This window comes from Rhinoraja longicauda, chromosome 1, assembly GCF_053455715.1.
Source record: "Rhinoraja longicauda isolate Sanriku21f chromosome 1, sRhiLon1.1, whole genome shotgun sequence".
Lineage (NCBI taxonomy): Eukaryota > Metazoa > Chordata > Chondrichthyes > Rajiformes > Arhynchobatidae > Rhinoraja > Rhinoraja longicauda.
The window spans coordinates 21,505,381-21,567,893 of record NC_135953.1 but is presented as its reverse complement, the minus strand read 5'-3'; the positions used below and the strand labels follow the sequence as shown (position 1 = coordinate 21,567,893).

The 62,513-nt window shown below is 43.5% G+C and overlaps 2 protein-coding genes across 2 annotated transcripts in view; one reads left to right on the top strand and one right to left on the bottom strand.

Annotated features, from left to right (window-relative positions):
* Positions 1–8,236: 8,236 nt before the first annotated feature.
* Positions 8,237–35,242, bottom strand: tspan36 (tetraspanin 36). Its single transcript, XM_078409270.1, has 7 exons — positions 34,997–35,242; positions 23,585–23,776; positions 21,471–21,545; positions 19,871–19,966; positions 12,853–12,999; positions 9,871–9,954; positions 8,237–9,285 (listed from the first exon to the last, which is right to left on the bottom strand). Exons 1-7 carry the CDS (start codon positions 35,054–35,056, stop codon positions 9,199–9,201), a joined length of 741 nt encoding a protein of 246 aa, XP_078265396.1. The 5' UTR covers positions 35,057–35,242; the 3' UTR covers positions 8,237–9,198.
* Positions 35,243–53,406: 18,164 nt separating this feature from the next.
* The window catches only part of atp5fa1 (ATP synthase F1 subunit alpha), a 16,636-nt gene continuing 7,529 nt past the window's right edge, over positions 53,407–62,513 (top strand). Inside the window, exons 1-5 of the mRNA XM_078416542.1 lie at positions 53,407–53,582; positions 55,768–55,846; positions 56,785–56,954; positions 59,463–59,636; positions 60,154–60,320. Coding sequence (XP_078272668.1) covers positions 53,523–53,582; positions 55,768–55,846; positions 56,785–56,954; positions 59,463–59,636; positions 60,154–60,320 — 650 coding nt within the window. The 5' untranslated portion in view covers positions 53,407–53,522. The remainder of the gene's footprint in view (positions 53,583–55,767; positions 55,847–56,784; positions 56,955–59,462; positions 59,637–60,153; positions 60,321–62,513) is intronic.

Below are 62,513 nucleotides of genomic sequence, written 5' to 3'. Positions count from 1 at the left end.
TAACCTACATACCTGTACGTCTTTGGAGTGTGGGAGGAAACCGAAGATCTCGGTGAAAACCCACGCAGGTCACGGGGAGAACGTACAAACTCCTTACAGTGCAGCACCCGTAGTCAGGATCGAACCTGAGTCTCCGGTGCTGCATTCGCTGTAAAGCAGCAACTCTACCGTTGCGCCACCGTGCCGCCCCTTATTCTTAAACTGTGGCCCCTGGTTCTGGACTCCCCCAACATTGGGAACATGTTTCCTGCCTCTAACGTGTCCAACCCCTTAATAATCTTATACGTTTCGATAAGATCCCCTCTCATCCTAAATTCTAGTGTATACAAGCCTAGTCGCTCCAGTCTTTCAACATATGAAAGTCCCGCCATTCCGGGAATTAACCTAGAAACCTATTGCTCAAACACACATTCTGCACAAATTTAACTTACCCATTCCTTCTCTCCTGAGATGCTGCCTGACCTGCTGAGTTACTCCAGCATTTTGTGAAATAAATACCTTCGATTTGTACCAGCATCTGCAGTTATTGTCTTACACTATATATATACGAATGTGTGTGTTTGAAGGTGAGAGTCAAGATAGACATAAATAGATCTCAAAGTTCCTTCTCATGGATCAGAAGCAACTTTGATTCAAAGCAACGCTCTATTTCTCTCTTCATCATATTTTTCACGTGATGTACATAAACCATAAAGGCGAGGCGAGGCGAGGCCGGCTGGCTCACACACACACTATTTCTTATGATTTCCTCTAATTATCTGTCTTTCAATCTCTCTCTCCTATATATATATATATAATCAGTCATGCACACACTTAGCGCATGGTTCTCCCTATCATGATCACTGTTCTCTGTTCTCTAACATACATTTCATTAGGGCCTACCCATATACATTCGCAATCAGTGACATCAAACATTTCCAGAAATCCTAATATTGTGAATAAAATAACTATGAACACATGTCAAGATATTTTTTCATTCTTTTCATTCTATATTAGTGTAATAAAATGTAATACATACCTACACTGATACAGAAGTGCGAGCTTTAGACATGAATAATGTATATTACTACCATAGTTTAGTTTTGAATTTAATATATAATTGAGGGGGTCAGTGCAATATAGTGCTAACTCTCACTTTTGTGAAAAATGAGTTACATGCATTAACACGATCCCTACCCACTACCCTACAACCTGTAAAAAATTCATATTTAAATTCAACCGATAAGTTGGTCAAATAACATAGGCACCTTCTTGTTTTTTTTGTGATTTATGGATTTTTAAAATGTGAATTTCTCACAACGGTACATTTGTGGGTTAGCAGTATATTGCACCAACTCCCTTCAATTTTACATCATTCAAAGATGAACTTCATAAACAAGGATAACACTTTTTATTTCTGTCATTCATGGTAAGATTTATATCATTTTGTGTGCGAGATATATGGGGTTGCACTGTTTCGTATATCAGCTAACCAATGAAAAGATTAGGTCCTGGTTTATACTAGCTTTTCACCTTCTCCTTGTCTGAAGAAGGGTCCCAACCTGAAACATCACCCATCCTTTTTCTCCAGAGATGCTGCCTGGTGATTTACTCCACCACTGTGTCTATTTGAATTGGGTTCATGCTTCTGTACCACGTCAGGCAGCATTGTTCATTTTAGTGGCTGTCAAGGGTTTTTAACTAATCAATTCACCAATTCAAATTTTCTTGGCTCTAAGTATTAAGTTAAATGTCTTTTCAATTATATTGTGGATACGGTAGAGTTCTATTGCTTGCAAATGCCTAATCTCTGCTTCCATGACTTTTTAAAATAAAACTAAAAGAGATACAGCTCGTGGAGGTGAAATTAAAATTAACAGAGAAAGCAAAGAACAGTTCATTAAATATGATCAATTGGCCTGATACAGACAGAGTGGATCTCTAGTGCAAATATTCAATCAGTAACATCCAAAGTTTAAAGATCATGAAGCAGCAACTTTTCAAGAAATAGTTATAAACGTATCCGAGAAGTTGAATAAAAATAATTGTTTGCAAACATTATATGAAGAAATCGCAGAGAGCTGTGAACACTGCCCAGTCTAGCACACTGAATCTGCTTACAAAAATGGCGGTGAAATGTACCCATGTCCTACTACGGTTTTTAGAGTTGAGTGGTCTATCTTGCTCCTCTAGTATCTTTGCCGCCAATGGTCGTTCCGTTGAACGCCTCCGTGATCTTGCGGTTGCCGAACACTTTAACTCCCGCACCCGCTCCCCCACCCTCCCGCACATGCCCCCCCTCCCGCAACCCTCCCTCCTGCCCCGCTCCCGAACCCGCTCCCCCTCTCCCACATCCCCCCCCGCACCCGACCCACCCACACCCGCCCCCCACAACTGTAGGTAACCTGCCTGCCCCCCCCCCCCCCGACTCTCAGTCTGAAGAAGGGTCTCGATCCGAAACGTCACCTATTCCTCTTCTCCAGAGATGCTGCCTGATCCAGTTTAAACCAGCATCTGCAGTTACTCCTATCATTCTTGCAGTTAGGATTATATGTTATTGTGGCAACATGGGAGACAAGACAATGTTAACTGTGTTTATTTGTATGACAATAGATCATTTCAATGCAGCACCAGGGTAAGCTCTACTTTGCACACTTACTGTATTAAAATTGGAGGCTTGCAACACGTTGCAAAAACTTAAATATATAAACTGAGTAAATAGCTAAAACTCCAGCCTTAGCTAATCATATTATTTAGCACAAGCCAAGATTGTATCATGGTTTTAGAACAGAATCAGATTCCTTCGAGCATCAGTGTGTCTGTTCGGGTTGGAAAACAATCCTGCCTGAAGGGCAGGAGCAGATCACTACAAGACTTATTTTGTTCACTACCATGTGAGAACCAGATTACTGTTTGCATGTTCAAAGACTGAGTCAGTCACTACAATTAAATGTGTAATTGTAAAAACCAAACACATGTGAATCATAAGCAGAGTTATTTTAGAACCATACAGATTGAAAATTGGTCCAACTTGCCTATGCCGACTAAGATGTCCTACCTACACTAGTCCCAAGATGTCCTACCTACACTAGTCCCAAGATGTCCTACCGACACTAGTCCCGTCTCCCTGCATTTGGCCCATTTCCATCTAAACCTTTCCTAAACATATTTATTGGATTACTTCTTTATTGTGCAAAACACAAAGTGCTGGAGTAACTCAGAAGGCCATGCAGGATCTCTGGAGAACATGGATAGCCGATGTTTCGGTTCGGGACCCTTATTCGGACTGATTGCAGTGGGGGGGGGGGGGGGGGGGGCAGAAAAGTGGGACAACGCCTGGCATTAATTGATGGATACAAATGATAAGGGTTTTGTTTAGCAGGTAGATGAAAAGATGAAAAGGTGTGAAATGTAAAGTCATTGGAAGGAATACAAGCAGAATACCGAAAGGGAACGTGTTGTCCGGTGGGGGAATCTGGTTGGCGCTGGTGGAAATTATAAAAGGTGGTCCATTAGGAGTTTGGTAGAATGGAAGGTGAAGACTGTTGGAACTCTGTTGTTGGTCTGTTCAGGAGGAGAAGGATTAAAGGGAGAGTCTGGGGAAATAGATGAGATGTGGTTTAGGCACTGACCACGTGGTGGAGGTGAACCACAATTCAGGAGGAAGGAAGACATTTCCCTTGAATAGAATCCTAATCAGTTCCCTTCCACTGACACATTCATCTCCCTGGTTAAACTTGACCATACAGGTGAACTGATAAAGGTATATAAACTTACAAGAGGCCTGGATAGGTTAGCCAGTTAGAATTTTTTTCCCCATGGTATGAGTGTCAAAAATAAGGTGGAAGCAGGGTCTCGACCTGAAACGTCGCCCATTCCTTCTCTCCCGAGATGCTGCCTGACCTGCTGAGTTACTCCAGCATTTTGTGAAAAAATAAGGTGGCTCAGGTTAATACTTTTTTTAATATAGAGAGGCACGTGTCCCAGGCACCTACAACTGTGTACAAAAACGTGCCCTGCATAATTCCTTCCATGGGCGGCACGGTGACACAGTGGTAGAATTGTTACCTTACAGCGCCAAACACCCCAGGTTCGATCCTGACTACGGGTGCTGTCAGTATACGTTCTTCTCATACGTGTTCCGGTTCCCTCCCCCACTCCAAAGGCGTACAGGTTTGGCTTGGTAAAATTGTTCCTAGTGTGTTCAGGGTATTATGTGGTGGTCAGCACGGACTCGGTGGGCCAAAGGGCCTGTTTCCGTGCTGTATCTCTAAACTAAAACTAAACATTTCCCCTCTCGCCTTAAAGCTGTGCCCTCCAATATTTGACATTTTCACCGTGAGAAAATAAATTTACCATCTACCCTGTCCATGACACTCATCATTTTATAACACACGCTACCAGAGGTGGTGATGGAATAAGATGCATTTACTATGTTTAAGAGACATTTAAAGATATGCAGTCTTCATATGGACAAATAAGGAAGATGATTATAAAGGTCCATATCGATGTGTGGGTAAAAAGGGCCAATTTCTGTGGTTTCTATCCATGTACCTGGCTAACTGTTTCTTAAACGATGGGATAGTCCAAGCCTTAACGACCTCCTATGGCAGCTTGTTCCATACACCCACCACCCTCTGTGTGAAAAGGTTACCCCTCGAATTCCTATTAAATCTTTTCCCCTTCAACTTGAACTTTTGTCCACTGGTCCTCGATTCCCCTACCCTGGGCAAACGACTGTGCATCTTCGTGATCTATTCCTCCATGATTTTGTACACCTCTATAAGATCTCCCCTCATCCTCCTGCGCTCCATGGAATAGAGACCCAGTCCTACTCAACCTCTCCCTATAGCTCACACCCTCTAGTCCTGGCAACATCCTCATGATCACAACCCCCCTGCTGGTCCCCTGCAGTTTGCATATCGGGCCAATAGATCAGTAGATGATGCACTTCATCCTCCAGCACCTAGATCGCCAGGGGACCTATGCAAGGATTTTGTTTGTGGATTTTAGCTTTGCATTCAACATCATTGTGCCAGAGCTACTACACTCCAAACTCTCCCAGTTGACTGTGTCTGAACCTCTGTCAGTGGATCACCAACTACCTGACAGAAAGCAGCATGCGAGGCTGGGAAAGCACATCTCGGACCCGCAGACCCTCAGTATAGGAGCACCGCAGGACTGCCTACTCTCCCCTCTTCTTTACTCTCTCTACACCAATGACTGCACCTTCACAGACTCCTCTGTCAAGCTCCTCAAGTTTGCGGACGACACAACCCTGATTGAACTGATCGAGGATGGGGAGGAATCTGCCTACAGACAGGAAGCGACACAGCTGGCGTCCTGGTGCCATTGTAACAACCTGCAGCTCAATGCTCTTAAGACGGTTGAATTGATTGTAGACTTTAGGAGAGCTCCCTCCCCCCCCCTCTCCCCTCCCCCCACTCACCATCAACAACACCACAGTCACATCTGTGGAGCCATTAAGTTCCTTGGAACCATCATCTCCAGGGTCCTTAAATGGGAGGCCACCATCGACTCCACAGTCAAAAAGGCCCAACAGAGGATGTACTTCCTGCGGCAGCTGAGGAAACACAATCTGTCACAGGCAATGACCCTCAGTCTGAAGAAGGGTCTTAACCCAAAACGTCACCCATTCCTTCTCCAGAGATGCTGCCTGACCCACTGAGTTACTCCAGCATTTTGTGTCTGCCACAGGCAATGATGGTCCAGTTTTATACTGCCATCATAGAGTCTGTCCTCACCTTCTCCATCATGGTCTGGTTTAGCTCAGCCACCAAGCATGACATCAGGAGGCTGCAGCGCATCGTTCGATCAGCCGAGAAGATTGTTGGCTGCAACCTTCCCCCCTGCCCCAGAACTACCGTTGTTGTATATGATGCCCTGTAAATATTCTTGGCAGCAGCAGCAACAGCTCGCAGAAGAGCTCAGAGTGCATCCTGTTTATACAGCTTCTTCAGCGTTTTAGTTCACACTTACCACACAACAGAGGACACTACAGAACAGGAACAAACCCTACATACAGCTCATGATGACTCTGCCGACCACAAAACCAAATTAACCCAACACAGCTGCCTGCACATGATCCATATTCCTCCATTTGCTGTTAATGCTACCCGCCAGAGCAATCTCCTTGCCCCTTTTTGCCCTTCTGATTTCTGATGTCTGTCTAATGCTCCTTAAACAATACCATTGTGTCTCCTTCCACACACTTCCCCCACAGGGTAAAAGATTAGAGGACAGCCTTAAAAGGCAAGAAGGGCAACATTTAAAGGCGATGTGTGGTGCATGTTTTTTTTAAAAAAGAGGGTGGGTAATTTTCTAATATTGATGTCAGGAGCTTTTCAAATGATCGGCACATGGATGCAAGGAATGGATCATGTACAGGTCGATGGAGTTAACTTATCTTGGCATCATGCTTGGCTCAAACATTGTGGGCTTAATGGCCTGTTCCTGTGCTATACTCGTGATTATAATGGTGGCAGAGCCTTGGGGAACAACAATTAAAATTACTGGCTGAGTATCTTGGAAAATGTTGGATTACGAAAAACTGCAACCTTCAAGTTAAATGCCAATGACAGCTTGTAGCAATTTACACGTATACAAACATGTCAACTCCCACCCCCTGCTCAGCAAGGTCTAAAACAATTCTACAAACACGCACGTTTCCAGATGCAGACAAAGGTTGCAACTAATCATCCTCAGAAATTTCAAACTTGCCATGATAATGGTACCATGGTAATCCACGGAGTCACCACTTTAGTCTCCGTACAAGTCCACCACATTATCTGAAACAACACCATTTTGGGTTGGGACCTAGCCAGTGATGCACGACTTTACTTTTAGTACTTTAGAGATACAGTGTGAAAACAGGCACTTTGGCCCACTGAGTCCACACTATACACCAACACCATCCTACACACAGGGCACAATTTTACCAAAGCGAATTTACCTACAAACCTGTACATCTTTGGAATGTGGGAGGAAACCCGAGCACCCAAAGAAAACTCACATGGTCACAGGGAAAACGTACAAACGCCAGACAGACAGCACCAGTGGTCAGAATCGACCCCAGGTCTCTGTCAATAGACAATAGGTGCAGGAGGCCGCCATTCGGCCTTCGAGCCAGCACCGCCATTCAATGTGATCATGGCTGATTATTCTCAATCAGTACCCCGTTCCTGCCTTCTCCCCATACCCACTGACTCCGCTATCCTTAAGAGCTCTATCTAGCTCTCTCTTGAATGCATTCAGAGAATTGGCCTCCACTGCCTTCTGAGGCAGAGAATTCCACAGATTCACAACTCTGACTGAAAAGGTTTTTCCTCATCTCAGTTCTAAATGGCCTACCCCTTATTCTTAAACAGTGGCCCCTTGTTCTGGACTTCCCCAACATTGGGAACATGTTTCCTGCCTCTAACGTGTCCAACCCCTTAATAATCTTATACTTTTCAATAAGATCTCCTCTCATCCTTCTAAATTCCAGTGTATACAAGCCTAGTCGCTCCAGTCTTTCAACATACGACAGTCCCGCCATTCCGGGAATTAATCTAGTGAACCTACGCTGCACGCCCTCAATAGCAAGAATATCCTTCCTCAAATTTGGAGACCAAAACTGCACACAGTACTCCAGGTGCGGTCTCACCAGGGCCCTGTACAACTGCAGAAGGACCTCTTTGCTCCTATACTCAACTCCTCTTGTTATGAAGGCCAACATTCCATTCCACTGTCACCTTAAGTTCAACGGAGCTTTATTTGTCATTCGGTACCAAGGTACCGAACGAAACTACATAGCAGTCACACACAAAAAAGAACACGAGACACATGACCCCAAAACAAACGTCCATCACAGTGACTCCAAACACCCCCTCACTGTGATGGAGGCAACAAAACTTCCACTCTCTTAAGGCAGCAACTCTACTGCTGCGCCAGTGTGCTGCCCACAATTGCATGAAATACATGAGAAATTGCATCCTTTCCTTCAAGTTCTGCAAGTAACTCTAAACTAATGCACTGTATAAATTAGCACAGGCTTCAGTTAGAGATTTCCTTAGTCCCATCCATCCAATTTAAGACTCGACACCTTTCAGTTCAAGGATTTTTGCCCCAAAATGTTAACACCAGGGGCTATCACACATCCTGAGCTATCAATGTTTCAAACAAGGCTGGATATTAAAAGAAACAAGTTACTCAATGGAAATGTTCGATCAACAATTAGATTTTAAACTGCTGCAAAGACATGTTTCTTTTAATTTTTATTAACAGTTTGCATTATACACATTGATACGAGCATTAAAAGCCGAGTCTCCAAAGCTGTTGTGGATTACATTTATGGGAAAGACTGAGAAATGAATTATTCCAAAACACCAATTCAAGACAATGCTACTAAAAATGAGACTGGAAAAAGTTCTCAGTAACTATGATCAAGGAGTGAAAAATCATAATATGCCATTTTTGAAGATTAGAAAAAATACAAGCACTTTAAAATCTCAAACTTGAATGTACTTTTCAGCAACAACTACAAAACAGGTCAGATTGAACAACTTAGCTATAACTATTGAAACAATTTAGTCTTAATCATCAAGTGCAATAATTCATCCTCTAGTTAATTGCATTCACAGCCAAGGAAAGAATTAGTGATTTGTGCACAGTTTTTTAAAAAAAATCACAGCAAAAGTGGGTTCATGCTTTTGAGCATTTATGACAAAATTCCAAACTAGTTTAAGGCAAATAAGTGCAGTGGTTACAGCAGCCTGTTAAAGGTAAATTGAAAAAAGGCAAATTGAATCCTTGGATTAGGGTCCCCTGGTGAACCAAACTACACCCCATCAACTGAAAGCAAAATGAAACAAGGTCATCTGACTAAAAGTTATTAAATATTGTGGATCCTTCTTCCCCAGATCCAAGTAGGCAGTTCCTTTCAAATGCAACCCCCTACCATTTATTGCACTGTAGTTACAATACTACCGCTCAAGTGAACAGCCACAAAGGGGAGAAGTGTGCAGTAGTTTATGATCAGCACAATTTAGTCCAGTGGTCCAAGTTAACCACAGATAGCTTCAAAAGTAAAAATGCTTTGTGATGGTTCCCATTTTAGAAATAGTTGGGAATAAATTGGTGGGTCTAAACATTCTTCCACTTGTTAACAGTGCAATAGTTCTTAAAAGTAAGCTCAGGTCTTCAAGGCTTGGGTTTCCTTCACGCGTATGTTCCTGGTAGGATAGGTTGGTAGCTATTGTCCTGTCGTTTGCAGGCGAGCACACAGATGCTGATCATGCCAAAGAGCTGGAAGAGGAAAAAAGTTAAATGAATTGACATACTTGTGCCTGTACAAACCAAATCTTGACTAGCAGTGTACATGGGCCAAGACTAAACCAAATTAACTACCATCAGTATTTACCAGTTGTAAATAGCAACTTGCTGGTGGTGCAACCAAAGGAGCTGCTATCCCATTGCTCAAGTGAATCTAGGAATTCTGTGTGGAGTTTATATCCTCTCCTAGTGACCACATGGAATGCCCCCACTAGGTGCTCTATTTCCTCCAGTTACTAACATGTATGACTTCGTAGGGCACTTGGTCACTAATTGCTCATAGTATGGTAATTATGTGGTAGAATTCAGGAATGCGGAGAGTGAAAGTTAGCAGAGATGTGGGAACTGTTGTGCTGTTAAACTGAATGAGGATAGTGGCCTGCATTGCAAAAAACCCCGAAAAAAACGCAACCCTATCACACGAGCCTTTGAGAAACAACAAAATCTTAACTTCACCAATACTGAGTTCTCAGGCATTACCCATCTGTGCACAATAGCCAGCCTACCACTTCTGGATTTTCCTCAGAGCATCAATGTAGGTCAGTGCTAACAAGTTACCTGAATGATGATAAATCCTAGGGTGGTCAGCATAGCGTAGGTCAGAATAGATTCCAAGCCTTTCTCCAATTTGGACTCACAGCCCTAGGAAAAAGAACATTTTAAATCAATTAAGCTAAAGAAAGGTAGTGTTGTTTCTAAAGTGTACTGTCCAACATAAATTTAATGCTAAAAGAGACAAAGGCCTGGAATAACTCAGTAGGTCAGGCAGCATCGCTGGAGAACATGGATAGGTGATGTTGCCATCCTGATCCGGGTGTCAGAGGTTATGGGGAGAAGACAGGAGAATGGGTTTAGGAGGGAGAGATAGATCAGCCATGATTGAATGGCCTTATTCTGCTCCTATTACATGATGATGTTATGATCTATCCCGTTCTCCGAGATGCTGCTTGACCTTCTGAGTTACGGCGGCACTTTGTGTTTTTGTATGCTAGCAACTGCAGTTCCTGCTTTCTACAAAAATGTAATGCTTTACTCTTGTTCAATCACCTCCAAGTTCAGAAGGCCTCTTCTAGTCCTGGGTAGCCTACTACCTTTTTTTTTTTTTAAGTACTTTTTTGGAAGACAGTGGAAAATGCAGCATCTCAGAATATAGATAGGCGACGTTTCGGTCTCGGTCCGAAATGTTGCCAATCCATGTTCTCCAGAGGTGCTGCTTGGCCCACCGAGTTACTCCAGCACTATCTTTTTTGGTAAACCATCAACTGCAGTTCTTAGGTTCTCCATTTTATGATGTTCACTACCCATTCTTCACCGGCTTGCCATCAGTATCTGGAGGATGAACCACTTGTATTGGCACAATGCCAACAACTACCCGTCAGTCCATCCACTAAAACCTTTCCTTCAAGCCACACAGTTCACCTCCCTGCCTTAGTATTCTAGAAGGTTTAGTTAGTTTTTGTTAACAAAAATACTTTTGGACACTTCAAAAATAGTGACTTCAACAGCTGGTCAGAATTAAAGGACGTTCCTTCAGGAAGGAGATAAGGTGGGTGGTGAATCTGTGGAATTAATTGCCACAGAAGGCTGTGGAGGCCGTCAATGGGTATTTTTAAGGCAGAAATAGATAGATTTTTGATTAGTATGGGGTTATGGGGAGAAGGCAGTCGTAAATGGCCTACCCCTAATTCTTAAACTGTGACCCCTGGTTCTGGACTACCAACATTGGGAACATTTTTTTCTGCATCTAACCCGTCCAATCCTTTAAGAATTGTATATGTTTCTATAAGATCCCCTCGCATCCTTCTAAATTCCAGTGAATACAAGCCCAGTCGACCCATTCTTTCATCATATGTCTGTCCCGCCACCCCGGGAATTAACCAAGTGAACCTAAGCTGCACTCCCTCAATGGCAATAATGTCCTCAAATTAGGAGACCAAAGTTGCACATAATACTCCAGGTGCAGTCTCACCAGGGCCCTGTACAACTGTAGTTGGACCTCCTTGCTCCTAAACTCAAATCCCCTCGCAATAAAGGCCAACATGTCATTAACTTTCTTCGCTGTCTGCTGTACCTGCATGCTTATTTTCAGTGATTGATGTACAAGCACACCCAGGTCTCATTGCACCTCCCCTTTTCCTCATCTGACACCATTCAGACAGACAGACAAAGCAAAGAGGCAAGTGCAGGAAAATATTACTGAAATACAAGATTAGCTGCAATCTTGTCAAATACCGCAGCAGGTACAAGGACATATAGCTTCCTGACTATTTCTCAGATGAATATTCTGAGGATTTATGCCACGCCATGAGGTGTAGGAGTATTAAACCTTCCTACCCTTGGTGAAAAACAAAGATGGCCCATGTTGCAAGGAAACTCTTGGTCCAAAATATGCATAGTTAAGATGGTATTCTAAATACATTCCCTTCACTCTTACATCTTACTAGACGACCCGTGGACCCGTTGGGTCCAAACCTCTCCTGCGTTGCCCACTCCAAAAGCGCACAGCAAGATCCCAGAGTATATCAGAGGCCACGGCGGCCAGGGAGTCTCCAGCTGGGCCGGGCAAGAGGGGAAGAGGAAAGGGGAGAGGGAGCCACTCACCCCGGCCCCAGGCGGCCATCAAGATGAGATTTTAGTTGGGTCCCCGTTGTGGGGCCGGGGGCAGGCGAGGGGGGAGAGGAAAGGGGAGAGGGAGCCACTTACCCCAGCCCTGGGTGGACATCGCAGCGACCAGCAGCAGGAGAGCAGCCGCCGGGCCCGGCAACCCTCTCCTAACTGCACAGGCGCGGCTGCCTGGCCCAGCAAGTGGGAGTGCACTGCGCAGGCGCAGCTGCTGGGCCGTTGCGAGGGGGAGTGGAAAGGGGAGCCACTGACCACGGCACCGGGCGGCCAGCAGCACAGGAAAGCGGACTCAAGGGGCTGCCGCATGTTCGTCCCGCCGGCCACTATCTTCTTTGACCCTCTGCACCACGGGAGGAAGGTCAGGCGCGGGGCACGCCGGGACGGGCACCGGTACTCCCGGCACTGCTGCGCGAGGGGGGGAAGGGGGGAGGAAGCGCATTTATATACATATATATATACATACAAGATGAGAGTTTGAGTTATATATATATATATATATATATATTTAGATATCTATCTGGCAATAAGTGTGGCAAAAATAACTGAGAAAATACTGACAAGAAGTGTTCATCGAAACCAGAAAATACTTGATTTGGACGTCACAGATTGCAAAACTATGGTGTAAGTTGCGTATGATAGACAGCAAGGGAAAACCAGCATTTCATATAATAATGTTTTATCAAATTGAGCTGATTCCTGCCGAATTTAGCGCCTCTTGCAACATCACAGGATGACTCAGGACCAGGGAACCTTAAAATAAACTGTTCCCTACCCAAACCATTTCGTAATCGTAATTAATTTATTAGCCAAGTATATTTTGCAACAAACATAGAAAAGCAGAGCATTAACCACATTGACAGTGTTAGAAGCACAGCTGCCAATTCTGACAGGCGAAGAGCCTGCAAATTTGACACCTACTCCAGTGTTGAGCAGCTGGGGTTGGGTTAGGTTGCCCGTGCAGTTGGTAAATCCAGTCTTGCAGCAGCTGATGGGTAGAGTCTTGTTTGTTTTGAACCACACATTTTTTTCCCAGTAGGTGTAGTTCAGAATTCCACAGCACGTCATCTGCAGGAAAAGATCGAAACGTTAGGACTACTTTGTTCTTCGTGTATTCAGAGCCAGAGTGCAGGTGTTCACAATTAATACTTCACAAATTCTAGAAGCAGAATTAGGCCATTCGGCCCATCAACTCTAATCCACCGTGGCTGATCTCCTACATCTTGGCTGATCCAACTTTCCCTCGCAACCCCATTCTCCTACCTTCTCCCCATAACCTCTGACAACCGTACTAATCACGACTCTTGCTTTACTATTGAATGCCAATATTTTTGTCGAGCCAAATGAATGGCCTGGTGACACCAAGTTGACCAGGTGTCTAAAGTACTAGCATGTTGTGGTGCAATTATTCAAATTTCTGGTGTTGTGGGCATGGAGTACCTGATGGCCTGCTGATTACATGGAGATGCTTCCGACCTTCCGTCCCTCTACTAGAAGCAGATTCTTGTGTTCTTCAACATGCAGTTGAGGGCATAAATACATTGCATGATAGTCAACATTGGGAAACATGTTCCCAATGTTGGGGGAGTCCAGAACAAGGGGCCACAGTTTAAGAATAAGGGGTAGGCCATTTAGAACAGAGATAAGGAAAAACTTTTTCAGTCAGAGAGTTGTGAATCTGTGGAATTCTCTGCCTCAGAAGGCAGTGGAGGCCAATTCTCTGAATGCATTCAAGAGAGAGCTAGATAGAGCTCTTAAGGATAGCGGAGTCAGGGGGTATGGGGAGAAGGCAGGAACGGGGTACTGATTGAGAATGATCAGCCATGATCACATTGAATGGCGGTGCTGACTCGAAGGGCCGAATGCCTACTCCTGCACCCGTTGTCTATTGTCACCCATCCGAATGGAAACACTAGCAAGAACATCTTAAATTTGCACAAATCAAATTGTTTTAAAAAAAAAATGGAATTTAGAGTTGGTTTAGTTGAAGATGATCAGGCATTTAGAAACAGTGGAAAGACGTGAAACTGTGAGAAGGCCAGTAGGGCAGTCGTCAACACGCAAGACCTTGGTTTCCATCTCATGGTTGAACTCGGATCTGTTCACCTTTTGAAATGATTGCCATTGCAAGGGCAGTAGAAACAAAGGCAAGTGTGACTGCATATCCTTTTGGCCTCAATGTATTATCCCCAAATGAGATGCAATGAATAAATAGAACTTCCCTCTGCTACATTTACACAAAGCACTGGATACATGATCAATGCAGGCAGTTGGAAAATCTTACTGCCTGGGCAAGAGGGAGAATTTAGCTAATTTACTTCCACTGGTTATTTTACCAAGTTATGGTAGAGGCATCAGATTACATCCTGGTCAATATTTATCAGACGTCTCCTTCCTGAGGAAATTCATCATGTCTCCTGTGGCTCTTGGAAACTTTTACAGATACATCACAAGTTCATAAGTCATAGGAGCAGAAGTAACCCATTCGCCCCATCAAGTCTACGCTGCCATTCATTCATGGCAGATCTATATTTCCTTCTCAACCACATTCTCCTGCCGTCTCCCCAAAATCCTTGACACCCTGACTAACCAAGAATCTGTCAATCTCCACTTTAAACATACTCAATGACTTGGCCCCCCACAACCATCTGTGGCAATGAATTCTACAGATTCACCACCCTCTGGCTAAAGAAACTCCCCCTCATCTCCATTCTAAAGGTACGTCCTTTTATTCCGAGGCTGTGCCCTCTGATTCTAGACCTCCACTAGTGAAAACATTCACTTTATTCATGTCTTTCACTATTCGTAAGTTTCAGAGGTTCCTCCCTAATCCTACTAAACTCCAGGTAGTACAGGCCCAGTGCCATCAAATGCTCATCATACTTTAACCCGATCATCCCTGTGATCATTCTCGAAAACTTCCTCTGGACCTCTGAAGGGCCAAATGGCCTACTCCTGCACCTATTTTCTATGTTTCTATGACCTTCTCCAATGCAAGCTTATCCTTCCTCAGGAATGGGGCCCAAAACCCAATACTCCAAATGCAGTCTGACCAGTGCATTATAGAGCCGCAGCATTACATCCTTAATTTTATATTCTAGTCCTCTTGAAACATTGCATTTGCCTCCCTTACTACTGATTCAACTTGCAAATTAACTTTTTGGGAATCCTGCACCAGCACTTCCAAGTCCCTTTGCGCCTCAGATTTCTGAATTCTCTCCCCATTTAGAAAATAGTCTATGCCTTTATTCCTACTACCAGTATGCATGATTGCACATTTTCCTAACCTGTATTCCATCTGCCACTCCTTTGCCCATTCTCCCAACCTGTCCAAGTCCTTCCGCAGAGTTCCCGATTCTCTACACTACTTGTCCATCCACCCAACTTCATATCATCTGCAAACTTAGCCACAAAGCATTCAATTCCCTCATCTAAATGATTGATATACAATGCGAAGGGTAGCAGCCCCAGCACAGATCCCTGAAGAACTGATAGTCACTGGCAGACAACCAGAAAAAGCTCCCTTTAATCCCACTCTTTGCCTTCTACCATCCAGCCAACCTTCTATGCATGCTAATATCTTCCCTCCGATACAATGGGCTCTCATCTTCTTCAGCAGCATCACATGCAGCACATTGAAGGCCTTCTGAAAATTCAGGTGAACAACATCCACAAACTTTCCTTTGTCTATCCAGCTATTTACTTCCTCAAAGAATTCCATCAGATTCGCCAGTGGGGTACCGCAAGGTTCGGTGCTGGGACCCCAGCTATTTACGATAAACATTAATGACTTAGACGAAGGGATTAAAAGTACCATTAGCAAATTTGCAGATGATACTAAGTTGGGGGGTAGTGTGAATTGTGAGGAAGATGCAATAAGGCTGCAGGGTGACTTGGACAGGTTGTGTGAGTGGGCGGATACATGGCAGATGCAGTTTAATGTAGATAAGTGTGAGGTTATTCACTTTGGAAGTAAGAATAGAAAGGCAGATTATTATCTGAATGGTGTCAAGTTAGGAGGAGGGGGAGTTCAACGAGATCTGGGTGTCCTAGTGCATCAGTCAATGAAAGGAAGCATGCAGGTACAGCAGGCAGTGAAGAAAGCCAATGGAATGTTGGCCTTCGTAACAAGAGGAGTTGAGTATAGGAGCAAAGAGGTCCTTCTACAGTTGTACCGGGCCCTGGTGAGACCGCACCTGGAGTACTGTGTGCAGTTTTGGTCTCCAAATTTGAGGAAGGATATTCTTGCTATGGAGGGCGTGCAGCGTAGGTTCACTAGGTTAATTCCCGGAATGGCGGGACTGTCGTATGTTGAAAGGCTGGAGCGATTGGGCTTGTATACACTGGAATTTAGAAGGATGAGGGGGGATCTTATTGAAACATATAAGATAATTAGGGGATTGGACACATTAGAGGCAGATAACATGTTCCCAATGTTGGGGGAGTCCAGAACAAGGGGCCACAGTTTAAGAATAAGGGGTAGGCCATTTAGAACGGAGATGAGGAAGAACTTTTTCAGTCAGAGGGTGGTGAAGGTGTGGAATTCTCTGCCTCAGAAGGCAGTGGAGGCCAGTTCGTTGGATGCTTTCAAGAGAGAGCTGGATAGAGCTCTTAAGGATAGCGGAGTGAGGGGGTATGGGGAGAAGGCAGGAACGGGGTACTGATTGAGAGTGATCAGCCATGATCGCATTGAATGGCGGTGCTGGCTCGAAGGGCTGAATGGCCTACTCCTGCACCTATTGTCTATTGTCTATTGCCAGGCAAGATTCCCCTTCACAAAATCATGCTGACTTCAGGCTACGTTATCATGTGCTTCCAAGCACTCGGAAATCTCATCAATCAACTTTAGCCAGCTCCTTCCACATGCTTCTGCAGTCACCTTTACTTAGTAATACTGTCATATGTTGAAAGACTGGAGCGACTAGGCTTGTATACACTGGAATTTAGAAGGATGAGAGGGGATGTTCCCAATGTTGGGGGAGTCCAGAACAAGGGGCCACAGTTTACGAATAAGGGGTAGGCAATTTAGAACTGAGATGAGGAAAACATTTTTAGTCAGAGAGTTGTGAATCTGTGGATGAGAATGATCGGCCATGATCACATTGAATCATGGCTCGAAGGGCCGAATGGCCTCCTCCTGCACCTATTGTCTACTGACACATCTGATTTCACTTCTCCTTCTCAAACTGCAGGTTGTATTTTATCATATTATGGTCACTACCTCCTAGGGGTTCCTTTACCTTAAGCTCAATAAAGAAACCCAATTCATTCCACAATACCACATTCAGAATTGCCTTCCCAGTCGGCTCGACTACAAGCTGCTCCAACAAGCCATCTCGTAGGCACTCCACAAATTCCTTCTCTTGGGATCCAGTACCAGCCTGATTTTCCCCAATCTACCTGCATATTGAAATCTCCCATGGCATGTCATGACGTATGACAGCCTCAGTTGGGAACCGTTCTACCCAAGCAGCATTTTATACTCAAACTTGTCATTTGACCATTTACTAACAATGTAAACTATGTTATTATCTACATCTGGATGACAAACAGTGGATTCTGCACCAACCCTGTGGCACAACATTGGTCACATGCCTCCAAGTCATAAAAATAACTTCACAGCTAACCTTTGACTCCTTCCTCCAAAGGAATTCGATTGGCCATCTCACCTTGGATTTTTTATATGATCCAGCATTCCAGATATCTCGATTGCAGTGTCAAAGTATGTTATCAGTGTGTTTTACGATGCCGACAGATTTATAATTTCTGCAACTCTCAATTAGGTTTACGCCTGCCCAAGGCTCAGGTGAAATCCAGGATTTAGTGGTAGATGCACCTACCTACATCTGCTTGCTAAGAGCTACTGTTAAATTGATCAAGAATTCAGAAAACCCCATATATGAAGTTAGTCTATATTTCGAAGGGTGACCATTTCTAGTTATTCTGGTTGAATAAAAAAGTGCCATGTTGAAATTACGTCAGTGACATACTTGAAGGCAAAGGTCAATGAACAAGACTGGGGCTTGAGAAGTGGCTTCCCCCACATCACCATTACAGCAGGACAAGGTTGTTTGGTTGTACAGTGGTCCAATACCTTAATCTTTGGTATCAGGGCTCCATGGTGTTACCTACATAAAATAAAAGATTTTCTCTTCCCTCCCCTTATCCCATTCCTCCAATGTCAACATTTCTCAGCACTTTTGACTTAGCTTCAACAAGACTTAATGCTGGATAGTAGCTCAATTGTAACCTTTAATTTAGTAGTTCATTCGTGGCAAATGATAACTTTTCAACATTATATGCAAACCTCATGTTTCAAGGAGTAGGGGTTGGTTGAGTCCTTTGCTAGGAGCAAAGAGGTCCTTCTGCAGTTGTTAGGAGCTAAGAGGTCCTTCTGCAGTTGTACAGGGCCCTGGTGAGACTGCACCTGGAGTACTGTGTGCAGTTTTGGTCTCCAACTTTGAGGAAGGATATTCTTGCTATTGAGGGCGTGCAGCGTAGGTTTACTAGGACTGGCGGGACTGTCATATGTTGAAAGACTGGAGCGACTAGGCATGTATACACTGGAATTTAGAAGGATGAGAGGGGATCTTATTGAAATGTAAAAGATTATTAAGGGGTTGGACACGTTAGAGGCAGGAAACATGTTCCCAATATTGGGGGAGTCCAGAACCAAGGGCCACAGTTTAAGAATAAGGGGTAGGCCATTTAGAACGGAGATGAGGAAAAACTTTTTCAGTCAGAGAGTTGTGAATCTGTGGAATTCTCTGCCTCAGAAGGCAGTGGAGGCCAATTCTCTGAATGTATTCAAGAGAGAGCAAGATAGAGCTCTTAAGGATAGCGGAGTCAGGGGGTATGGGGAGAAGGCAGGAACAGGGTACTGATTGAGAATGATCAGCCATGATCACATTGAATGGCGGTGCTGGCTCGAAGGGCCGAATGGCCTAATCCTGCACCTATTGTCTATTGTCTAAAATAGTCCATATCATGATTTGTAATGCAAAGCCATGCCATCTATGACTTTAGGCAGGATGCAGCGCAGAAACAGGCCCTTCAGCCCACCGAGTCCACAGCGATCACCCCGTACACTAGCACTACCCTGCATGCTAGGGAAGATTTAACCGAAGCCAATTAACCTACAAACCTGTACATCATGGAGTGTGGGAAGTAACGCATACCCAGGTCTCGTTGCACCTCCCCTTTTTCTAATCTGACACCATTCAGATAATAATCTGCCTTCTTGTTCTTGCCACCAAAGTGGATAACATCACATTTATCCACAATGTACTGTATCTGCCATGCATCTGCCCACTCACCAAACCTATCCAACTCACCCTGCAGCCTCATAGCATCCTCCTCGCAGCTCACACTGCCACCGAGCTTTGGGTCATCTGCAAACTTGGAGACGTTACATTTAATTCCCTCTTTTAATTTGTTGATATATATTGTAAATAACTGGAGTCCCAGCACTGAGCCTTGCAGCACCCCACCAGTCACTGCCTGCCATTCTGAAAAGGACCCATTAATTCCTACTCTTTGCTTCCTGTCTTCCAACCAGTCTCTATCCATGTCAATACCCTACCCCCAATACCATGTGCTCTAATTTTGCACACCAATCTCTTGTGTGGAATCTTGTCAAAGGCTTTTTGAAAGTTCAGATACACCACATCCACCGGCTCTCACTTATCCATTTTACTTGTTACAACCTCAAAACATTCCAGAAGATTAGTCAAGCATGATTTCCTCTTCATAAATCCATGCTGGCTTGGACCGATTCTGTCACTGCTTTCCAAATGCACTGCTACAACATCTTTCATAATCGGCTCAAGCATCTTCCCCACTACCAATGCAAGGCTAACTGGTCTATAATTCCCCGTTTTCTCCCTCCATCCTTTCTTGAAAAGTGGAGTTACATTAGCTGTTATTAGCTCCATATTACCTGTATCTGCAAGTAGTCCACAGCTCTACTTTCTGCATTTTCCCCATTATATTTATCAAAGACGGCCATCATAGACTTATCCACACCGTCATGGACCTGTGGGAAGAAACAGTCAATTAGTCTGATTTCCAACGAAAGATTGAAGAAATCATTTATTTCCAATAATTGGAAGCACAGAAATCTTATTCTGGTATTGTTCCATGTTGACCTTCTTGCTAATTGGGAAATTAGAATAGAGTCAAGGCAAGGTAGCGCACGATACATTTTAGATCCTTGTTGGCAGATACGATAGTGCATTTAAGAGACTTTTAGATAGGCACATGGAAATGCAGGAAATGCTCTTGGCATCATGTTCAGCATAGACATTGTAGTCCGAAGGATCTGTTCCTGTGCTATATTGTCTGGTGGAATACATTTGTTTTTATTAATTAGTACAATGGTTTAGTTTGTTTAATTTTCCTCTATGCCCATGACTAACTATACAAAAATCCTTTATTACTATTCTAAATCTTTCTTTAAAAAAATAAAAGCAGATTACCATTTGGCATTATCCCCCAATTCACAATATCCTAGAATCATCCAGCTTTGAATAAACTCCCTGAAGCTGCACAGCCCTCCAAAATAGAGGGCTCTAAACATTCCCCATCCCAAGTGCAAGGAAGTTTCTCACCCAAGGCCTAAATGCCTTGCTTCTTATTCTCAGACTTGACCATGGTTTTCAAACTCCTCAGCTATTGAGAATTCTCTGGCACAGCAGGCAGTGGAGGCGGTGCTGGCTCAAAGGGCCGAATGGCCTACTCCTGCACCAATTTTCTATGTTTCTAAAATAAATTCACCTGTTGTCCAGCAAGAGTTTACGATCTCTCATTCTCCCAAACATGGAGAAAATACAGGTCCACTCTATGCAATGAAATGCAGAAATCTTCAATGCCCTTTCTCCAAGGCAAATACTATCTCTTGTATAATGATAAGACTGTACACATCCTCTAGTTGCAGAGTCACCAAGGCCCTAAACAATTGTAATCAGAATGATTCCTCTCAAGGCCAACATATAATGGCCTTGAGGCTGCATGTCAACTTTTGAGTCGCATACAAGAACTTTTCGTATATCTTACCAAGTTTCATTTCTGTTTTGAATTGAATACTTTGTCACATCTGACAAATCACAATGTCAGCACCCTTTTGTATGCAAGCAAAGTTACAAAGTATCCTGCACCAGGTACTCATTTGTTCTTCTCCCACAGAAGGAACAGCAGTTCCCCCACACCGGATCCTCCATTGTTGTGCCCAATGGATAACCTTTTCATTCCTCCCAACTCCTCCCCTCATATCTGTTGTTTCCTCATCTGCTGAGAATACACCCATCCTTTTACCACCTCCTGTTTTTACAATAGCACGTTTGAATCACCAGTTTGACAAGACAAAGATCTTGAAGGTCACAAAAAGTTGCTTTCCAACTATTCCCAAATAAGCAGGGCCCTGCTGGATTTCACAAGTCACAAGATTTCATGCATTTTGCTGCTGTCTCTTCGCCGAATTTTATTTTATGAGAGGAGAAATGAAAGTCCAAAAAATACTGTTATATTCATCTTTTAAGTACCTGTCTTCTGTAGATGAATCCCAGAACAAAGGCAGATACCTCTGCAGCAAAAATGATGAGGAGGATGAACAGAAACTAAAAATAAAAAACACAACCAGTGTTAGTAGCATTCCTTACAGCTTTTGTCCAGCATTTACAGCAAACAAATCCCATGCCTGGGAGAGAGCAAAAGGCACCTCACTGAATTTGCCGTTTGACAAGTTTATCCATTCTCTGTACAAATCCTACTTTCCACTCAGCTACCTCCAAGTTTTCTTATGCAGAGCAGCACAACGCACCAACAGGGTGAGTGGCCTTTGAATGTTTTTCCCAAGTATCCTAATAAATGTGATAACAAACCAACACCAAATTTGGGCTCAAGGTACTGGCAAATAAACTGTATTTACCACTACAAATCAGATCTAGACTTGGTTGTACAGGCAATAGCAAGAGAGGTCCAAACTCCACCCTACTAGTTTTGTGGCCTCAATATTCAGTATGTGGAAACTAAATCTATTGGACCAAGTGATATTTTCTACCATACTAGAATCAGGTGGCCAGTATAGCTCCCATTAGCATTGAAATCAGATGGCAGGAATTGACAGCTTAATTGATCTGCAAACCTTGTCCAAGACTCAGCCATGAAAATAAATCCCTGCTGTTTGCATTGTTGGATGTAATTGGAGGAGGGGGGAACCCACCAAGGTTAAGGTCAAGGTCAGTTTAATGTCACATGTGCCAATGAAGGCACAGTGAAATTTGAGTTACCATACAGCCATACCAAGTGAAAAGCAACAAGAGACACAGCCACATAAAATAAAAGTCAACATAAACATCCACCACAGCAACTCCCCACATTCCTCACTGCGATGGAAGGTAATAAAGGCCAATCTTCTCCCTCTTTATTCTCCCGCGGTCAGAGCTGTCGAACCATCCACAGTCGGGGCGATCGAAGCTCCCGCAGCCAGCGATCTGAAGCCCTCGCAGTGGGGTGATCGAAACTCCCGCTTCGGGACGGTTGAAACTCTCTGTGGCTTGGAGCTCCAAAATCGATCTCTAACCAGGGACTGCGGGCTCGACTATGTTAAAGTCCACAGGCCCGCAGTTGGAGCTCTCCACAGTCGATCCCCAGCAAAGGGATTGCAAGCTCCACGATGGCAAGTCCGCGTCGTGCTGCGTCACGCCCACGGTTGAAGCGCCAGGTCGGTCTCCAGGAAAGGCCGCGCCACTCCACGATGTTAGGCCGCAGTGGAGACGGGAAAGAAAAAGCATCTCCGTCGAGGCAAGATATTGAAAAAAAAATTGCCCAGCCTCCCCCTTATAAAACAAACCAAGAAACACAAAAACATACTCCTTAACACGTACTTAAAATAACAAAACAGAAGAAAGGACAGACAGACTGTTGGCAGAGATAAAAATTCAACAAGAGAAAAGCCAGTGAGGGGCAAGTCATCTTGTCAACCTAGTATTTAATTTGTCTTGGCATTCACATCTAGAATATTTATGTGTTTTATTGACTTGTACTTAAATCACTCATCTGCATTTAGTACTCAAGTTCTTCAGTCCTCTTTGCTCTCCTCTGTTAAACAACATTTCCTTCACCTCAATGATAAATTTATCAGAAAGGAAACAGACTGATCAGTTTTAATGAACAAGATGGTTTCTTCATTTCTCAGTATGCCACATTAAGCAATTCCAACCACTCCCTTCTCAGATTCAACGACTGTTTCAGCTTTAGGTTGAGGGACACAAACTGCCTGAACAAAATTAAAAATCCTCAATTTCCTTACTGTATCCGTTCAAGAATAGGCTATCCGCTCCAGGGGTTGGTATCCTCCTTCAGGAAACATGGCTTCTATGCTGTAGGGGAGGATGCCCTCACTTGCATTTTCTGTTTCCCCACATGCTTGCACCTACATTATCCATCCTCCCCAGACCCTCACCTTCCATCTCAGTTCCACACAGAGGACATCATCCTTTGCCACTTCCAGTGAAATCCCACCACCAGCCAAATCTTCCCCCTTATCTCCTCACCCCACTCGATTCCAGTATCTGCCTGACCCGAGTTTTTCAAAGCATGGGTTTTTTTGCGAAAGAAAAAAATAAATACATATGGGAAGCAAAGATCAACTCACCAATCCCAATCCACAGCGAGAGTCTTTCAGAGTGGCACAACATCCAATGATTCCAATCAAAAACATCACAAGTGCTATGCCAATGATAATCATAGCTGGGAGCACAGTGTACCGGTCTTGAAAAAAGTGACTGTAGTTTTTGAAGGTTGATAACAAGGTGACTCCCACATAAGTGAGAACAGCTCCTGCAGCCTGCAAAACAAGAAAATCTGCAATTTATTCAAAGTCATTAGTGATAGACATTAGACAGATAGACAAGTCCGATGAGAGTTCTGCAACACCTTCTCTTGCTAGAACAGCATCTGCAGTTCCTTCTTGCACAGAAGAAACACTAATTTGGTTAATTGTTCAGGTGATGTGGCTAAACATTAAACACGCAAGAGTACCGAGATGAATGTTTCCATGAAAGTCATAGCATACTTGTCTAGAATACAGCACGTGAACAGGGCATTCAGCCCACAATCCCTGCACTGATCATAATACCAAATCAAGGTAACCCCATCTATCAGGTGATGATCACATTCCCTCCATTTCATGCACCCAAGTGATGCACTCAAGTGACTTTGATATCACTGGGCACAAGTATGAGATGTGAATGGAAGTGAAGCAACAGATTGAATTAATAGAAGCTCAAACGAATTAGATTTTAAATTTGTGACATTACAGAATCAAGATAGTGTTACACTGGAGTCATCTGGATTTGCTCCAGATTACTCCAGTTGCCTGGTAAAGTTACTAGTGAACATACAACCTGGCTTTTTTTTAGATTTTAGATATACAGCGCGGAAACAGGCCCTTCGGCCAACTGAGTCCGCGCCGCCCAGCGATCCCCGCACATTAACACTATCCTACACACACTAGGGACAATTTTTACATTTACCCAGTCAATTAACCTACATACCTGTACATCTTTGGAGTGTGGGAGGAAACCGAAGATCTCGGAGAAAACCCACGCAGGTCACGGGGAGAATGTACAAACTCCGTACAGACGGCGCCCGTAGTCAGGATCGAACCCCGAGTCTCCTGCGCTGCATTCGCTGTAAGGCAGCAACTCTACCGCTGCACCACCGTGCCGCCCTTGTGAATTAGCCCGTGATCCCACTCAATATTAAACCTTATGGAATCCCACCTTCATCATAATTAATGTACAATTGTCTGGTTTAATGCATACAAGCAGCACTATTCTACTGTTGCCTCAAGATCTAGTTTAGGGTGTCTGGCAGAATTGAAATCATGCAAAATGAGGATGGTGGACAGGAATTATATTACAAAGTAGTTTGATTCAATTATTCATTGTAAATCAAGAACTATCTGTAGGAGGAAATTTTGTGCTGTACCTGTACCCTGTATCTGGCTTTACTCAGATAGGCACAGACACAAAATAAAACAGCTTGTAAGTCAGTAGCGAGTCTATCGAGCAAGTCGGTTTATTGAAGGCCTCAACTGTGCACACTGGGAAAACACCGAGAGTACCCAAGTGTTCCAAAGATTCACAGTACTTACAGCATTTTATATTTTCATGACATAATCATGAAAGAATGGATCAACTGGGCTTGTATTCACTGGAATTTAGAAGTATGAGAGGGGATCTTATAGAAACATATAAAATTCTTAAAGGTTTGAACAGGCCACATGCTGCAAAAATGTTCCCGATGTTGGGGGAGTCTAGAACCAGGGGTCACAGCTTAAGAATAAGGGGTAAGCCATTTAGGACTGAGATGAGGAAAAACTTTTTTACCCAGAGAGTTGTGAATCTGTGGAATTCTCTGCCACAGAAGGCAATTCACTGGATATTTTCAAGAGAGTTAGATTTGGCTCTTCGGGCTAAAGGAATTAAGGCTTATGGGGGGAAAAAAGCAGGAACAGGGATCTGAATTTAGATGATCAGCCATGATCATATTAAATGGTGGTGCTAGCTGGAAGGGCCGAATGGCCTACTCCTGCACCTATTTTTCTATGTTTCTGCAATGGTTACCTGTGGATTTGAAATAAATCATAATGATCAATATCTCTATAATTTTTTTCATCTTTGTCTTTCCCGAGATTTATCTTTAACCATATATTTCCTGCAACTTTGCAAACTCTCTGCCATACATTTAACAAATAGATACCATAAATGTACAGAGATTTGATGGGGTCAGTGTATTAAAAAGGCTGTTCGTTAATTTCTGGGAGATTTGCCTGCAAAACAGTGACAAAGAGCAGCTGTAATCTCAAGGTTGCAACGGATAAGAACCTAGACAGAACTGCAAACAACTGTCCCCCTCAACAGATAAGGAAGCCTGCTTTTCAGCAGAGTGGATAGGTGTTAGCTATTTATAACCCCCATTGTCCATTTTAATTAATGCTGTGAAGTAAATATTTTGACACATTTATTACTGTCCTTACATTCTATGTTGGCCATTTTTCCCCTTCATGGCTTCCCCAGAATGTGAGCTCTTGGGTTAAACCTACTCATCATCTTTATAATTTTTCAAAATTTCCAACACCACCAAGTTTTTGCAAGTAGCATTGTTAGGCATTCTGTGGCCACTTCACAAGATTGCTGACAATTGCCTTTTTCACTTTAAGCAAAGTCATGAACATCCTCTTATTACCAAGTCCTATATTCTACAAAGGCCATAGGTTTTTATGCAATATTGTATTCTTCCTGTTCTATTAAATGTTTCACGGCAGATTCACTTTCATAAATTGACCAACTATGTTTACAAGACCACCCTTCATGTCACAGTAATGGCACATGTTGGTCATCACCATTCAAGATTAAGAATACAAAAAACATTATAATTTCATTTATGAAAGTGGCAGGGTTTTTCAGTATTCCAAACTAGATTGTGTAATCAGATTAGCTGTACAATTGTGATATACATTTGAGATCATATGCATTTTAAAACTCTTATATCATTTCAACCATGGGAATTGTATACTCTAAGGCTGCATCATCTTGGATGCAGAAGGTTCCCTGGTATTATTATTGTAAGCTTGAAGTATTGTTGATTTTACATCCTGCTATCGTGGGTTTCAGTTCTGGAAATTTCTAGTCACCAACATGATTGTAAGTCACATGGTTAAGGTGTGATTGAAACCCAAATATCATGATAAAAGCAATTAGAAGCTACGTCATTCACTTCAATTTAGTAAACAGCCCCACTCCTGATTGGGGGGGGAGGGTAATGGGTAAAGGAAGAGAGAAAGAATGAATAAACTGGTTGTAACTGGGGCATCGACAAATATCACCATCATAGTTAACGAGATGCTGGAAAGCTTCTCCATCAGTGTGGGGAACACATGCAGCTCATTAACTATCATTGGCATTTGGACAACGACAAGATAGCTTGCAGAGGTCAAGTTGGTTTAAAATTAAATATTGGAGCACTCAGGTGAAAAAAAGACAGGGTCATCTTCCTTCAAAAAGAGAAAAAAGTGAAACCGAACAAGTTACATGTGAGAGAGATGGGGAGGCAAAGGCAGTATCTGTAACAAGTGAAAACCAAATAACAAGTGGTTTGCTAATTGCAGCTGACTTGTCTGGAGATGCAAACAGAAAGATAAAGAAGAAAGAGAGATCCACATAATTGCAGGAAATTTGGTAGCAGGTGCAGAAAGAATGTAGTTATCACATGTTAATCTCTTTTCCTCAAAACTGGTTGGTTCTCAAACTGAAAAGGCCTTTTATTCGAAATAGCTGAATTCAAAGTCCCTGGGGCCATGGTACAGTTAGAAAATGATCTGCTGTTCAAATCTCAATTTGGGCTTTGTCGGAACATTTTAAGTGGCCATAAGTAGGATGTATAATCCACCTGGTAACTTGAAGCACAAGGTCATTCTGCAAAGCAGTCACCCAATTCTTTGCATTAACATTGGCCAACCAAATAATAACAAGACCAAATAATAACAAGAGCTTGGAATGCAATTGTCAAATAGACTGCCTCCAATTTAAGCTTGTTTATAGCACCAACCAGTGGAATTCAAGTTTCGGCAACAGGTAACCATGGAATTTGTAGAGTAATGACTAGTCTTGGTGAAATACAAATCTGTGAGAACACAATTTTTACTTTTATGAATAAAGTGCGCAGATTATTACACAACGTAGCTTGAATGACACACCACTTCCTATTTGCAAAGCCATTGTGCACTTCAGCCTCGTCAAGATTGCCTTGAAGCAAAAATTCCACAGAGGAAGAGAAATTCGGATGACTAATAGGATGACTCTCAGCTTCAAAGTTGGTGGGTAAAAGGGTTTGCGGCCATATCATGCGACTATGACAATGTTACCTTCGAGATATCCGTCAGCCATCTTAGTTACAATTCTTCCTTGGTTCTGGTTATGACCTCCAGTTAACTTTACCCATAATTTAGTTATATTGTCAGTGCCTCTTTAGTTGTAACAGGGTCAAGACCTGGCTGCCTTGTTCATTCCTACCACACCCCTCTTCCAACATCCACCCATTCCTTTTCTCCAGAGATGCTGCCTGTCTCGCTGAGTTACTCCAACTTTTTGTGTCTATCTCCCACTAGGTACATCGTTAGTTTATTCCATGCTTTGCACGAGGTTGTTGCAATAATTGCGAAGAACTGGGGTGTACTGGAAAGTGCACATCAAAATGATTCATGTTGCTCATGCAAGTTTGCTTCGTTGTCTGTGACCCAATTGGAAGATGTTTGCATATAGTTTCTGGTATAATCACAATTCCTTTGGCAAGTGAAGTGTTGAAGGCCACACTAATAATCCATATTGCAAGTGCAAAACCAAACTGATGTGATATTCTATCACTCCTTCAAATAGGAGCAATGATTTCTTAGGCTTCATATATTTTAACTGATTCTGGTCTAATTATTGTTTTTAAGGGTGGAGAATGAAGAACTCAGTCAACTTTCATGCTCTTACCAAAGTTGTTTTTTGCCTGAAAGAACAATGTTGGCTCCAAATGCTAAAGGAAACTGGTTCTGAAACAGTTGATGCAAGCCTAATCTAAATATACTGTATGGTGTCAAACTCTATTCCGACCTTCAAATTTTACTATGAAATTCACTAGAGGCACAGTTGCTGTGTCAGTGCCAGAGACTCTGGTTCAATCCTGACCTCAGGTGCTACCTGTGTGGAGTTTGCACGTTCTCCCAGTGACCAGCTGAGTTTCCTCCATTGTTCCAAAGATGTGAGGGTTTGTAGGTTAATTGGCCTCTAAATTTCACTGTACCTTAATTGGTACATGTGAAAACAAATTAATCTTGAAATCTTGAATCTTAAATTGCCCCAAGTGTGTCGGGAATGGATGTAAAAGTGGGATAATACTGCAAATGGTGATTGATGGTTGGTGCAGACTTCGTGGGCTAAAGGGCCCATTTCCATGCCGTGTCTTTGAGGAGGATTTATGGGGATGAAGTTCAGCGATTTTTAATTGAGGTAATGATCATTATTCCCCAAACTGTACCATCACTGCTAGAAGTTTCAACTCTGATTCCAACACTTCACCAAAATCTAGACTGCTAACTGACTTCCTTGTTCAGAGAGATTGTGCAAGAAATATTTTTAGGAAGTGGATTTACTAAATTAAATCACATTTCCCAAACATTCATCATGCCTGTTCCCCCACATCAATCCTCGGGGGAGAAACTGAAGTGTTACAACTTGTGCTTGACTAGTCCTGCCACTTGCGAGTGTGTAGATATTTCTTCAGACAAGACTACAGGTGCAGGAATCTGTAGCTAAACCCACTGGAGGAACTCTGGTCAGGCAGCATCCATGGAGGGGAATGGTCGGTCAGCACTTTGGATTAGTTTCTCTAACAGTTTTTGCATTTATCTTTGTTATGGTTTGGAGAAAAAAAACATTATGTCAATCACTCACTAAAACTTGTTCCGTTACCAAGAAAGGTAACCCGTGAACACCTTTTGATTGTTCAAAAACTGCCAAAAAAACATTGGTTAGATAAGAATTTTACTCGGCTGCATATTTTAATCTGGTGCCAAGTTACTGGAGTCATGGCTTGACCTTAGTTTCTAAATTAAAGTATTTCCTGTTTAAATGTTTGCATAGTTGAACAATTTGTGCATTAACATTAAACACCTTTCCTTGCACCAGACATCCAAGGAGGTTTTAAGGCAGATGACACAAAGTGCTGGAATGAAGAAAGTCCTCAGTCTGAAGAAGGGTTCCGACACAAAATGTCACCCATCCTTTTTCTCCAGAGGTGCTGCCCGACCCGCCGAGTTACTCCAGCACTTTGTGTCTTTCTTCAGTATAAACCAGCATCTGCAGTTCCTTCCTACACAAGGTTTTAAGGTAGCCAGTTACAGAAATAGTTGAATAGAGGCCAATATTTAAATAACTTTCATCGTGATGTTACCATCACAAGGTGACTTGTTTTGTTGTTTGAGAAAGACTAATGGTCATATTAGCAGACAACAAGAAAAGTTATCAACAGAACAATTGGGAGTGGCAAGAACAAAACCATTACGCCGATTTAGATTGTTTAAGTCTCACTCCAGCACATGAAGTAAGACAGATGAACATTTCTGCTTTTTATATTAACAAAAAACTCAGCCAACTGATTTTATTGCATCTTAGCGAGCCACAGGCAAGGTACCAGAAGAATGGAGGGTAGCCAATGCTATTCTTTTATTTAAGGGCAACAGGGATAAGCCAGGTCAGTGAGCTTTACATCAGTGGCAAGGAAATTATTGGAGAAATGCCAAGGGACAGGATTCATGTACACCTGGAAAGGGGGCTGGTTATGGATAGTCAGCTGATCATGGATGGTCAGCATGGCTTTGTGCAGGAAGATCCTGCCATAGAAATCTGATAAAGAGTTTTGAGTAGATAGACACAAAAAGCTGAAGTAATTCTGCAGGACAGGCAGCATCTCTGGAGAGAAGGAATGGGTGACGGTTCGGGTCAAGATCCTTCTTCAGTTTTGCGTAGATGATCAAGAAGATTGATGAAGGCAGGGCAATAGACATTATCTATGGTGACTGTAAGGCATTTGACAAGGTGTGGCACAGTGGGTTAAGGCAGATCCGATCCAAGGCAACCCCACTTGATCCAAAGTTGAGTGGAGGATAGGAGATAGGGATTTTCCCCATGTACCACGGTGATTGGTGCTGCAATCTTCGCCATTCATGATAAATATGAATGACTTGGATGCAAGATATACAATTAATAATTTGGCAAAACAAATTGCCATTGTGGATAGTGAGATAAGATGGGAAATTGGGTAGAGAATTGCTTATGTAATTTAATGCTGTCAAGTAGTTTAGTTCAGAGATACACTGTGAAAACAGGCCATTCGGCCCACCGAGTCTGCACTGACCAGCGATCCCCGCACATTAACACCACCCTACCCACACATTAGGAACAATTTTACATTTGCACTGAGCCAATTAACCTACAAATCTGTAGGTTCGTGTGGGAGGAGCCCGAAGATCTCAGAGAAATGAGATCATGGGGAAAAGGTTCAAACTCCGTACAGACAAGCACCTGTAGTCAGGATTGAACCCTGGACTCTGGAGCTACAAAGTAGAAGCTCAACCGTGGCACCTCCGTACAAGTTATGCATTTTGGAAATAGATCTTAGTGGATCAGACGTGTACAGTAAATGGCAAGTACAAAGGAAAGCGGATGGAACAGAGGGATCATGGGTTCAAGTTCACACTTCCCCAACAGCAGCAACACTGGCAGAGTGCAGTAAAGGTGGCTAACAAAGGCAAATACAAGAGAATATTAAAGTTAGGACATGGTGTTGCAACTTTACAAAATACTCATTAGACCACATTCGGAGTAGTGCATGCAGTTCTAGTCACAAAGTAATAGGAAGCATGTTGTGCTAACGAATTCAGAGGAGACTCACCAGGATGTTGCTTGGGTTGGATGTCTTTGGTTGGGGAGGGATTGGATAGGCTAAGTTTGCTTTCCCTAGCGTAAAAGACCAGGTAGTGACATGTGTATAGAAAAGTCACACGAGGCATGGAAAGGGTATATAGTCTGTATCGATCCTCTCCCCTCCACCGAAGGACTATAAAAAAATATAAAGCACGGGGTTGAGGGAATCTATAGGGAAAGATTTTAAAGTATGATTGCTATCTGGAACCTCCTGCCATAGAGAGATACATCTTGTTTAAGAGACATTTAGATAGGCAATTAAATAGGCAAAGCATAGAAAGAGACTGAAGTAGTGAGATTGGTGTAGATGGGCATGCAAGGTCGACATTGACATGCAAACTGAAGGGCCCCAATCCTTGGCTGTACACTCCAATGCATTAGGAGGTAAAGATATTTGATCTAATGATACAGCAAAGAAACGGGCCCTTCGGCAACTGCCCATGATCAACCATTCGTTCACACTAGTTCTCACTTTCTCATCCACTGCCTACACACGAGAAGCAATTTTTCAGATGCCAATTAACCTACAAACCCAGCAGTCTTTGTGATGTGGGAGGAAAACCACGTGGTCAAAGGGAGAATCTACAAACGCCACACAGACATTAACCCAGGTTAAGATCGAACCAGAGGCAGAAGTTCTACTAGCTGTGTCACCCTAATTTGAATAACATTTTTCAGTCCCTTCTAATTTTAACCCGAGAACCCAACAAATTTTAATAGAAAAAAGTCTGGTGCAACAATATCTGTGCAGAACATGGATAGGTGACGTTTCAAGTCAGGACCTTTCTTCGGAGTGATAAAGGGTCCTGACCCACATCACTCATCCACATTCTCCAGTGATGCTGCCTGGCCCACTAAGTTACTCCAGTATCGTGTATTTTTCTTCGGTAAACCAGCACCTGCAGTTTCTTGCATCGCCAAATTCTTACAGAGTTGTATTGTGTTACCCAAAAGTCCAGTTAGAAACAAGGAATTGCAGATGCTGGTTAACAAAAAAGACAAGGCACTGCAGTAACTCAAGAGGTCACTCAGCATCCCTGGAGAACACGGATAAGTAATGTTTCTGGGTGGATTAGTATGAAGAAGGGTCCCAACCTGAAACTTCACCGATACTATTCTCCAGGGATGCTGCCTGACCTGCTGAGTTACTCCATCACTCTGTCTATTTTCCCTAGCAAGTTAGACTGTACTCATGTAATTGAATTGGTTTGGAGACATCACATTAAACACCACCTACAATCCAAATTTAGAAGACCAAAAGTAGCCACAAGTTCAAATTCATATTGTGATAATTTCACAACATTCTTTAAAAGACAAAGCAACTTTTTGGTAAGTGTAATGGAATTTTGCTAAATTAATAAAATGAAAATTGGAGATTCTGCTGTAAAATCTAAATTGCAGTCGTGCATTTTGTGATTGTAACCAGTGTACTTGTTGGAGCTGTACTAATCCAAGCAAGAGCATTCATTCGGTGCATTTTAATGGGTGGGAGGTTTTGGGCAACGTCATTCAATGCAGATGATCTGCTTAGAGGGCATGTGACTGCAAGTTTCAGGTCCAGTGATCATCCCACCACATTCTTTTAATTTCTTTACTTTTCATCATACAAGCACTGGCTAGGTCAGCACATCTTGCTCATGTTTACCAAGACAGTGAGCCTTCTTGAATGCTAGAGTCCTTCAATGAAGATACACCTTATACAAGGAATTACAGGATTCAAACAGTCTGAAAACTCAGCTGCTATTTTTTAACTGGGAATGTGTGGCACCAGATGCAGGTCACTTTCCTGTAACACAGGACTGAACAATTAAACAAAAAGTATATTCATTGTTTCACTACATTCAGCTCATCTTTAAACCACTTTACATTCTGCAGTCAAAATGCCACCCAATTTACTAGTGACAACACTTGAATATGCATAAGAAAATAACTGCAGATGCTGGTACAAATTGAAGGTATTTATTCACAAAATGCTGGAGTAACTCATCAGGTCAGGCAGCATCTCAGGAGAGAAGGAAAGGGGACGTTTCGGGGCTAGACCCTTTTTCAGACACTTGAATATGCACATCACTTATCTTCTCACTTCCCCAAATGAATCCTAGAGTAATTAAATGCGACTTCAGGTTGATAAATACAGTTCTGCTCGTCCTTTAACATATCAGATTCTCAATTTAACAATCATAGCACGGTTTACGGCAGCAATTCCACATTTCCTCTGAAGATAAAGCCCCACCGCTTTTTCCCCCAAGCTTTCTCTCTACTCCGATTAGTCCAAATGATCCCAACCCAAAACATCATTTATCCATTCCCTCCAAAATTGCTGCCTGATCAGCTCCTCCAGCACCTATTTATTGTCACTCTCCATTTTCTCTCCTTTCTTAAACAGTTCTCATATTTGCTGATAGCCAATCCAGAAAAAAACAATTCCAGGATATATACTGATCCAAGTTTGAGTCGCCTTCAAAACAGACATGGAACATTGTTTATTCTACTTGGAGAAAGGATTTTTTTTCCCTTCACGTTACACTACACCGATTGGAAATATCTGTTTACAGAAACAACAAATCCATTGTGATAACTCGATCAGGGCCAGTAAGTGACCAAGCCCTTTGTTTCAAAGGTCGGTTAAAAAAAAACTGATTTTAAAAAGTCGACGTTACGAAGCGAGACTGGCAAGAGTTATTAGTCAGTTTAAGAATAAGGGGTAAGCCATTTAGAACGGAGACGAGGAAAAACTTTTTCAGTCAGAGAGTTGTAAATCTGTGGAATTCTCTGCCTCAGAAGGCAGTGGAGGCCAATTCTCTGAATGCATTCAAGAGAGAGCTGGATAGAGCTCTTAAGGATAGTGGAGTCAGGGGGTATGGGGAGAAGGCAGGAACGGGGTACTGATTGAGAATGATCAGCCATGATCACATTGAATGGCGGTGCTGGCTCGAAGGGCCGAATGGCCTCCTCCTGTTGTCTGTTGTCTATTAAAACAGTTTAAACGGCTATTAAAGCGGGACTGTTCGACGTAGAGCGAAAGGATAGTCCTTGTTGAAAATGGGATTCCCGGTAATCCCGAGGAAAGTCATCTCAGAGAGAAAGAAGTTGTTTTTTGTTTTTGGGTTGTGGGGGGCATGTGGAGTATCGTTACCAAGTTTGTGTAAAAAATACAAGAATAGTTGAAGCAGATGGCTTGAACCAAGAGCAGGCTCTCCAATGCCGGGACGGTGGAAGGTCAAACACACCTTAAACTCAAGCATGCGGAAAGCGAAACCTCTCGGGTCCGGGGGAGTTTACACAGATTTGATTTATTCACAAAATGCTGGAGTAACTCAGCAGGTCAGGCAGCATCTCGGGAGAGAAGGGATGGGTGATGTTTCGGGTCGAGACCCTTCTTCAGACTGATTGTTACACAGTCTTACACAGACCCTTACACAGTCACAGCCTTGTGCCTTGTCGATTTGTATCAATGTGTGCTCGCAGCGAGGCGAGGCAGGCAGGCGTTACCATAAAGACACACAAACAATCTGTCGCTTACAGATACTCACCCAGAAAATGAAGCTGATGAAAATGAGAAGGGTTTTGGAGGTTACCACACCGCAATCCATCTTGGATGAAGTCAAAAACTCACGGAAACCCGACAACTAAGCGCTGAAACACACAACCGCTCACTATCTACCCCCGGCCGAAGTTCCAGTGAGGCTGTGCGTGCGTGCGTCCTTTTATTCCACTTCCCCCTTCGCTCCCCGACGATGAGAGCATATCGCATCTGATGACATAAACTGCACATGACTAACCATCCCGAGTTAACGGAGAACTGTGGAGTCCTGGTGTTTCCCGATTTGCAGGAGTAATGCCCAATGATTTCCTACACTCATCTCTTCCTCCCTCCCTCCCATTTAAAAAAAAATCTATTCTCAAGCTTTGACAAAACGCTTTTCCAAATGTCTACTCTGAAAAAGACATTTTGTTGTCAAGCCCACCTCTTTTGGACACAGAGTTTAAAAAAATAAAATAAAAAAAACACCAAAAAAAAAGCTTTACGCTGTACCTCGGCACACGTAACAATAATAAACTTAACTAAAACTTCATACAGAACGGAAACAGGCTCTTCGGCCCAACTCGTCCATGTCGACCGAGATTTTCATCTAAGATAGTCCCATTTACCTCTTTATTCTATATTTTATATACCATCTAAACCAGTGGTTCCCAACCTTTCAAATATAGCGACCCATTTTAGAACAAGCAATCATGAAGCGACCCCAACCCTTAAAATATCTTATATATACATTCGGTTTTTGTACAACAAACTGCCATATATTGCGATTATTGAATTATAGATTATTTATTCATAAAAAATTCCAAAGCTCCTACAAACATTAATTAATTGCAAATCAATTCAAAATTGTTCGAACACACAAATTTCCACCGTTATGTAAAATATGTTTATGAACTGACTTTAATGAGACGGCTGGTATTGCAGTTTTTTAGCTAGCAATTCTATCCTGGGCTCCGTTGTCGATATGGCACACCTCAAGTCGTCTTCCAGATTTAATTTATTTCGGTATTTGTTTTTAAGGATGAGAAGTTGGGAGAATGCTGCTTCACATAAGTAAGTTGTTGGGAAGGGCAATAAATTCCTTATCGCGATTTCTGATATTACTGGGAATTTTTGGAAACTTTTTGCCCAAAATTCTTGTAGTTGCAATTCACCAAACCATGATTTAGCTTCAAAATTGTTTTTTAAGTCGATGAACTCTTCTTCTGCTGCTTCAGGGATATTAGATACATTGGCATTGAATGGGTTGATTGTAAGGGAGAAAGATTTGCAACATTCATCAGGAAAATAACTTCTTAATCGAACAGTAAGAATTTCCAAATGCTCTTGTATCAAGCTATATAAGTCATCGATGTTAATTTCATTTGCCGCTTCTTCAACAAATTGGACAAGTGTTGGGAACATGTATAATTTCTTATGGTTAATTTTGGTGATCCAGAGTTCCAATTTCATTTTGAAAGACGATATGTTTTCAGACAAAGATATTATCGTACTTTCCTTACCCTGTAATCCTGTATTAACACTATTAAATATCTCAAAAATGTCGACCAGGTATGCCAATTTGCACAACGTAAATTCATCCGTCAACAATGATTCATATTCACTTGCATTTTGAGAATCGAGAAATATTTGAAGCTGTCCTCTTAATTCAAAAAATCTCTTCAACGCCTTTCCTTTCGAGAGCCATCTTACCTCTGTGTGAAACAATAGTGCTTCATGCGTTGATCCCAAATCCTCACATAAAACTTTGAAGAGCCGTGTTGCAAGTGGCCTTGATTTAACGACATTTACTGCTTTAATCACTCGGTTAAGCACTTCTTTCAATGGTTCAGGTAACGTCTTGGTAGCTAATACTTGTCGATGAATCATGCAGTGAGTCCCAATTACTTCTGGAGTCACTTTTTTAACCAACGATTGGAAGCCAGACTTACAGCCGAGCATTGCAGGTGCCCCGTCAGTACAAACTCCGCATAATTTCTTCCATTCAATTGAATGTTCATTAAAGAAATCATCAATTAAATCAAAAATATCAGCAGCAGTAGTTGAAGTTTGCAGAGGCTTACAACACAAGAATTCTTCTTTAATTTTTTCATTTTTATAATAACGAACATACACAAGAAGTTGTGCAAAGTTTGTCACATCAGTAGTTTCATCAAGCTGTATGCTGAACAGCCCAGTTGGAGTTTCTTTTAATTCTTGAATAATTTGGCATAAAATATCCTCGGACATATCTGTTATCCTTCGTTTTACCGTATTGTTTGACACGGATAGAAGCGATAATTTATTTACCGCTTCAGGACCGATCATGAGACGTACAATATCTTTGGTGCATGGAAAAATAAGATTCTCAGCTATTGTGTGTGGCTTTTTAGCACGTGCTATTCTTAATGCAACCGTGTATGAAGCTTCAATGGCGGCTACATTTTTGTTTTGAAATAATCCACTGCTATCAAGCCGGCGGCTTTTGACACCAACAACTTTTGCTTTAAAAAAGTCAATACTTTTATCTTTCAAATCAGGGTGCTTAGTTTCGAGATGTCTTTGAAGTTTAGCTGGTTTCATAGACTCATGAGCAAGAACTTCCAAACATACTACACACTGTGGTCTTTCCACACCTGCATTAACTATGTCAGTGAATCCCCATTTCAAGAAATCATCACTGTACTTTCTCTTTCTTACACTCATTTTTAAAGGGTTAAGAATCACTCGAACAAAACTAACTACGTGTCACTGCAAGCGCGCGTACAACACTAGGTAAGTGGGAGGAGCGACAGCGGTGGCGCGACCAAGACAAAACAGAAACCAAACATGTTCAATACTGGCTTGAGTGACAACACGTTGTGTTGAGTGACTTAGGGAACTGTTACATTTAGTTTCATAGTATGAATTTATATAACTATCTTAATATGCATTTCACCGTGTTTTATATAATATTCATATCAGCTCAAAATCATTTAACGACCCCATGGCATTGGTGTCGCGACCCCGTTTGGGGTCGCGACCCACAGGTTGGGAACCACTGATCTAAACCTTTCCAATTCATGTACCTGTCCGAATGTCCCTTAAATGTTATTATAAGAAAATAACTGCAGATGCTGGTACAAATCGAAGGTATTTATTCACAAATGCTGGAGTAACTCAGCAGGTCAAGCAGCATCTCAGGAGAGAAGGAATGGGTGACGTTTCGGGTCGAGACCCTTCTTCAGACTGATGTTATTATAGTAATTGTCTCAACCACTTCCACTGACATCTTGTTCTACATACCCACCACTCTGTGTGGAAAAGTTGTCCATGATGTTCCTAATAAATCTTTCCCCTCTCACCTTAAACCTATGCCCTCTAGTTCTTGATTCTGCCATGCGGGGGGTGGGTGGGGGGAGCGATGCATTCACCCAATCTATTACCCTTATAACTTTATACACCTCTATAAGATCACAACTATAAGATCGAGGGTGTGAGGGGAGGTCTCGCTCAAGTTGACTGGAACAGGTCATTTGAGGGGAAAGGAACATCAGCCAAATGGGATGTTTTAAAAGTGTACTGACGAAAGCTAAGGATATGTACGTCCCCGTTAGAGTGAAGGGCAATGCAGGCAAACGTAAGGAAGCTTGGCTGACGAGGGAAATTGAGGCATTGGTCAAAAACAAGAAGGATGCTTGGGACAGGTATAGGCAGCTGGGATCAAGTGCATCCCTGGAGGAGTTTTGGGATCTAAAGAGTAAACTGAACCAGGAAATCAGAAGGGCAAAAAGGGGCCAGGAGATAGCTCTGGCGGGTAGTATTAAGGACAATCCCAAAATATTTTATAAGGGGGGAAAGGGTAACTAGAGAGAGAGTGGGACCTCTCAGGAATCAAAGCGGTCACCTCTGTGTGAAGCCACAGGAGATGGGCAAGGTCCTGAATGAGCATTTCTTCTCTGTATTTACCGAGGAGAAAGACAGTAGGACATAGGAACTTGGGGCAGTCAATGGAAGTGTCTTGAGAGCAGTCAGTGTTACCGTCAAAGAAGTGCTGAAGGTACTATCGTGTGTGAAGGTAGACAAATCTCCAGGGCCTGATCAGATATATCCGAGGACATTGTGAGAAACAAGAGAGGAAATTGCGGGAGCCCTGGTTGAAACTTAAATACAGGAGAGGTGCCAGAAAACTGGAGGGTGGCAAATGTTGCGCCTCTATTCAAGAAGGGCTACAGGGATAATGCTGGGAACTATGGGCCGGTGAGCATAACATCTGTAGTTGGAAAACTACTGGAGAGTATTCTGAGGGATGGGTTATACAGGCATTTGGATTGGCAAGGATTGATTAGGGATAGTCAGTATGGTTTTGTACGTGAGAGGACGTATCTCACAAATCTGAGAGAGTTTTTTGAAGATGTGACCAAAAAGGTTGAGGGCAGAGTTGTAGATGTTGTATACATGGATTTCAGTAAGGCATTCAACAAGATTCCGCGTGGTAGGCTGCTCTGGAAGGTTAGATTGCATGGGATCCAAGGAAAGATAGCTGAATGGAGAGCAAATTGGCTTCATGGAAGGAAGCAGAGGATGATGGTGGAAGGTTGCTTCTTGGACTGGAGGCCTGTGACCAGTGGTGTGCCTCAGGTTTTGGTGCTGGGCCTGTTACTGTTTGTCAACTACATCAATGATTTGGATGAAAACATATAGGGCAAGATTAGCAAGCTTGCTGATGATACAAAAGTGGGTGGTTTTGCAGATAGTGAAGATGGTTGTGAAAAATTGCAGCAGGATCTGGTTCGATTGGCCAGGTGGGCTGTGGAATGGTTGATGGAAATTAATGCAGAGAAATGTGAGGTGTTCCATTTTGGGACAACTAACGAGGGCAGGACATAAACAGCGGATGGTAGGCCTCTGGGTATTGTTGTAGAACAGAGGGATCTAGGAGTGCAGGTGCATGGTTCCTTTGAAAGTCGAGATGCAGGTAGATAAGGTGGTCAAAAAAACTTTTGGCACATTGACCTTCATCAGTCAGCGTATTGAGTATAGAAGTTGTGAGGTCATGTTGCAGTTGTATAAGACGTTGTTGACTCTGCATTTAAAGTATTGTGTTCAGTTGTGGACACCATGTTATAGGAAAGATATTGTCAAGCTTGAAAGGGTTCAGAGAAGATTTACGAGGATGTTCCCAGGACTAGAGGGTCTGAGCTATAGGGAGAGATTGAGTAGACTGGAACTATTCCTTTGAACGCAGGAGGATGAGTGGTGATCTTATAGAGGTGTATAAGATCATGAGAGGAATAGATCGGGTAGATGCACAGAGTCTCTTGGGGAAATCGAGGACCAGAGGACATAGGTTCAAGATGAAGGGGAAAAGATTTAATAGGAATCCGAGGGGTAACTTTTTCACACAAAGGGTGGTGGGTTGGGTGTATGGAATAAGCTGCCAGAGGAGACGGTTGAGGCTGGGACTATCCCATCGTTTAAGAAACTGTTAAGACAGTTGCATGGATAGGACAGGTTTGGAGGGATATGGGCCAAATGCAGGCAGGTGGGACTAGTGTAGCTGGGACATTTTGCCGGTGTGGGCAATTTGGACACTGTATTACTCTATGAGTAATGGCGGACGGTGCGGATCATGGATTTGCAGCTCCTGGTTTTAACCACCGGCCTCGAGAAAAACCTACAATTTACAAAACTGTTGACGACCAAGTTATTGTAGAGGATGAGTTCCTTAATTTCCTTGCGGTTAAAATTAGGACAATGACCCAGGACGAACTAGTCCTTGTATCCTCGAACACATTTGGCTCTGAGTGGATTGAGTCTTCTAAAAAGGTGTTGTTTGATCTTTGTCCTGATACTAAACAACGGTACGTGGTCTCCAAAGGCAACCATAAGGACGCGAACAATGTTAAAAGCTGCTTAAAACTGTTGAATGAGTGTGGAGAAAATATCCCCCGTTTTGTTTCCCATTACTTGGACGAGCTGCCACCTGTGACGTTTAACAACCTGGATGTCTCAAACCTGCTCAGCAAGATGGAGCGGCTGTACAGTGAGATTTGCGTGCTAAGGCATGCCGTTAAACTATAGGCGGCTGTCGGCGAGGACCTGCATTCTGTGGCTGTGACCATGGGCTGCAGAGTTGCTGCTGTTGAGAGCCGGCTGGAACCGAGTAGTGGTGGAGGGCTGGTTGTCTCGACTGATGCTGGAATGACCTTCGGGAGCGCACTGCGCGATCCCCCGGCTGGGGGGAATGGCGTGGTGCTGGCTAATACGAGTGCCCCTGGCTCTTCTGATGGTGGTGATTCCAACTGTGGGTTCCTGGCTCCTGCATCATCTCGCACGGAGTTGATCCTGGGCGTTTCTGTCGGGGCAGGTGCGGGGAGTAGGGCTGGGCATGTTGGTCTGACTCCTGGAGGAACTGTGGAAAACTCCACGAAATGGAGCCATGTGGTGAAACATGGCCAAGTTCGAAAGAATCATGCCGAGGGCCAGCCTGCCTTGTCCAAACAGCGTGCTGGAAAACCTGTACGGAGGGTGTCCAAGCCTATTGTTGGTACTCGTGCGCAAGGGAATATAAGAGTGGTTCAAACAAAGTTGGTGAGTGTTTTTGCTACCAGATTCTCACCAGACCTTGATGCAGAGACGTTGTCTATCTACTTGGCTGCTCAACTTGGCCGTGTCGTTAGATGTGAACGTATTGTCACTGCGAGCACCAGATTTAGCTCGTTTAAAGTGTGTGCTGAGTGCAATGAAGTTGCGGACATGTATAACCCAGAACTCTGGCCTGAAGGCTCTGTTGTGAGGCGATATTATGAACCACGTAAAGCGGGAGAGACGGGAGCAAGAGTGCTGAATGGGGCTGCCACCCTGCCCAGTTAAACTTTATGCGGGTTGGATCATACAACTGCCGCGGGCTATGCCTGGGTAACAACGCAGGAGACAGAGCCCGACGTATAGTAGTTGACAACCTGCTGAAAAGCTGTGACATTTTATGTTTACAAGAAACGTTTTTATCGAAACAGGACTTGGGAAAATTGAACTCTTTTAATGATGATTTCCACGGGGCTGGTGAGTCCACTACTGACCTATCTATGGGAATAGTGAGAGGAAGGATAGCAGGGGGAGTGGGCATCCTTTGGCAGAAAAGGATGGACTCTGCTATTAATGTCATTAGGCTAGAAGTTGACTGGTGTATCGCTATACAGATAAAAATGAATAACAAAGAGGTTACTATCCTCAATGTATACACACCGTATGAGTCACAACAAAATGAAGACGAATACCTGATTAGATTAGCTTTTATAAATTCTTTTATTTCTGATAATCATTCCACAAGTATCTATGTAGTGGGTGACATGAATGCTGACCTATCAGACAAAAGTTCCTTGTTTGCAAAGCATATGCTGCAGTTTTGTGTCGATAACACTCTTATATTATCCAGCCAAAAGCTCCTACCTGCAGATAGTTATTCTTACATAAGTGAGGCCTGGCACTCTACATCATGGCTTGACCACTGCATTAGCACTGCTGATGCTCATGATATTCTAAGATCTATGGAGATTGTGTATGAGGCATCTATGTCTGATCATGTTCCTTTTGTTATGGCACTCGATTGGGGCAGTCTCCCGGAGATGTCTCAGGAGGTTAATAGTGCCTGTAAGGCTAAACTGGATTGGTCTAAGCTCTCAGATGAGGATGTGATGTTATACTATGGGAGAACTGATGTCCTTCTAAGTAATGTATATCTACCCAGAGATGCGATTATGTGTACTGATGTGAATTGTAATAACAGCGCTCACTGTAAGGACCTCTGTGCTATGTATAATTGTATTGTGGGTGCTGTGTATGAAGCTAGTAGGCCATGCTTTACTCACTCTGATAAAAGACACAGCATTAAGCCAGGGTGGAATAAACATGTGGCTGCTCATCATGCTGAAGCTAAGGATGCCTTTAAGGCTTGGGTCCTGGCAGGTAGGCCCAGAGAGGGGCCTGTCCTGGATCACAAAAAGCTTAGTAATGCTCGGTATAAATATGCAGTTCGTTATATCAGCAAACACGAACAATTAATGAGAGCAGACTCTATGGCTGATAAGCTCCTTGGTAACGATGTTACTGGCTTCTGGAAGGAGGTGAGAGCTCTGAACAGAGGCAGTACATCGTTACCATGTACCATAGAAGGAGTCTCAGGAGCCGACAACATAGCTGATTTGTGGAGGCAACATTACTCTGAGCTATTCAATTGTATTAAAAGTGATCCCTACAAAGTGGGCAACATTGCCAACAGTGACAAAGTGGGAATCACAGCCAATAAGGTCTATCAAGCAATCACACAGCTAGCTGATAACAAAGCTAGCGGCTTAGATCAGATCACTGCAGAGCACCTCAAACTTGCAAGCCCGAGGGTTGCTGCCCTTCTTGCAATCTGTTTTACTGGCCTTATGAATCATGGTCTGTTACCGGACTCCATGTTGTCCGTTACTCTGGTGCCTGTCATCAAGGACAAAGCGGGCAAGGTGGGGAGCTTGGATAATTACAGACCGATTGCTCTAGCCAGTGTGTTATCTAAAGTCCTGGAAAGAATTTTATTAGATAGATTATGTTTTTATTTGGGTACTACAGACAACCAGTTTGGCTTCAAGGCTAAGCATGGTACTGATTTATGTATCTATGCCCTGAAGGAAATGGTTGAAATGTATAGAAGGCAGAATTCCTCTGTGTTAATTGGTTTTATTGATGCCTCTAAAGCTTTTGATCGAGTCAACCATCATAAGCTGTTCCAAAAACTGAGTCAAAGAGGAGTGCCTAACAGTATAATTAGGGTCCTGGCATATTGGCACGCCAACCAGAGCATGCAGGTCAAATGGGGTAATGCAGTCTCTGTACCATTTGGTGTTGGTAATGGGGTTCGCCAGGGGGGGGCTACTCTCACCAGCCCTCTTTAATGTGTACATGAATGATTTATCTGACCAGCTTAGAGGCTGTAAAACAGGATGTATGATTGGTAACACCCTGGTAAACCATCTTATGTATGCTGATGATCTGGCGTTTTTTTCTCCTAGCAGTGCTGGGTTTCAGCAGAATGTTGAATATATGCTCTGAGTATGGTGTCCAATTTGACGTGAAATACAATGCTAAAAAGAGCGTTGTCATGATTTGTAAAGTAAAAGGGGACAAAGATCTAGTCTTCCCATCATTTTACCTGTCAGGGCAGGTTCTATCTGTCTGCTGTAAAGCTAAGTATCTGGGACATGTCATCACAGATCAAATGTCTGATGATGAGGACATGTATAGACAGCGCCGCATGTTGTATGCACAAGCTAACATGTTGGTTAGGAAATTCCACTGGTGCTCAGGAAATGTCAAGATAAACCTGTTTAGAGCGTACTGTACTCCTCTTTACACTGCTCCTTTGTGGATAAAGTTTAATAAGTCAAGCATCCATAAACTTAAGGTTGCTTGTAATGACTGCATGCGCATATTGCTTAGAAAGCCAAGGTGGTGCAGTGCAAGTGAACTGTTTTGTAGTGCAGGAGTCAATACGTTTCATGCCCTGTTGAGGAATCTCATGTTTAAATTTATATGCCGATTGAATGGTTCTCAGAATTCCATCATTGTGCTGCTGGTAAATCCTGGTTTCAGTGCCGTGAGATACCTGTCACCTATGTGGAAACATTGGTATTGTTGCCTTTTCTAATTTAATTTAATTTTATATGTATATACTATGTACTGTATGTGTATTCTAATGGACCATGAGTCTGCTTAATAAAATTTTATTATTATTATTATTATGACTCTATAACTCAGCCTCCCTGCACTGCTTGGGAGCAAACTGATGAAGATGTGGATGGATCCTCCATTCGTGTCCTGGATCACCAACTACCCGACTGGACGACCACAGTATGTCAAGCTACAGAACTGTGTCTCGGACATGATAGTGAGCAACACGAGGGCCCCACAGGGGACGGTCCTCTCTCCCTTTCTGTTCACCAACTACACCTCGGATTTCAGATACAACTCAGACTCCTGCCACCTGCAGATGTTTACGGATGACTGCAATTGTGGGCTGCATCAGTGAGGGAAGGGAAGCTGAATACAGTGGTGTAGTCAATGACTTTGTTGAGTGGTGTGGGCCGAATCACCTGCAGCTCAACACTGACAAGTCGAAGAAGTTAGTGGTGGACTTTCGGAGGAGAGGAACACCCCTGTCCCCTGTCTCCATCAATGGTGTGGATGTGCAGTTTACCAGGGAGTACAAGTACCTTGGAGTTTACCTGGGCAGTAAACTGGCCCAGGAACGCTGAGGCCCTGTATAAGAAGGGACAGAGCCATCTGTATTGAGGAGGCTCCGCTCTTTTAACATCTACAGTAAGATGCTGCAGATGTTCTATCAATTGGCGGTGGCCAGTGCCATCTTCTTCGCTGTCGTGTGCTGGGGCAGCAGGGCGAAGGCCGCGAACGCCAACAGAATCAACAAGCTCATCGGGAATGCTGGCTCCGTCCTGGGGGTGGAGTTGGATTCACTGGAGGTGGTCTTGGGGGGAGAAGGATGCTCCTCAAACTGCAGGGCATCTCGGACAATACAGCTCACCCCTTCCATGACACACTGGTCAACCTAAGGAGCACCTTCAGCAACAGACTGGTTCCACCAAGATGCAGCACAGAATGCCACAGGAGATCCTTTCTCCTTGTGGCTATCAAACTGTACAACTTCTCCCCCTTCTGTCGTGGGGTAGACTGACTCCCCTTCCCCCTCCCCAATCCTTTCACATCCCAAAGCCTGGACTTTCCACTTGTCATTTTAATTTCATGTATCTTGGTGTGCTTTTATGACTGTTGGCAGACCAATTTCCCTCCTGGGACAAATAAAGTTCTATCGTATCGTATTGTATGCGGCGAGAAATAAAGTCCTTGCTCTTGTTTCAGTGATATATGAATTTGGAAACTCAGATTCTAGATAAGACCTTGTAAATAGCTCCCTCTGTGGGTCCAAAGTGGAAGGAGCATGAGGAGCAAAAACCTGAAACATCATCAAATAAATAAGGACCTGCAGATGCTGGAATCTTGAGCAAAACACAAAATGCTGAAGGAACTCAGTGGGTCAGGCAGCATCCATGGAGGGAATGGACAAACGATGTTTTGGATCAGATCCTTTTGTCGTCTGTCCATTTCTGGATGAGAAAGGCGGCACAATGGTGCAGCGGTAGAGTTGCTGTCTATTCAACGCCAGAGAACCGGGTTTGATCCTGACTATGGGTGCTCTCTGTACAGAGTTTGTACGCTCTCCTCACGACTTGCGTGGGTTTGCTCCAAGATCTCCGGTTTCCTCCCACACTCCAAAGACGCACAGGTTTGTGAGTTAGTTGGCTTGGTATAAATGTAAAAATTGTATTAACAGTCCTAGTATAGGACTGTTAATGTGCAGGGACCGCTGGTCGGTGCAGACTCAGCGGGCCGAAGATCCTGTTTCCGCACTGTATCTCTAAACTAAAAAAAACTAGAAACATGATTAGCAAGTTTGCAGATGACACTAAAGTGGATGGTATTGCAGATAGTGAAGACGGTTGTCAAAAAATGCAGCAGGATCTTGATCAGTTGGGCACGGGCTGAGGAAGGTTTGATGGAATTTAATATAGAGAAGTGTGAAGCGTTACGTTTTGGACAGTCTAAAAGGGGCAAGACCTAAACAGTGAATGGCAGGGCTTTGCGGAGTGTTGTAGAGCAGAGTGATCTAGAAGTGCCGATACATAGTTGCTTGAAAGTGACATCACAGGTAGATGGGGTGGTCAAGAAGGCTTTTGGCACATTGGCCTTCATCAGTCAAAGTATTGAATAAAGAAGTTGAGAGGTCATGTTACAGTTCAAAAGACGTTGGTGAGGCCACATTGAAAGTACCATGTTCAATTTTGCTCACCATGTTATCGGAAAGATGTTGTCAAGCTGGAAAGGGTGCAGAAAAGATTTACAAGGACTCGAGGGCTGAGCTATAGGGAGAGGCTAAGCAGACTCTGACCTAATTCCTTGAATCGCAGGGGATGAGGGGTAATCTTACACAGGTGTACAATCATAAGAGGAATAGATCGGGTAAATGCAGTCTTTTGCTCAGAGTTGGGGAATCGAGAACAAGACGACATAGGTTTCAGGTGAAGGGGGAAAGATTTAATAGTAACCCGAGGTAACTTTTTTACACAAAGGGTGGTGGGTATATGAAACGAGCTGCCAGAGAAGGTCATTGAGGCAGGTGCTTTCATAATGTTTAAGACATTTGGACAGGTACAGGGATATAATAGTTTTAGTAGGAAGATGGAACTAGTGTAGATGGGGCATGTTAGTCAGCGTAGGCAAGTTGGGCCAAAGGGCCTATTTCCTTTGCTGTCTGACTCTTTGACTCTATTTCCCTCCACAGATGCTGCCTGACTCACTGAATTCCTCCAGCAGCCTGTTCTTTGCTTAATATACCAGCATCTGCAGTCTCTTGTGTGTCCAGCAAATGGAATCCTATGTCAGTTATTCCTTAATCGATGTGAAGCACAAACACAGTCTCTTGCAGAACCAAATGGAGGCTTTCCATAGAATATCAAAATGAGTCCTAATCTCTCTCCAGCTCTCCACCCCACTAGTAGTTAATATCTTCCTATCATTTTGGTACCTAAAACTCATAGATGAAAAATATCTTTAAACAAAATTGTTCACCTATTCCCTCCACAAATGCTGCAGACCCAATATTTCACATCACTTGGCTTTATTGCATCATTGTACCAAAACATCGCAACCTATGACAGCACATTTTTAACAACATTTTGACACTGGGCCACATATCAGAGGGGATGACAAACCTTGATCAAAGAAGTAAGTAAGCAAAATCCAGCCTGTTGTTTCTTTTTGCTGCAGGTTCCAGCATCAGCAGTCTTTTCTGTCACCGGGTAGATTTTAAGGAGATATTTAGAGATAGCAAAGCAAGGTTGGGAATTCTTGGGATCTGAAACGATGGCTGTCAACAGTCAAGCTGTCAACAGTCAAGCCATTGAATTTGAGAATATTCAGGTTACCAAGTTTTCAGACTACACCACTGTGGGAGGCCGAATCACAAACAATGATGAGACAGGTATAGGCAGCTGGGATCAAGTGCATCCCTGGAGGAGTTTAGGGAACTGAAAAAGGAGATCATTAGGGCAAAAAGGGGCCAGGAGATCGCTCTGGCGGGTAGCATAAAGGACAATCCCAAAAGATGGGGGTTCCACTGGTTCTTCCCCTTCCACTTTTAATCAGGTAGCCCCAGCTACTCCCCACCCATACAACAGTCCTCATGCCCCCCTCCTCTCTGAACACCCACCATCCCCCCACCAGACATCGCCTCGGCCTCCATCTACTCACCTGCCTTCCTCCGACCCCAACCCCCACCCTTGGCGTGTGTTCACTATCCCCTCTGACCTCCCCCTTTCTGATACAGAATGGTCTGTCCACAGCAGAGGCCTCACCTTTGTTCCACTCCGCCCCCACCTCAACAAGTTCTGGGTCCACCACGATGTAGAGCTCTTTTTCCATCGCCTCCGACTCCGTGCCTTTTTCTATGGGAAGGAGTCCTTACCACCCAGTGATGACCCCTTCTCCCGTCTCCACCGGACCGCCTCCTCTTGGACTACCCCGGAAGGCCCTCCACCTTCTTTAGACCTTTTAATTTCCAACTCCCAGTGGGACATCAACAGCCTCAACTTTTCCACTCCCCTAACTTACTCTAACCTCTCTCCCCCTGAATGTACGGCCCTCCACTCACTCTGCGGCAACCCCGACTTTCCGCAGAGACCGGTCCCTCCGCAACTCCCTGGTCAACTTGTGCCTTCCCACCCAAACCACCCCCTCCCCAGGTACTTTCCCCTGCAACTGCAGGAGATGCAACACCTGTCCCTTTACCTTCCCTTTCAATTCCATCCAAGGACCCCGACAGTCTTTCCAGGTGAAGCAGAGGTTCAATTGCACCTCCTCCAACCTCATCTACTGTATCCGCTGTTCCAGGTGTCAACTTCAGTACATCGGCGTGTCCAAGCGCAGGCTCGGCGATCGTTTCGTTGAACACCTCCGCTCAGTGCACCTTAGCCTACCTGATCTCCCGGTGGCTCAGCACTTTAACTCACCCTCCCGTTCCCAAACTGACCTTTCTGTCCTGGGCCTCCTCCATTGTCAGAGTGAGGCCCAGCGCAAATTGGAGGAACAGCACCTCGTATTTCGCTTAGGTAGCTTACACCCCAGCGGTATGAACATTGACATCTCTAACTTCAAATAGGCCTTGCTTTCCCTCTCTCCCCATCCCCTCCCCTTCCCAGTTCTTCCACCAGTCTTACTGTCTCCGACTACATTCTATCTCTGTCCCGCCCACTCCCCTGACATCAGTCTGAAGAAGGGTCTCGACCCGAAACGTCACACATTCCTTCTCTAAAGAGATGCTGCCTGTCCCGTTGAGTTATTCCAGCATTTTGTGTCTACCTTCGATTTAAACCACCATCTGCAGATCTTTCCTACATATAGAAGTTGGGAGGTCATGTTGCAGTTGTATAAGACGTTGGTGAGACCGCATTTAGAATATTGTGTTCAGTTCTGGGCACCATGCTATAGGAAAGATATTGTCAAGCTTGAAAGGATTCAGAGAAGATTTACGAGGATGTTGCCAGGACTAGAGGGTGTGAGCTATAGGGAGAGGTTGAGTAGGCTGGGTCTCTATTCCTTGGAGCGCAGGAGGATGAGGGGTGATCTTATAGAGGTGGTGAGGACTCCTTCTCATGGGAGGTATAGATCGGGTAGATGCAAAGAATCTCTTGCCCAGTGTAGGGGAATCAAGGACCAGAGGACATAGGTTCAAGGTGAAGGGGAAAAGATTTAATAGGAATCTGAGGGGTAACTTTTTCACAAAAGGGTGGTGGATGTATGGAATAAGCTGCCAGATGACATAGTTGAGGCTGGGACTATCCCAATGTTTAAGAAATAGTTAGATGGGTAAATGGATAGGACAGGTTTGGAGGGATATGGACCAAACACAGGCAGGTGGGACTAGTGTAGCTGGGACATGTTGGCTGGTGTGGGCAAGTGGGGGCAAAGGGTCTGTTTCCACACTGTATCACTCTATGACTTTATGAGGTGGGTTTCTGGGATGATGAGATGAATTTACAATGATGACATGAATGTACAATGATGAGATGAATGTACAAACTCTGTACAGACAGCATCCATAGACCATCGAATCCGGGTCTCTGACACTGCAGGGCAGCAACTCTACCGCCACGCCACCGTGCCGCCCCTTTTGCCGCTTTTGAACACTATGAATTCCAACTAAACTCTGAACGACACAGACTTGGGGGCATTGTTTTTGTCTTTGCACCATTATTGTTTGTTTGTTTTTTTAATATACTGAACTTTTGTGTTGTTTATTATGGTGTTTACAGAGTACTATACTGACAGGATGTGTAGGAAGGAACTGCAGATGCTGGTTTAAACCGAAGATAGACACAAAATGCTGGAGTAACTCAGCATGACAGACAGCATCTCTGGAGGGAAGGAATGGGTGATGTTTCGGGTCGAGACCCTTCTTTAGAGTCTGAAGAAGGGTCTTGACCCGAAGCATCACCCATTCCTTCTCTCCAGAGATGCTGCCCATCGCGCTGAGTTACTCCAGCATTTTGTGTCTATCTTCATTCTATATTTACATATCTGCTGTGCTGCTGCAAGCAAGAACTTAATTCTTCCATTTCAGGACATATGATAACAAAACACTCTTGACTCAAGACTCTTTTGACTCTTGGAAATAATGCACCACAATGCTGAGAACAATATTCTGCACAACATTTTCCCTTTGCGCTAGCTATTGCACTTGAGTTTGACTTGATTGAACTTATATAAGGTATATCTGATCTGTCAGATATCATGCAATACAATGCAAAGCACAAAACACTGCACTGCATGTGGCAATAATAAACCTAAACCTAAATGTATGGGTTTGTGCTTTTGTAAATTGCACAATTGGCTTTTGTAAATTGTTGAAATAAGTTTAGTTTAGTTTATTGTCACGTCCACCGAGCTACGGTGAAAAGCTTTTGTTGCGTGCTAACCAGTCAGCGGAAAGACAATACATAATTACAACCAAGCCATCCATTGTACAGATACATGATAAAGGGAATAACGTTTAATGCAAGATAACGTCCAGTAAAGTCTGATTAAAGATGGTCTGAGGATCTCCAATAAGAAAGATAGTAGCTCATAATTTCACAACATAGAACTATTGTGAACGGATGATCTGCGTGGACTTGGTGGGCCATTTTCCCTGCTGTATCTCAAAACTGAAATTAGAAGGGATGGACACAGGATGCGGTAACACAGATGAAAGGACAGAGTCTCCTGCATGGACCTATTTTGTACCACTGGATAGGTTAGAAAGGAAGCAGGCAAGTGTGTCGCACCAAGTTGGTCAGCATTAGGTACAATGGAGAGTCAAGAGAGTTGAAGATGCTGGAATCTTGAGCAAAACACAGAGTACTGGATGAGCATTGTGAGTCAGGCAGCATCCGTGGAGGGAATGGACAGACCTTTCAGTCGAGACCAGAATTCAGATTGGCCTGACCGAAATGTCGTCTGTCCCTTTCCTCTACTGATGCTGTCTGATCTGCTGAGTTACTCCAGCACTTTCTTTTTATACATGAGGGGGGGGGGGGGGGGAGTTTGCAGGTTTCCTTCCCGTGGCTACCTTTGGATTTTTATCCAATGCAGCAGCGTTTTAAATGACTGGTGTTACAGATGGTGATACTTTGTGCCACCATATTCAAACATCTAATTCCTAGCCCATCTAATCCCATCACACAAACCAGAGTCTGAAGAAGGGTCTCGACCTGAAGCATCACCCATTCCTACTCTCCAGAGATGCTGCCTGTCCCGCTGAGTTACTCCAGCTTTTTCTGTCTTTCTCCCTTCTATTGATTCCATTTATACCTCACGCTGCCTTATCACGAAGCATAATGCAGGACGAGTTGCACTGCTCTTCTCCCCTTTCCCATCAGGCAAAAGGTATAGAAGTGTGAAAATGCACACCTACAGACAGTTTCTTCCCAGCTGTTATCAGGCAACTGAATCATCCTACCACAACTAGAGAGCAGTACTGAACTACTATCTTCCTCTTTAGTGACCCTCGGACTACCCTTGATCGGACTTTACTGGCAATACCTTGTGCTAAACGTTATTCTCTTATCATGTATCTATACACTCGATTGTAATCATGTATTGTACTGGATAGCACACAACTAAAGCTTTTCACTGTCCCTCGCTCGGTACATGTGACAATAAACTAAACTGAACTAGCAATGATCACATTTTAGTTACCTTCTGGGTGCTGGGGAACAACCCTAAATGTCATCTATTCATTCCCTCTACGGAAGGTGCCTCACTCACTGAGTTCCTCCAGTACCCTGTGTTTTGCTCAAGATTCCATCACCTGCAGTTATTTCTGTCGGCATATTCTTAAATTTTGCAGCGGATTTTTTTGCCTGTCATTTCCAGCATCCGTTAACTTTTCCATGGCGATCGCCGACCCTTTGCCTCAGGACGGAACGCGGCATCCATCACCTCAGGCCGGAGCACTGCCACCAGAAGCGTGGTGTTCATAAGCAATAGGAGCAGAATTAGGCCATTCAGCCCATCAAGACTACTTTAGAAGATAGATCGCCATTCAATCATGGCTGATCTATCTTCCCCTCTCAACCCAATTTTCCTGCATTCTCCCCATAACCCGCACTGATAACAAATCTATCTATCTACGGGCGCCGTCTGTACGGAGTTTGTACGTTCTCCCCGTGACCTGCGTGGATTTTCTCCGAGATCTTCGGTTTCCTCCCACACTCCAAAGACGTACAGGTTTGTAGGTTAATTGACTTGGGTAATATGTAAAAGTTGTCCCTAGTGTGTGTAGGATAGTGTTAATGTGTGGGGATCGCTGGGCAGCGTGGACTCGGTGGGCCGAAGGGCCTGTTTCCGTGCTGTATCTCTAAATCTAAAAAAGAAAATCTATCTCTGCCTTAAAAATATCCATTGACTTGGCCTCCACGGCCTTCTGTGGCAATGAATTCCACAGATTCACCACCCTCATCTTCTTTCTAAAGGTATGTCCTTTAATTCTGAGGCTATGACCTCTAGTCCTAGACTCTCTCACTGGTGGAAACATCCTCTCCACATCCACTCTATCCAGGCCGCATGATTAATCTTATATCTCATATTTATGTTTTCATGTGGCTTTCCTCAAAGCATCTTAAAATGTAACTAAAAAAAACCTATGCATAATTAAATGGCAAGCATGACTCTCTCTCTCTCTCTCTCACTCTCCCTCCCTCTCCCAGCTGGTGTGTTTCCGGGGTAGCGGGCGGAGCGTCGCCCACACGCCGTTGACCTCTCCCGTCAGGTGTCGAACAGCCGCTGAGGGCGGTCGCCATTTGCACAGCCGCTCGGCGGAAGACGACGACGACGACGACGAGGCACGTCACGGGGCTGCACACTGTCACCGTCGGCCAGCACCATCCACCGCGTCCCCCATCATGTTGTCGGTCCGCCTGACTGCCGCGTTCGCGCGGTCTATCGCCAGGCAGCGAGTGCAGGTGAGTGGCCCGGCTGCCGATCGCCGGTCGGGGCTGTTGCTGTGTGTGTGTGTGTGTGAGGATGCGGGCGGCTGAAGCTGCAGCGCCGCCGTCGCCGCCGCCGCCATTTTGCACGGGCGGCTCCAGGCTGCGGCCTGCAGTGACTTTGAGCAGTAACGCGTTTGCCCGACTTACTCGGTCTGCCCTTCTTTCGAGTTGGGGTTTCACCGATTGCAAGAGGAGAGGGTCGCTATAGTTGAACCGCCGAGGCTGGCCGGATTTTTAGTAAGATAATAATGGATGTCCATGGGTGATGTGCTGCTGAAGGTCAGGTCCTCAGTTTCTCCTTCATCACTTCACGTACAAACTGATTATTTTGCAGTGTTACTTGTCAATATTACTTGACTTTTCGTTTTCACAATTGTGTTTTCGTGGCAGTTTAAAAAAAATCTTTCGTATATTTGATTGCATTCACTTGTTGTGGATTGAACATCCTCAGGTTCTCCTTCATCACTTCACGTACAAACTCATTATTTTGCAGTGTTTCTTGTCAATATTACCTGACGTTTAGTTTTCACAATTGTGTTTTCGTGGCAGTTTAAAAAAAAATCTTTCGTGTATTTGATTGCATTCACTGGTTGTGGATTGAACCATTCTCCTTCTATCCTTTTGGGCCAAATGTAATGCTTATTCTTTTTAACAAGATGCTTTTTCCCTTGAGTTTAATATCTGATTAATTAATAATACTGAATGACAATTGGTAAATCAGCTTTTAGTTGGTGCATTCAGTTGAAGTAAAATGTTGATATTATGTTGTAACTAACCGTGATAATCTGATTCTTCATTAAATCTAAGGCAATTTTAGACTAATTATTAGCTGTACACTTTGGGTTAAAAAGTGCAAATTTAACAACAGTTGGTTACTTCTAAAATTAATGAAGGTCAGGATAGGTTGGCTTTAGCTGTCTTCTGCTAGATCTGATATTGAATTAATCAAATTAGTTTAGATTTATTATTGTCACTTGTACAGAGATATATAGTGGGAAAAGCTTTGATTTGCCTTCTATCCAGACAGATTGTACTATGTATTAAAAATACTTACATCAAGATTGCACAAAAGAGAGGATAAATGTAATGTGCAGGGTCTAGGCTACTCAGAAACTGCAGATAAAGTGCAAGGCCATATATCGAGTTAGGTTGGGGAATCAAAAAATCATTTTAGTGTTTGAGAGAACCATTCAAGATTCTACTAACAGGAAAGAAACTTCTTGAGTAAAACTTCTGGATGTGCTAATCATTTAGTAAACCCAATTTGTGCTGCAAAATGCTGGAGTAACAAGGAACATCTCTGGAGAGAAGGAATGGGTGATGTTTCTGGTCGAGACCCTGGAGAGAAGGGATGGGTGATGTTTTGAGTCGAGACCCTTCTTCAGACTGAAGAAGGGCCTCGACCCAAAACATCACCCATTCCTTCTCTCCAGAAATGTTGCTTGTCCCGCGGAGTTACTCCAGCATTTTGTGTCTACCTTCAATTTAAACCAGCATCTGCAGTTCTTTCCTACTCAATTTGTGCTGCCTTTGACTATTAGGGATGGATACTTCATTTCATAATTCAGAAAGAGAACAGACCCTTCGGGCCAATTTGTCCTTGCTGACCAAGGTGGCCCATCTAAGCTAGTCCAATTTGCTTGCATTTGGCCTGTATCCCTTTCCTACCGATGTACTCGTCCAAGTGTCTTTTAAATGCTGTTATAGTACCTACCTCAACTCCTCTGGCAATATATCCGCTACACTCTGAGTGGAAAAAATTGCCCCTCAGGTTCATGCTAATAAATCTTAACCCCTCTCACCTCAAACATCTCTCCTCTTGTTTTTGACTCCCCTACTTGGGTAAAAGACTCTATACATTCACCCTATCTATTCCCTTCGTATTGAGTTGTGAATTTTAAAATAAATTAATTGAATTTGAGAACCATGGAGTGATCTTGTTTTTGAATCTGCCTTCGATACCAACTGCCTCACAAAGGTACAAAGCTTAAATTTGCCAACATTTATATGCGTGCGGCAATCTGAGCGTAATTTTAGATTGCTGTGGTTAATTCAGTTTGAGATTTACATCATGCACTTTGCAGAATATTATTAATCTATTCTGTGTATGTAGTTTGACTGAGCACAATGAATTTATTTTAAGTTGTGTTCTTTATAGGTGGCAAGAAATGTCTTTCCTGCAGGATTTGTAGCCTCTAAGAATCTTCACACTTCAAGGACATGGCTTTCTAAGACTGGTCAGTCAATGTTTATAATCGCATTCCAGTTTATATTGGTGAATGTGAAAGAAGCCAATCAGTGTCAGAAATAAACATTTTCTTTTGGCTTTTTTCATTTTTAATATTTCTGGATGCTTTCTGGTTTTGGCTTGTGAAATAAAAGTTACTTGTCTACTTCAAAGATATGGATGCTCAGTCATTAATTATATTCAAGTCATAGAGTAATACAGTGTGGAAACAGGCCCTTCGGCTCAACTGACCCACACTGGCCAACATGTCCCAGCTACACTAGTCCCACCCTGCCTGAGTTTGGTCCATATCCTTCAAAACCTGTCCTATCCATGTACCTGTCTAACTGTTTCTTAAATGTTGGGGTAGTCCCGGCCTCAAATGCCTCCTCTGGCAGCTTGTTCCATACACCCACCACTCTTTGTGTGAAAAGGCTATCCCTCAGATTCCTAGTAAATCTTTTCCCCTTCACCTTGAACCTATGTCCTCTGGTCCTCGATTCCCATACTCTGGGCAAGACTCTGTACATCTACCCAATCTAGTCCTCTCATGATTTTATATACCTCTATAAGATCACCCCTTTTCCTCCTGTGCTCCAAAGAATTGAGACCCAGCCTATTCAACCTCTTGCTATAGCTCACACCTTCTAGTCCTGGCAACATCCTCGTAAATCTTCTCTGAATCCTTTCAAGCTTGACAATATCTTTCCTATAACATGACGTCCAGAACTGAACACAAAATTCTAAATGCGGTCTCACCAACGTCGTATACACATCTTCTCAGTCATTGATATCATAATTAACAACGGCCCTGGTTTGCCACAATTCATTAATGTATAATTTACCATACATCTTTCATAATCTTAGAAACCTTGGGCTTCTCTGCTGTTGGAATAGTCGCATCTCTCCTCATAAATATAGTTATTTATCTCTTGTACTTTTCTTTAGGTACCGCAGAGGTTTCCTCCATCCTGGAAGAACGTATCCTGGGAGCTGACACCTCTGTTGACTTGGAAGAGACTGGTCGCGTGCTGTCAATTGGTGATGGTATTGCTCGTGTGTATGGCCTGAGAAATGTGCAGGCTGAAGAAATGGTGGAATTCTCCTCTGGCCTGAAGGTAATGGAGCAGTACGATAGAAAACAGACCTATTTGTGTCCTTGAGGTCACCTTTTAGACAATAGACAATAGGTGCAGGAGTAGGCCATTCAGCCCTTCGAGCCGGCACCGCCATTCAATGCGATCATGGCTGATCACTCTCAATCAGTACCCCGTTCCTGCCTTCTCCCCATACCCCCTCACTCCGCTATCCTTAAGAGCTCTATCCAGCTCTCTCTTGAAAGCATCCAACGAACTGGCCTCCACTGCCTTCTGAGGCAGAGAATTCCACACCTTCACCACTCTCTGACTGAAAAAGTTCTTCCTCATCTCCGTTCTAAATGGCCTACCCCTTATTCTTAAACTGTGGCCCCTTGTTCTGGACTCCCCCAACATTGGGAACATGTTTACTGCCTCTAATGTGTCCAATCCCCTAATTATCTTATATGTTTCAATAAGATCCCCCCTCATCCTTCTAAATTCCAGTGTATACAAGCCCAATCGCTCCAGCCTTTCAACATACGACAGTCCCGCCATTCCGGGAATTAACCTAGTGAACCTACGCTGCACGCCCTCCATAGCAAGAATATCCTTCCTCAAATTTGGAGACCAAAACTGCACGCAGTACTCCAGGTGCGGTCTCACCAGGGCCCGGTACAACTGTAGAAGGACCTCTTTGCTCCTATACTCAACTCCTCTTGTTACGAAGGCCAACATTCCATTGGCTTTCTTCACCGCCTGCTGTACCTGCATGCTTCCTTTCATTGACTGATGCACTAGGACACCCAGATCTCGTTGAACTCCCCCGCCTCCTAACTTGACACCATTCAGATAATAATCTGCCTTTCTATTCTTACTGCCAAAGTGAATAACCTCACACTTATCTACATTAAACTGCATCTGCCATGTATCCGCCCACTCACACAACCTGTCCAAGTCACCCTGCAGCCTTATTGCATCTTCCTCACAATTCACACTACCCCCCAGCTTAGTATCATCTGCAAATTTGCTAATGGTACTTTTAATCCCTTCGTCTAAGTCATTAATGTATATTGTAAATAGCTGGGGTCCCAGCACCGAACCTTGCGGTACCCCACTGGTCACTGCCTGCCATTCCGAAAGGGACCCATTTATCCCCACTCTTTGCTTTCTGTCTGTCAACCAATTTTCTATCCATGTCAGTACTCTACCCCCAATACCATGTGCCCTAATTTTGCCCACTAATCTCCTATGTGGGACCTTGTCGAAGGCTTTCTGAAAGTCGAGGTACACCACATCCACTGACTCTCCCCTGTCAATTTTCCTAGTTACATCCTCAAAAAATTCCAGTAGATTTGTCAAGCATGATTTCCCCTTCGTAAATCCATGCTGACTCGGAATGATCCCGTTACTGCTATCCAAATGCTCAGCAATTTCGTCTTTTATAATTGACTCCAGCATCTTCCCCACCACTGATGTCAGACTAACTGGTCTATAATTACCCGTTTTCTCTCTCCCTCCTTTCTTAAAAAGTGGGATAACATTTGCTATCCTCCAATCCACAGGAACTGATCCTGAATCTATAGAACATTGAAAAATGATCTCCAATGCTTCCACTATTTCTAGAGCCACCTCCTTAAGTACCCTGGGATGCAGACCATCAGGCCCTGGGGATTTATCAGCCTTCAGTCCCATCAGTCTACCCAAAACCATTTCCTGCCTAATGTGGATTTCCTTCAGTTCCTCCATCACCCTAGGTTCTCCGGCCCCTAGAACATTTGGGAGATTTTGTGTATCTTCCTCAGTGAAGTCAGATCCAAAGTAACGGTTTCATTTGTTTAGTAATTTAAAATACTAATGTACATTCCATCACAAGAAAGAGTGACAAAAAATATTATTGTTTTATATTTAGATCATCTAGTTTATAAAATCATTAGTGGGTGGCTTTATTTGGTCTTGATTTTAATCATTTGACAATTTGGAGCAGAATATTGACCCTTTTTTCTGATTGAAATTATCTCCCTTCCCTTTTATAACAACTTTTACAATAAATTAATTCCTAGGTTTGATTCTCTGCATTAGCAGATTAAAATCAGGATTGTGGTAGTGGCCCTGTTGCCATCAGTACCTGGCCCATATTATTCAACCAAGGTTAATTCTGCAAATCATCACCCAGAATGAGCAGCAACGGGTGTTCAGAGGCAGAATTGGGCTCAACCTCGATGCTCCCACTTGACTGATAAATGATGCTTGTTCTGAAAGTGCAGAGGCTATTTAAATCCACATCTTCAGAAAAAGGCTTGGGGTAGGGGGTAACTTTGTGGGTGAGGAGGCATTTGTACCTATTGTAAAATATGTAGCCTTCCACAGCCATTTAAAAATATATATCTGTTGGAGGCTTGTGAAGAACTACTCCCAGGTGCATCCAGAAATTGGTTGCAAGCTGTATTAATTCCTATGAACAAGCCAGAGTCTTCCCCGACTGTTTATTACTCATAGTTATAAATATTCCAATTGCATTTTTCTCATTTTGTGCCTTTACTTTTTTAGGGAATGTCTTTGAATTTGGAACCTGACAATGTAGGTGTTGTAGTATTTGGTAATGACAAGCTGATTATGGAGGGTGACATTGTCAAGAGAACTGGTGCCATTGTGGATGTTCCAGTCGGAGAGGAACTACTTGGACGTGTTGTAGATGCTCTAGGAAATGCCATTGATGGAAAGGTAAAGAGTCAAATGCCATGGTCTGATATCTATTAAAACTATTCCTAACTTCTTGCACACAACTGTTAGTGGTACAACCTTTGCTTTAATTATGGATTAAAGTACTCTGCTTTTATTTTGGCTATTGTCTTAATTGTCTGCTTCTATGTAACTTTTATGATCATTCAGTCACTTGGTCTATTTTAGTGTTCGTACTGTAATTGAGCCACTAGCTCCACATCTTCCAATTTCTTGGGAGCAGGTGCCTCTGATTTTTTAGAATATCTGACTGGGTTTGGTAACGTAAGCCTTTTTTTGTGTAACCATCCTGTCCCTTAAATGCATCAGTTTAGTGTGCTTTCTGACTTTGAAATCTGAGAGATTTCCAAAACTTAAAACCAGCACAACCCTTTTTGCAGCCAGTTGGGAAAAGCAGTATATGATCATATTTTTGGAGTGACCAAAACATCCTCCTTTTGATTAACTTTGCTGTAGAAGTTGAAATGTTCAAATTTTGATATGTGTCTTTCTGAAACAGGGTCCACTTGGAGCTAAGGAACGTAGACGAGTGGGATTGAAAGCCCCTGGAATTATCCCCAGGATCTCAGTGCGCGAGCCCATGCAGACCGGTATTAAGGCCGTGGATAGTCTGGTGCCCATTGGTCGTGGTCAGCGTGAACTTATTATTGGTGATCGACAGACTGGGTAGGAATCAAATGGTAACATTTTATTAAAATTAAAAGATTTGAATTGTGCCTTTCAGGATATCTCCAAAGAGCTCTGCAGATAAAGACGATCGAAGTGTAGTCGCTGCTTCAATGTAGGTTACATGGCAGTCTCTATAGTCTCCAAGGAGTAATACTTTAAAGACCAGCTAATTTGTATCTGAACTTTCAAAAAGCCTTTGACAAGGTCCCACACAAGAGATTAGTGTGCAGAATTACAGTACATGGTACTGGGGGTAGGGTATTGACATGGATAGAGAACTGGTTGGCAGACAGGAAGCAAAGAGTAGGAATTAACGGGTCCTTTTCAGAATGGCAGACAGTGAGTAGTGGGGTGCCGCAAGGCTTGGTGCTGGGACCCCAGTTATTTACAATATATATTAACGATTTAGACGAGGGAATTAAATGTAACATCTCCAAGTTTGCGGATGACACAAAGCTGGATGGCAGTGTGAGCTGCGAGGAGGACGCTATGAAGCTGCAGGGTGACTTGGATAGGTTGGGTGAGCGAGCAGATGCAGTATAATGTGGATAAATGTGAGGTTATCCACTTTGGTTGCAAGAATAGGAAGGCAGATTATTATCTGAATGGTGTCAGATTAGGAAAAGGAGAGGTGCAACAAGACAATAGACAATAGGTGCAGGAGTAGGCCATTCAGCCCTTCGAGCCAGCACCGCCATTCAATGCGATCATGGCTGATCACTCTCAATCAGTACCCCATTCCTGCCTTCTCCCCATACCCCCTCACTCCGCTATCCTTAAGAGCTCTATCCAGCTCTCTCTTGAAAGCATCCAACGAACTGGCCTCCACTGCCTTCTGAGGCAGAGAATTCCACACCTTCACCACTCTCTGACTGAAAAAGTTCTTCCTCATCTCCGTTCTAAATGGCCTACCCCTTATTCTTAAACTGTGGCCCCTTGTTCTGGACTCCCCCAACATTGGGAACATGTTTCCTGCCTCTAATGTGTCCAATCCCCTAATTATCTTATATGTTTCAATAAGATCCCCCCTCATCCTTCTAAATTCCAGTGCATACAAGCCTAATTGCTCCAGCCTTTCAACATACGACAGTCCCGCCATTCCGGGAAGTAACCTAGTGAACCTACGCTGCACGCCCTCAATAGCAAGAATATCCTGGGTGTGCTTGTCATAGAGTGATACAGTGTGGAAGCAGGCTCTTCGGCCCAACTTGCCCACACCGGCCAACAATGTCCCAGCTGCACTAATCCCACTTGCCTGTGCTTGGTCCATATCCCTTCAAACCTGTCCTATCCATGTACCTGTCGAACTGTTTCTTAAACGAAGGGATAGTCCCAGCCTCAACTGCCTCTTCTGGCAGCTTGTTCCATACACCCACCACCCCTTGTGTGAAAAAAGTTACCCCTCAGATTCCTATTAAATCTTTTCCCCTTCACCTTGAACCTATGTCATCTGGTCCTCAATTCCCCTACTCTGGGCAAGAGACTCTGTGCATCTACCCGATTTATTGCTCTCTTGATTTTGTATTTTAATTTTGATACCTTCGATTTGTACCAGCATCTGCAGTTATTTTCCTACACAACTTGCCACTCTTGATTTTGTACATCAGTCACTGAAAGTAAGCATGCAGGTACAGCAAGCAGTGAAAAAAACTAATTGCATGTTGGTCTGCATTGCAAAAGGATTTGAGTTTGTGAGGAAGGAGGTCCTACTGCAGTTGGGCAGGGCCCTGATGAGACCACACCTGGAGTATTGTGTGCAAGTTTGGTCTCCTAATTTGAGGAAGGACATTATTGCTATTGAGGGAGTGCAACGGAGGTTCACCAGGTTAATTCCTGGGATGGCGGGACTGACGTATGATGAAAGAATGGATCGACTGGGCTTGTATTCACTGGAATTTAGAAGGATGAAAAGGGGTCTTATAGAAACATAAAATTCTTTAAGGATTGGGCGGACTAGATGCAGGGAAAATGCTTCCAATGTTGGGGGAAGTCCAGAACCAGGGGTCACAGTTTAAGAATATAGGGTAGGCCATTTAGGACTGAGATGAGGAAAAGAGTTCCAGAGAGTTGTGAATCTGGAATTCTCGGCGACAGAAGGCAGTGGAGGCCAATTCACTGGATGTTTTCAAGAGAGAGTTAGATTTGGCTCTTAGGGCTAAAGGAATCAAGGGATATGGGGGAAAAAGCAGG

Bases quoted from the DNA above. Each gene is read 5' to 3' on its own strand.
- tspan36 (XM_078409270.1), bottom strand. From the start codon at position 35,056: ATGGATTGCGGTGTGGTAACCTCCAAAACCCTTCTCATTTTCATCAGC. The intron at 13,000-19,870 runs GTAATATGGAGC...CTTTTCCTGCAG, and splicing joins TGGACTACTTGCAGATACAG to ATGACGTGCTGTGGAATTCT. The intron at 9,955-12,852 runs GTAGGTGTCAAA...TCTTTTTCCTAG, and splicing joins CCCAGCTGCTCAACACTGGA to GGCTGTGAGTCCAAATTGGA.